General features: G+C 43.3%; 4 protein-coding genes and 1 pseudogene across 6 annotated transcripts; 2 read left to right on the top strand and 3 right to left on the bottom strand.

The window, feature by feature from the left end:
* Window positions 24,395-27,447, top strand: LOC8073813 (aquaporin NIP1-1). The gene is made up of 4 exons (XM_002453528.2): window positions 24,395-24,711; window positions 25,232-25,654; window positions 25,774-25,835; window positions 26,775-27,447. The coding sequence occupies exons 1-4, from the start codon at window positions 24,565-24,567 to the stop codon at window positions 27,004-27,006; spliced, it is 864 nt and encodes a 287-aa protein (XP_002453573.1). The 5' UTR covers window positions 24,395-24,564; the 3' UTR covers window positions 27,007-27,447.
* Window positions 29,860-43,300, bottom strand: LOC8085559 (probable LRR receptor-like serine/threonine-protein kinase At1g53440). 2 transcript variants are annotated; one of them, XM_021459799.1, is made up of 24 exons: window positions 42,832-43,296; window positions 40,734-40,920; window positions 40,519-40,590; window positions 40,370-40,438; window positions 40,221-40,292; window positions 40,037-40,108; window positions 38,688-38,759; window positions 38,540-38,611; window positions 38,353-38,424; window positions 38,173-38,244; window positions 38,017-38,088; window positions 37,729-37,797; window positions 37,517-37,594; window positions 37,347-37,406; window positions 37,229-37,267; window positions 37,082-37,131; window positions 36,611-36,981; window positions 35,833-36,028; window positions 35,583-35,714; window positions 32,237-32,391; window positions 31,541-31,751; window positions 31,188-31,422; window positions 30,851-31,001; window positions 29,860-30,633 (listed from the first exon to the last, which is right to left on the bottom strand). In XM_021459799.1, exons 1-24 carry the CDS (start codon window positions 42,971-42,973, stop codon window positions 30,262-30,264), a joined length of 3,093 nt encoding a protein of 1,030 aa, XP_021315474.1. In that variant the 5' UTR covers window positions 42,974-43,296; the 3' UTR covers window positions 29,860-30,261. The 2 variants fall into 2 exon arrangements, with proteins under 2 accessions (XP_021315474.1, XP_021315475.1); XM_021459800.1 differs by lacking the exon at window positions 30,851-31,001 and having other exon boundaries at window positions 30,476-30,633; window positions 42,832-43,300.
* On the top strand, window positions 48,773-52,846 carry LOC8073812 (annotated as a pseudogene).
* LOC8073811 (citrate synthase, glyoxysomal) lies at window positions 55,347-60,438 on the bottom strand. Of its 2 annotated transcripts, XM_021459902.1 has the most exons (14): window positions 60,291-60,436; window positions 60,069-60,167; window positions 59,542-59,722; window positions 59,367-59,452; window positions 59,168-59,272; window positions 58,960-59,022; window positions 58,699-58,808; window positions 58,436-58,555; window positions 58,289-58,364; window positions 57,110-57,183; window positions 56,877-56,997; window positions 56,183-56,280; window positions 55,971-56,094; window positions 55,347-55,749 (listed from the first exon to the last, which is right to left on the bottom strand). In XM_021459902.1, the coding sequence occupies exons 1-14, from the start codon at window positions 60,294-60,296 to the stop codon at window positions 55,618-55,620; spliced, it is 1,395 nt and encodes a 464-aa protein (XP_021315577.1). In that variant the 5' UTR covers window positions 60,297-60,436; the 3' UTR covers window positions 55,347-55,617. The 2 variants fall into 2 exon arrangements, with proteins under 2 accessions (XP_021315577.1, XP_002451828.1); XM_002451783.2 differs by having other exon boundaries at window positions 60,069-60,438.
* On the bottom strand, window positions 67,040-69,145 carry LOC8073810 (protein FLOWERING LOCUS T). The gene is made up of 5 exons (XM_002451782.2): window positions 68,954-69,145; window positions 68,725-68,786; window positions 68,321-68,361; window positions 67,941-68,189; window positions 67,040-67,197 (listed from the first exon to the last, which is right to left on the bottom strand). Exons 1-5 carry the CDS (start codon window positions 69,143-69,145, stop codon window positions 67,040-67,042), a joined length of 702 nt encoding a protein of 233 aa, XP_002451827.2.

Genomic DNA, 71,161 nt, shown 5'->3' with positions numbered 1-71,161 from the left:
GACCTCACCGCAGCCCAGCAGGCACCACCGCAGCCGTTCCCCCAACAATCATCGAAAAGATTCACGGCGTGACGACGGCGGTCGGGATGCTGGCGGTCACCACGAGCAGAATCACGGGCGTGGTCAAGAAGTAAACCAGCACAGGGATCTTCGATACATCATCCCTCCCAAAGACGCCCAGGACCGCATCAACAGGCGCGCCACGGAGAGGGCAGTTCACGAGAACTTGCGTCGTATTGAGTACGATGCAACGGCCCCCCGGGCTGGAGGCAGTTCTCCTCACACCTCCGCCAAGTCGTGTGGCCCCGCAATTTCAAGCTTGAGAAACTAAAAAACGACGGCAAGGAAAACCCAGAAAACTGGATCACCCTATACGAGATCGCCGTCCGGTCAGTAGCAGGAGATGAGCACGTCATGGCCAACTACTTCCCGGTCGTTCTCGACCAGGCTGGTCACCAGTGGCTCCTGGGCTTGCCCGAGGACTCCTTCGACTCCTAGGAAGAATTACGCCAAGCTTTCATCGACAATTTTATCGCTACCTGCGAACAGCCCGGGAACAAATACGACCTCGAAAGGATACGGGACAGGAAAAACGAGCCACTGCGCGATTACATCCGACGATTCTCGGATATGCGCCTCAAGATCTCGAAAATTTCACACGACGAGGCCATATGTGCTTTCATAAAAGGGCCGCGCTTTCACGAAGCACTGAGGAACAAGCTACTGCGCAAAAGGCCAACAATGATGGCCGAGCTCCTTGCTAAGGCCAAAAACTACGCTGACGCTGACGACGCAGAAAAACTCATCCGGGATGATGCGAGAGGACCCGACCAGCCTCCTCGGCGAGATGATAGTCGTGGTCGCTTCGACAACAGGAACCACCGTCGCCCCGACAACCGCGATCACAGGGAAGGTTGGGACAGGCGGCGCGACAACCGCGACAATTTCAGAGGAAAGCGCCCCCGCGACCACGACCACGAAGTGAATACAGTCAAGCGCCCCAACGAGCGGCGGGACTACCAAGAAGACTACAACAAGACGTTGAAGAGACCATGCCAACTGCATCCAAAGTCCAACCACACCATGGAAGAATGTCGCGTCCTCAAAAGCATCTATACGCGGCGGGCTACTCAAGACGACCCCTCCAAGAAAAACGGGAAACAAGACGGGTGCGATCACGAAGACGAGGACGAGGACCAGGATAGACCCACGACACCAATATGTCAGCCCCACTGACGTGGTAAACTCCATCTTTGGGGGCAAGGTTTCCATCGAGTCTAAACGAGAAAGAAAGCTCTTAAAGAGAGCCTGCCTCAACATAGACAGCACGGATGGTTTGATCGCCGATCCGAAATTTCCTCCCTGGTCGCACAGGGAAATCTCCTTCAGCAGGAAGGATCAGTGGGCCGCTATCCCGGAGCCAGGTCGCTTCCCTCTAATCTTGGACCCTTGCATCAACAGCATCAGATTCGAGCGCGTGCTCGTGGACGGAGGAAGTTCCATCGACATCCTCTTTCGCAACAGCCTGCCCGCCCTCAAGATATCTCCGGCACAGCTAAAACCCTTCGACGCTCAATTCTGGGGAGTCCTGCCAGGTCAGAGTTCAGTGCCTCTCGGACAGATAACACTGCCTGTCCAGTTCGGAACATCCGACCACTTTCGAACAGAGTTCGTCAACTTCGTGGTCGCTGACTTTGACAGGACCTACCACACGATATTGGGCCGACCGTCGCTGATAAAATTCATGGCAGTCCCACACTACTCGTACTTGGTCCTTAAAATGCCCACGGAGAAGGGCGTTCTAACTGTCAGGGGCAATGTCTACACCGCATACACTTGCGAGGAGGAAAGCTTCAAGATCGCCGAAGCAATTGATCTTTCAATTCGCATGGCAGAAACGACAAACCAAGCCGCACAGCTCCCTCCCGACCAGCTCCGACTGCCTGAGCAGGCGGCCGCTAGGAAGAATTCGAAGTCCAAGGAGTACAAAGAAGTACAACTGGTCGACGGCAGCCCCGAGAAGACGGCTCTCATCGGGGCCAATCTGGACCCCAAATAGGAAGACGCGCTCGTCAGGTTTCTAAGGGACAACGTGAGCGTTTTCGCATGGAAACCCGCAGACATGCCCGGCGTCCCACGAAACCTGATCGAGCACTCCTTAAACGTCTCGAAGACCGCAAGACCCATCAAGCAAAAGCTGTGACGGTTCGCTCGTGACAAAAAGGAGGCTATTAGGACAGAAATAACACGGCTTCTAGCAGCCGGATTTATAAAAGAAGTGTATCATCCCGATTGGCTCGCCAATCCGGTTCTTGTACGCAAAAAGAATAATGAATGTAGAATGTGCGTTGATTACACCGATCTCAATAAACACTGTCCTAAAGATCCTTTCGGTCTCCCTCGCATCGACGAGGTGGTCGACTCAACGGCCGAATGGGAACTCCTCTCTTTTCTAGACTGCTACTCTGGTTATCACCAGATCTCGCTAAAGGAAGACGATCAGATCAAAACATCTTTCATTACTCCTTTTGGCGCATACTGCTACACGACCATGACCTTTGGACTCAAGAATGCTGGAGCCACCTATCAACGGGCCATCCAGCAATGCCTCCACGACGAGATTCATGATGACCTCGTCGAGGCTTACGTAGATGACGTCGTCGTCAAAACAAGGGATGCAAGCACCCTAATCGACAACTTAGACCGAACCTTTAAGGCACTAAACAAGTATAAGTGGAAGCTTAACCCCAAAAAGTGCATCTTTGGGGTCCCTTCTGGTCTACTACTCGGCAATGTCGTCAGCCGCGATGGCATACGACCGAATCCTTCAAATGTAAAAGCAGTACTCGACATGCGACCACCTAAGAATGTCAAGGATATTCAGAAGCTCACCGGATGTATGGCTACTCTCAGCCGCTTCATCTCAAGACAAGGAGAAAAAGGCCTCCCTTTCTTCAAACTCTTGAAGGCGTCGGAAAAATTCTCCTGGACAGAGGAAGCTGACGCTGCGTTCACCCAGCTCAAGACTTTCCTCACCTCTCCGCCTGTCCTCACAGCGCCTCAGCCCAATGAAGATCTACTCCTTTACATTGCAGCAACCGACAGGGTGGTCTCCACGGCAATAGTGGTCGAGCGAGACGAGCCAGGACACGCCTACAAGGTCCAAAGACCCGTTTATTTCATAAGTGAAGTCTTAAACGAGTCCAAGGCCAGATACCCACAAATATACAAGCTCATATACGCCATTCTAATAACGTCGTGGAAGCTAAAGCACTACTTCGACGGCCATCGGGTCTTGGTAACCACCAGTTTTCCCCTTGGGGATATTCTGCGCAATAAAGACGCCAATGGCATAATCGTAAAATGGGCAATGGAATTATGCCCATTCTCCCTGGATTTTCAGAGCCGTACCACAGTCAAGTCTCAGGCCCTGGTCGACTTCATCGTAGAGTGGACGGACCTCAACGAGCCTCCCGTTTCCGACGTCTCCGACCACTGGTCAATGTTCTTCGACGGGTCCTTGAACATCAACGGCGCCGGCGCTGGGATACTTTTCGTGTCGCCTAACAAGGACAAACTGCGTTACGTCCTTAGAATCCTTTTTTCGGCATCAAACAACGTCGCCGAGTACGAAGCATGCCTGCACGGCATACGACTAGCCGTTGAATTGGGAGTCAAACGCCTCTATGTCTATGGCGACTCCGCTTTAGTTATCAACCAGCTCAACAAGGAATGGGACGCAACCCACGAGAAGATGGATCTCTACTGCAAAAAAATTCTCAAATGGGAAACCAACTTCTACGGCATAGAGTACATCCATGTGGTCCGGGATAAGAACCAGGCAGCGGATGCGTTGTCAAAGTTATGGTCACCTCGGGCCCAGATCCCGCGAGGTGTTTTCGTCCAGGACATCCATGAGCCAAGTGTGGGCACAGACCTGGTCGAAAAGCAACCTATTGAGGCAACGCTCATAGACGACGCTACTCCGACAACCAGTAGCCGTGATTGGCGCACCCCGTTCATCAGATATATATCGGACGGGTCAGGCTTTCTGGATAAAACAGACAACGAGCGCCTCATTCGACGATCAAAGAATTACATACTGGTGGACGGCAAACATATGCGAAAAAATGCAAGTTCTGAAGTGCTGCTCAAATGCATATCCCAAGATGATGGCATCAAGCTCCTAGACGACATACATGCCGGATCCTGCGGCAACCATGCTGCCTCCAGAACGCTGGTCGGGAAGGCTTTCCGAGCAGGTTTTTACTGGCCAACCGCGGTCACCGACGCAGAAAAACTGGTCCGACATTGTGAGGGATGTCAGTTCTTCGCCAAAAGGACCCACGTACCTGTTCATGAGATTCAAACTATCCCGTCATCCTGGCCTTTCGCCTGCTGGGGGCTCGACATGATCGGGCCATTTAAACCGGCCCCCGGCAACTTCAAGTTCGTGTTCGTATTAATCGACAAGTTCTCAAAGTGGATCGAATACATGCCACTGGTCAAAGCAACCTCCGAGAAGGCTGTGGAGTTCCTCAATCAAATCATACACAGATTCGGGATCCCAAACAGTACAATCACCGACCTGGGTACTCAGTTCACTGGCACTACATTTTGGGACTTCTGCGATGACAGAGGCATAGTCATAAAATACGTGTCAGTAGCTCACCCATGAGCAAACGGCCAAGTCGAGCGTGCGAACAGAATGATCATTGACGCCCTAAAGAAAAGGTTGTACACCAAGAACGACAGAGCACCTGGTCGATGGATGAAAGAGTTACCGGCTGTGGTCTGGGGTCTCCGAACACAGGCTAGTCGGAACACGGGGGTGTCACCCTACTTCATGGTTTACGGCACCGAGGCGGTGCTGCCGTCTGATATAACCTTCGGGTCTCCAAGAATTGAAAACTTCGACCAGTCAACAGCCGACATGTAAGTGCATTAAGCCACTTAATGTGTTTTGGATGATTGAATGGCAACCATGATTAAAGGAACTAATGATCTTGCTAAGTGTGAAACAGGGAAAAGCTATCTCACAGTTATGTGATCCAAGTTTACAAAAACCAAAATTATGTATTGTTGTATGAAGCAAACTAGTTCAAGCACAAAACAACAATGCAAATGGAATTATTGAAAGAGGCTTATTTATTGTGAAGATAGCTATCACTCATATGAAAGCAAAAATGAAAAGTATAAAATTGATTGGATGATTCAAAGCAACATATGACTTGAAGACTTGAGATGGTGAAGATAGCAAGGAAAGGCTTCGAGGTACTAAGCAAGGGTGAAGGGCAGGCGACGGCTTGACGACCGAAAAACCTAGCTCGGGTGAAGAAGGAATTACTTGCATTTAGTTGAGGTACTAATCAAGCTCTAAGGGTCATGTTGATGTGGAGGATCAAATCTACTATTGAAGTAGTTAATGGAAATGACTTGGTACATTTGGAGTCAAATCTATCTATGGAATGGAACCAAGTCATGTGCTCAAGATGGCTATGCTCAAGATGAAAACAAGTTTGACATGATGACATCCTCAGCTTATCAAGAATTGAAAGAAAGGCTTTGGTTTTATGGAAGCTTCTCAAGTGGTTTAAATTTGATTTATCTTTTGATCTTGAGTTGATAGGAAAGCCGTACTATTAAGAGGGATGCATCATGAACATGGATTAATACTCTCTAGTGCTCAAGTCAACCCATGTGAGGTCTTAGAAAGACTAACCTGAGAGTTGGACTCAATGTGCACAGGCCGTGCATACCGGACGTGTCCGGTATGAGTACTGTTGCGCATACTGTCTTTTTGAGTTGTCGTGTCCAGGGAGTTGTTCTAGTGAGCGTCAGCACTTCCGGTGCTCGTCAGTAGTGCTGACTTGTCAGAAGTTCCGACGTACGTCGGGAGTTCCGACGTAGGCTTCTCCGTGGCAGAGAGTAGCAAGCTAACAGGGGTAAGTTTGTTGGCTTCGTTCATACCGGACGCGTCCGGTATGGCCAACGGCTAGTTAACGGCTAGTTTTGAAAACTGTCTTTAAATACCCCTCAGCCCTCCTCCTTGAGGGCTGCTGATTCTACTGGCTTGGAGACACTTTGTTGAGCTTTGCTAACTCTCCCCAACCCTCTCTTTGTGAGTGTTTGTTCTACATTGACAAATTCAACTTGTGGGTTGAGAAATCTTCGGTTTTGAGAGCAAGCCACCACTTGAGCACTTGAGCATATTGTCTATTTCGTGATTTGCATTTGTTACTCTTGGACTCTTCGGTCCTAGACGGTTAGGCGTCGCCGGAGAGCACCCAAGTGTTTGTGGTTGCCTCGGATTGTTTGTGCAGGTCGGATTTCGCCTCCGCAAGGGAAGAAATCATCTAGTGGAAGGAGGAGTTGGAGTTGGAAGAGACTCCGGCTAGAGTTACCTTCGCGGTATCCTCTAGGGAGGACCTTTGAGCTAGAGTGACCTTAGTGGTATCCTCTAGGTCATCGAGTGCCTTACCCGTAGCCCCCTCAACGGAGACTAGGTCTCTACGGAGACCGAACTTCGGTAAAACAAATTTTGTGTCTCCCTTCGCATTACATTTGAAATTTGTGTCTAATCTCTTGTGTGAGCTTCTCTGCAGGGTTCTAGTATCATACATACTGTGATTGAGACTCTTGCAGGGAGAGGAAGAAGTTTCACAGCACAAGGATTGAATATCCCCTACTCGTGAATTTCGGACGCGTCCGAGATCAAGCCGGACGTGTCTGAGTTGGACAGCACAGCACTTCTTATATAAATTGTATAATCTCGTTGGTTACCTTCTTGTAGGGTGTTGTATTTCTATACATCATCATATAAGCTGTGTGTAGGTTTTGGAGAAGCTGGAGAACAGAAACAGCTAGGTGCTGTGTGCTCGTGCATCTCGGACGTGTCCGAGTTGATACCGGACGTGTCCGGTATTTGTGAGTTGTCAAGAATATTTCTTTCTGCGATCTAATCTCTGTGGTGCAGGTGTTAGACTTATTTAATATTGTTTACAACTGTTTCTCTGATTATCTTTGTGTGGAGTTTTTCATTTGCGTGGAAAACTCCAGTTCTAATTGTTTCCGCATTTTAAGTTGTAAATTTTCAGAAACGCCTATTCACCCCCCCCTCTAGGCGCATCCTTGGTCCTTTCAATTGGTATCAGAGCAAGGTCTCACGATCGAGCTTCACCGCTTGTGAGAAAAGGATGTCGACGCCTAATGACATGGATCCCATACTTCTCCAAAATGATGGTTCAAACTTTCTATCTTGGTCATTTCATGTACTCAATATTTTTTGGACTATAAGTCCACTTGTAGAGCAAATTGTGGATGCAAGTATATCTCATTCCATAGTCGATTGGTTTAGTTATAAGAATATTCCAAAAGAGGAAGAGATATATGTGCAACTCAATGCTCTAGCTACTAATGTCATTTTGAGTACATTAAGTGTAGAGGTTCAGGATGAAGCAGTTTTCAATGGACAAACTCTTCCATCAAGTGCTCATGTCATTTGGATCAAGTTGTATGAGTTATATGGTAAACCCAATGACAATGAGTGCTATGTGTGGAAAACAAAGGATAATATGTCCACTATATTTCACTGCAATGAAGAAACATCCAGCAACCTCAAGAGTGTAGAGCCGAAGCTGATCAATGCAAATGCTGCTGTGCTGGCAGTGCAGCACATACCGGACGTGTCCGATATTATACCGGACGTGTCCGGTATGGCTGTAGCAGCAGGACAGCAAGCAGATCAATGTAGCAACAATGCACCTCAGTGGAGACCAAGTAATGAGTCAAAAATAGAATCCCATGACTCTAATCACTTGTGTCTCATGGCCAAGAAGAGCAAGAAGAAGAAGAAGAAAGAAACCAAGCAAAAGAAGGCTCAAGAGGATGATCAAAGAGAAAGTGAAAATGAAGATAGTCACATGCTTGATCATCTTAGCAGCAAGGACAAGCTCATGTTCATGAAACTGATAAATGAGGAACAAGATCAAAAATTTAATGATCAAGACAAGTCCCTCATATCCAAGCTTGAAGAGCTAAAGGAAATGAATGAGAGGTATGAAAAATTGTCAATTGAGCATGATTATGTTACTAATGCTCTTTCTAGTGTTGTTCAACTAGAAAAGGAAAACTTCGAGCTCAAGAAAACGCTTGACAAGATTTCATGCAACTTCAACACTCTTCAAGTTGTGCATGAGCAACTCAAATGTTCACATGAAAGCCTAGTAGAATCACATGCCATGCTTGAGATAGCACATGAGGTTGTTGTTACAATGGTAAAATCCTCTCAACCTCTCACTCACCCACTCACTAGCACTCCCTCTAAATTAAATACTTCTTGTGCTAATGAGTGTGCTTCTCAAGCTAGCCAATCTTTGATTGAGCATGATCCTATGGAAAACATTAGGCTCAAAGAAGAAGTAGAAAATTTGAAGAAAGATGTGATTAGGTTGAAGGAGAAGGAGAAAGCACAACCTTCTCAAGATAACCGTGAAAACATGGTGAAGAAGCTTGAGAAGGGTTCAAATCTTGCTTCCTCCAACATACAACAAACTAACCACATCACAAGCAAAGCAATGTCAACCAAGAGCAAGAAACATGGTAAAAGGTTATGCTATGGTTGTGGGGCATATGGGCACATGAGAGATATGTGTCCAAACAAGAGTTGGGCCAACAAGTGTGAGGTGGCCGAGAAAAAGGCCTCTAGCAAGTTGGCAAACCAACTCAAGATGGATAAACCTAAAGCTAGCATCGAGTGCAACAAAGTAAGCCACTTGAGCAATACTAGCAAGGATTTCAAGAAGACAAGAAACAAGGCTCAAGTTGCAACAAGAAGATGTTATGCATGCAATGAGGTTGGACACATGATATATGAGTGTCACAACAAACATAACAAGGATTGTAGCAACAAAGGCCGCATTTGCTACAATTGTAGAAGAAAGGGACATCTAAGCTATGATTGTCCCAAAGATAACATGCCCAAGCCCAATGCATATGTTTTCAATGATAAGCTTAGAAGGACCACAAATGGATCTAGTACTAGCCAAGCAAGGTATTCACCACATGCTAGCACTAGAACCACTTGGGTGCCTAAGCACATTGCAACTAACCCTATAGGACCCAACAAGAGTTGGGTACCAAAGTGTGCCTAAGCTGTGATTGTAGGTACTTGGTGAAGATGAAGGCTTTAGGGTGGTTGAGAAAGCATACCATGTCTTTACATTTGACACACTCAACCTATCAACTTGTTCATCAATCTCCAATATGTAGTTGACCCAAAGCAAATTAAATTGTCGTATCATTCACTTCATCTTCATCGTCGGTGAGAAGTACCTAAACCAGCTAGTTTAGTCACTCATGCTTAATATTTCACAAATAGTAATATTTGTGATATTTGAGAAAGTGACTAAGTATTTTTGACCACATACCTATTTGACATTCGATGCCATTAATGTCTCTCTAGTAGAGAAATATTTTCACCTATGTGCAGGTCAATTCAAAGGAAAAAGGAATGGCTAGAAAACAAAATGATTAGTTTCTGTCCTGAGCATGTCGGACGTGTCCGGTATTCTCGGGGCAGAAATTTTGTGATGAGAAGCCCATGAAAAGACATGAGCTAGAATAACTTTGGTATTTAACCATTAACAGTGGTCCAGGACTAGCTCTACTGTCCAAAAGATTTTATTGCAGGGGTGTGGGACATCTCGGACGTGTCCGACATTGTCTCGGACGTGTCCGAAATGCACGTGACCATACTTCAGATTACACTGAGTGGTGTTGATAGGGGCTCAAGGCCAAGGTATGGTTTCATATGAGCTTTGCATGTGCATGTAAGGTCCTTATGCTAGAATGTGCATTTGATTGACTTAAGATAGAATCTTTTCAAAATCTCTAATAGCTTGAGTAGGCTGAGTGGTTTGTGAAAACAATTGATTCTTGGTCTTTGTGACCTAATCATGCTAAGTGTGGTTATTGTTCTCCTTGGTTGATTGACTGCCTAATCACACTTGGCATGACTCTCTCAAGTCCTAAGTCACTCTTTTATCTCTTCCTCACATCTCTAAGACATCATAAGACTCATGGACATAAGACCGAGGAAAGAATTCTTGAAGAAATTTCAAAAAGAGATTTGAAATATTTTGGAGTACAAATTGTAAAGAAAAGAGATGAGAAATGATTGGATTAAGTATATATGTGTTTGGACTCAGTATTAACATAGAAGGGGTCTTGGATCAAGAAAAAGAAGAAATTCAGCAAACTATTTGGAGCCCGAGCATCTCGGACGCGTCCGGCCTCATCTCGGACACGTCCGGTATGCGCGGGGTTAAAGAAGCAGCGTACCCCTTCAGACCTGTTCTTCCCTCATTCCCTTTTCTGTCTCCTAACCGCACATTGTCACTTCTCTCTCATCTCCTTGGCGATTTCGTGAGTTGTCCGTGGAAAAGGAAGGGAGGAAGGTGGATTGGAGTCTCCAAGCATCAAGAATCAAGGATCTGCAGCAAGAAATTGAAGGCCAAATTTTTCCTCCACTCTCACGGTATTCAAATCTCGGACTCCTTCCGATCTATTGGATAGAGCTTTATTTCCAAATCCCTTTTGTGAAGATGCTACATTCCTTGTCTAGAAGCCGTGTCCAAAGTTTGGATTGAATTGGTTGAGTTTTAGAGTTGGAACCCTAGAATGGGGCTGCTGCGTCCAAGTCGGACGCGTCCGGTATGGATCAGCAGAGCAACACCTGCTGCTTTCTTGCTTCAGACTTTTTCCCTATTGTCTTAGATGATCTCAATGATTATTGTAGATGCTTTGTGAACCTATTTGGCATTGAATTGTGTCTAGGTGATTACAAATTCATCGAATGATTATTGTTTCATCTTATGGCAATATAAGAGGCACTTTTGGACATGGCCCTAAATGCTTATATATCTCCTTGGTGTTTATGGATTCAGGGGGAGATCATGACTAGAGACGGACGGATTGAGCCACGAGCTAAGCACAAGAATGATCCCACTGCCATGAGGCACTACAAAAGAACAAGGGAAGCTAGGAGAGCAGCTGGCAGCGGTAGTGGCAGTGGCAGTGGAGGTGTGAGGAGGAAATCTGGCAGGATTGCAGATAGAGCACCAGCTGTTTATGCAGAAGGTAGTGATGATGATGATTCTTCATCTGCTTCAGAGTCAGATCAGTTCAGAGTTGAGGCCAGAGGTGAGATTGAGTCTGGGCATGATTCAGGCAATGGTCAAGAGTCTGAGGATAGTGATGAAGACCATGTGCAGGCCCAGAATGTACCACCAGCACAGCAGCCAGGACAGGGAGGTGGACGTCACTTGGGGCATCCTAGAGTCTATGCTCCTAATGTGCCAGATTTTGTGCAGAGAGCCAATTACAAGGGCACAGGGATGACAAAGAGAGTGAAGACCCTTAGGAGTGAGGATCCCAGTACTCAGCAGCAGGTGATGTATGACTACAGGTTTCGCACTCTGTTTCAGATTGACTTCTACACCACTGTTATTTTGACTAGAAATCCTGTGGTCATCAAGTCTCAGTGGGCTAAGTGGAAGGAGTTGAAGGCTCACAAGAAGCCTTCACTTGATAGAGCTGTTGATATTTGTGCACGGATTGGTGCTAGTGAGATCATGTCTTTTAAGCATGATTGGAACACAGAGATAGTGGCTCAGTTCTATGCCACTTTGTATGTTGATTCAGATAGGGTGATGCACTGGATGACAGCTGGTGAGTGTTTCAGTGTTGAGTATGCAGCCTTTGCTGGATATCTTGGTTTTGATGAGGAGGACCTTGCTAGAGACAAGATTCATGATGAGATTGTGACACCTCCAGAGAGGATGGGTCAGCTCTACATTCCAGGCTTTAGAGGAGCAATTGTGGGGAAGGTGAAAGGTCTTTTCCCCACATACAGATACTTGGACAGGATGTTCAGGAAGACCATTGCCTGCAAGGTTGGAGACAAGGGCAATGTGGGAGATTATAGCAGAAATCTATTGATGAGGATGTTGCCTGATGCTAGACCATTCAGTGTGTTTGATTTCATTTGGAATGAGATCAAGTCCGTGGGTGAGAGACCAGTCAAGGGATGTGGCTATGCACCATACATCACTTATATGATTCGACAGGTGACAGGCTACTCCTTTGAGTATGACAAGCAGCACAAGGTTATGAAGATTGCTGCTGACTTGGCTGAGATTGATTTGTCACCTCCAGGAGCAGCAGCAGGAGGAGGTTCAGCAGCACACCCTACTCCACCCCATGGTCCTTCCCGGTCTTCTTCACGTGGCCGTGCCCCTCCTTCTCCTATTAGGAAGTTTTTCAGTGCTATATTTGGGATGTGCAAGGACATGAATGCAATCAAGACCAGACAGCACCATGAGAGAGAAGCAAGGAGGAAGGATACTCGTACTCTCAAGGAGCTTGCACAGAAGAATGAGCTTCCTACTCCTAGGTCGCCTATTTCTGACAGTGCTGCTAGTGAGCCTGAGACTTTTGAGCAGCAGCAGGCTAGATATGAGAGAGAGTTTCAGCAGGAGTTTGGTGGATACTCTCAGTCACAGCCAGTTCCACCACAGGTACAGCAGGGTCAGACAGACCAGGGCGAGCAGCCGGAGGCGCCCTTGCAGCAGCAGCCACAGGAGCACTGGTGGGATAGTTTTCTTTACTTTGGTGAGTCCTACGACTATGACCACGGCTTCGGTGGTGCAGGGACCTCTAGTGGCTTTGGTGGCTATGGCCGTCTAGGTGACCCAGGACAGAGTGGTTCTCGCCCCCCAGGTACTTCTCGCTCTCCAGATCAGAGGTATGACGATGATGATGATGATGACGACGACGAGTGAGAGACAGCCGGTTACAGCTTGCAGCCCTCCTATGTCATATGCTTGTTCCTGTACACTTTTTGGAGATGGATGACAAAGGGGGAGAGATATTGATTAAAGCTTCAGTGTTCTTCATGTTTGGCATATTCTGAGATATGTACTGCAGCTGTAGTGTCTATGATGAGCTCTTTGATGTATGAGACTTGTTATATTTATCATGAGACTTATTATATCATCTTGTATCTTGTTGAGTCTATGTGAGATGTTGAATAAGACATGATCTTTATCTTAGTGACTTGTGGACTTGGGAAATCTATGTGATGTTTGCTATGTGTGTTGGTGTATGTTTCATATTTATTCTTGTGTGATTTATACATGTCAAGTGCATCACGGTTATATTGTTCACACTCACTTGCACTGGATGCAATGATTTAGGGGGAGCTTGACACTCACTTAAAATGTGCAAATTGACCTTTATAGGTCTCATTATGAATTCCACTCATATTGCACATATTAAGGGGGAGCTTCAAATAAATCATTAAATCCAAGAGCTTAATTTTATTATCTTTTGTAAGCTTTAATCAAGGTTGTCATCAATCACCAAAAAGGGGGAGATTGTAAGTGCATTAAGCCACTTAATGTGCTTTGGATGATAGAATGGCAACCATGATTAAAGGAACTAATGATCTTGCTAAGTGTGAAACAGGGAAAAGCTATCTCACAGTTATGTGATCCAAGTTTACAAAAACCAAAATTATGTATTGTTGTATGAAGCAATCTAGTTCAAGCGCAAAACAACAATGCAAATGGAATTATTGAAAGAGGCTTATTTATTGTGAAGATAGCTATCACTCATATGAAAGCAAAAATGAAAAGTATAAAATTGATTGGATGATTCAAAGCAACATATGACTTGAAGACTTGAGATGGTGAAGATAGCAAGGAAAGGCTTCGAGGTACTAAGCAAGGGTGAAGGGCAGGCGACGGCTTGACGACCGAAAAACCTAGCTCGGGTGAAGAAGGAATTACTTGCATTTAGTTGAGGTACTAATCAAGCTCTAAGGGTCATGTTGATGTGGAGGATCAAATCTACTATTGAAGTAGTTAATGGAAATGACTTGGTACATTTGGAGTCAAATCTATCTATGGAATGGAACCAAGTCATGTGCTCAAGATGGCTATGCTCAAGATGAAAACAAGTTTGACATGATGACATCCTCAGCTTATCAAGAATTGAAAGAAAGGCTTTGGTTTTATGGAAGCTTCTCAAGTGGTTTAAATTTGATTTATCTTTTGATCTTGAGTTGATAGGAAAGCCGTACTATTAAGAGGGATGCATCATGAACATGGATTAATACTCTCTAGTGCTCAAGTCAACCCATGTGAGGTCTTAGAAAGACTAACCTGAGAGTTGGACTCAATGTGCACAGGCCGTGCACGTGTCCGGTATGATACCGGACGCGTCCGGTATGAGTACTGTTGCGCATACTGTCTTTTTGAGTTGCCGTGTCCAGGGAGTTGTTCTAGTGAGCGTCAGCACTTCCGGTGCTCGTCAGTAGTGCTGACTTGTCAGAAGTTCCGACGTACGTCGGGAGTTCCGACGTAGGCTTCTCCGTGGCAGAGAGTAGCAAGCTAACAGGGGTAAGTTTGTTGGCTTCGTTCATACCGGACGCGTCCGGTATGGCCAACGGCTAGTTAACGGCTAGTTTTGAAAACTGTCTTTAAATACCCCTCAGCCCTCCTCCTTGAGGGCTGCTGATTCTACTGGCTTGGAGACACTTTGTTGAGCTTTGCTAACTCTCCCCAACCCTCTCTTTGTGAGTGTTTGTTCTACATTGACAAATTCAACTTGTGGGTTGAGAGATCTTCGGTTTTGAGAGCAAGCCACCACTTGAGCACTTGAGCATATTGTCTATTTCGTGATTTGCATTTGTTACTCTTGGACTCTTCGGTCCTAGACGGTTAGGCGTCGCCGGAGAGCACCCAAGTGTTTGTGGTTGCCTCGGATTGTTTGTGCAGGTCGGATTTCGCCTCCGCAAGGGAAGAAATCATCTAGTGGAAGGAGGAGTTGGAGTTGGAAGAGACTCCGGCTAGAGTTACCTTCGCGGTATCCTCTAGGGAGGACCTTTGAGCTAGAGTGACCTTAGTGGTATCCTCTAGGTCATCGAGTGCCTTACCCGTAGCCCCCTCAACGGAGACTAGGTCTCTACGGAGACCGAACTTCGGTAAAACAAATTTTGTGTCTCCCTTCGCATTACATTTGAAATTTGTGTCTTATCTCTTGTGTGAGCTTCTCTGCAGGGTTCTAGTATCATACATACTGTGATTGAGACTCTTGTAGGGAGAGGAAGAAGTTTCACAGCACAAGGATTGAATATCCCCTACTCGTGAATTCCGGACGCGTCCGAGATCAAGCCGGACGTGTCTGAGTTGGACAGCACAGCACTTCTTATATAAGTTGTATTATCTCGTTGGTTACCTTCTTGTAGGGTGTTGTATTTCTATACATCATCATATAAGCCGTGTGTAGGTTTTGGAGAAGCTGGAGAACAGAAACAGCTAGGTGATGTGTGCTCGTGCATCTCGGACGTGTCCGAGTTGATACCGGACGTGTCCGGTATTTGCGAGTTGTCAAGAATATTTCTTTCTGCGATCTAATCTCTGTGGTGCAGGTGTTAGACTTATTTAATATTGTTTACAACTGTTTCTCTAATTATCTTTGTGTGGAGTTTTTCATTTGCGTGGAAAACTCCAGTTCTAATTGTTTCCGCATTTTAAGTTGTAAATTTTCAGAAACGCCTATTCACCCCCCCCCCTCTAGGCGCATCCTTGGTCCTTTCACGACAACGCCAGGGAGCTCGAAATCAACTGCATGGAGGAAAAGCGTCTAAATTCATGTCTTCGAACAGCAAAGTATCTTGCAGCAATCAGACGGTACCACAACAGGAACGTTAAGGACCGTGCTTTCATAGTTGGCGATCTGGTACTCAGGTGGAAAACAAGCCAGGAAGGAATGCACAAGCTATCCACCCCCTGGGAAGGACCCTTTGTGGTCGCCGAAGTCACACGTCCCACATCCTACAGATTGGCGTATCCAGACGGAACACGCGTGCCTAATTCTTGGCACATAGACAAACTGCGTCGTTTTATCCATAAGTTCCAATAACTTTTGCTTGTAAGTTTTTTATAATTGGCAATAGTAAAAGTTTTCCTTTTTCGCTATACTTTGTTTACACGCAGAGCTTTCGACGAGAACAAGAATGTCCTCTGCGACGGAGATTCTTAAGGACTATCAATCGAACACAGTGATACATCACTCAGATAACTTTACAGCGCTCAAAATAATGGTCATGACAAAATCAAACTTTATTACAAACTTTACATAAAAAGTTTACAATAAACACCTTGACGGGCGATCACTAGTCTACTCCTACAGACTATCCTACTGGCCTACTGCTCGGGCTGATCACCCGCCTGGCCTTGCTGCTCGGACGAAGGGGTCGGGGCCACCGGCGCCTGGCTGGTCGAGACCGCAGGCGTCGACCGCCCATCTCCGGCAATAGACGCCCCCGACAACTCCCTGGCCGACCTGTCTGAACCCGGCTGGTCGGGGGGAGTGGCCGTCCCGCATAGGTTGATGTCGCCGATCACCGTCGACGACAAGTCTAGCAGACCAGCCCGAAGGTCGTCCGCCTCCTGCGGGCCGACTTCCTTGGGGTACCCCCTCTCCAGCCTGGACAAGTCGACCAGAGGATAGTGGGCGCGCACCATGCTGAGGACATGCGCGCCGACAAACTCCCCGACGTCCTTCATGAACTGCTGGAGCCAATCCCACGCCCGTTGCGCCTTCTCGACTGGCGTCAGCTTCGGCGCGCGGAGCTGGTCTTCTGGAAGCTCGGGGCTGATCAAGTCCAGGACCGGGGCTACTCCTTTCCAAAGCCTAATGCAGTTAGTCTTCCAGGAGTCCCGATCCTTGACCAGCTCGTCTAAGTGCTTCTTCGTATTCACCTTGAGCACTACAAATCAAGCAAGAGGTCAGTCTAAGCACAATGAAAGGAACGTTGAGCAGTCAAATAAAGGGGGGCGGCACGGTTATTACCAGACAACTCCCGGTTCCTCTGGCCTAGCTTCTCCCCAGCTCGGCGCCCGGCCTCCAGCGCCCCGGCAAGCTCTCGGCCGAGCTGCTCTTTCTCTTGTCGGAGGCGCGCAACCTCTTCCTCCAAGTCTACAACAACACTTCCCTGGTCAGCAGAACTAATCACACGGCTATATGCAGCTGCTCGGAGTGTACAACTGACCTGTCCTCTGCCGATATTGATTGGCTAAACGCCGAGTAAGCTCGAGACGGCGCTCTTCCTAAGCACCCATCTCGGCCACCTTCTCACCAACTTCTGAACGCAGCCGGTCCACCTCCGTGGACAAGGCCTTATTCTCGGCCACAATGCCCTCGATTTGGTCGAAGCACCATTTCCGGTACTTCGCCGTTTTTATCGCGCCCTGCAAAGAAGAACATATGTCGAACACAGGAGCACTGCACATAATTGTCGAGCAGTACACAGGACCACTTACCTTAACCTCGTCCACGAGACGCTTGGCCGCACGTTCCACCCTCGCGGCCTCTTCCGTCTCCGCGAGCTCCTCGTGTCCAATAAAGTGGTCCCCGCGTTGGCGCCACACGTAGACGTGCTGGCGGCCGTCACGGGGAAGACCCTGGATCTCCTCCACGTTGTCGTCAGAGGCCACCTGGGGCTCCTCGTTTGCCGCACTGCCTCCGGCCGCGGTCATGGGCATCACTGGCCCCTGGTCCAGGCCAGGGGAGCCTACGGGCGAAGAGGCCCCTGCTCGGGGCGGTGTTGGGACTCTCCCTTCTCCGGCTAGAGGAGTCAGGACTCTGCCTTCCTCCCCCGCAACAGTACTCGGGGGAGGGGTCGTCGCTGCCTCTTCATCCCTTGGCGGAGTGCTCGCCATGGCACTCGCCGGGGCCGGTTGTTCCTCGGCGCCCGTAGCAACGGTCGCCGCCGCAGGCTCCTCCGTGGCCTGTGGCGCGGCGTCTCCCACGGCGGCAATAGGCTCGGCCGTCTTCTGTTCAGCGACCCGGTCAGGGTTGACGTCCGACGCCGCGCTAAACAACGAAAACGACATTTAAACAATGTCAGAGACAGCAACAAAAAAAAGAACGTCGCAGTACGAAAGTTAAACACTTATAGGTCAGATCGCTGGTGTGTTGCGGTGAACCTCCTCCTGGTCCTACCGGTTGGCGCCTGCGCTCCCATCTCTGCGACGCGTGGTGCAGGAGGGTCGCTGGGCACACGATCAGTGGTGGCCGGCGCTACGTCCGGTTGACTGCGCGGTCTCCGGACCAGAGAAGGCGCGGCCTCCTCCTCCTCGTCGTCGTCATCGGTGATCCGGACGAGTCGACGGCGCTTCGGCGCCTGACTGCTCTCCACCGGCAGCGCCTCTGCGGGGGAGGGGTCTGCCGCCATCGGCCTTTTCCCCGCCACCCTGTCCTCGGTGGTCGGGGCGGGGCGGGCCTGCTCCTCCTCACTGCTGGTGTACCGAGCACACCAAGCAGCGTCATCCTCCGGCGAATCTTCCCCCGCGGGATTCTCCATCCCAGGTGCCAGTGACACGTACACTGTGCACCGGTCAACGTCTCCGATCTGCAAAAGTAACAAAGACAAGTTAGCAGCTGGAAAGAACAAAAACTAAGGAGGCACAATCAGTAAATAATGTTACCTTAGGAGCTGGTCGCCCCAGCTCGAAAGCCTGCACCCGATCACTACCACGGATGAAGCTCCCATCCGCAAAGTTGAACAGCTCGTTCAACAGCTGCTGCACCTCCGCCTTCTCCAAGATCTCAGACGACATCCTGGTCAGGTCCTGGCTTCCAGGGTACTCGTACGCCGAGTGCACCCTCTTCTGGCAGGGCATCACCCGACGACAAATGAAGTTGCCGACCACTCCTAGCCCGTCCAAACGTGACCAGTCGATCAGCTTCATCAGGTCCGCTACTTGGCCGGTGAAGTCTGGGCGGTCGGTCCAACTGACCCTCTTCTCGGGGATGTACCCCACGTCGCAGAACGTGGAGCTGCCCGGCTCTTCCCTGACGTAGAACCACTTCCTGTACCATTCGGTGAGGGTAGTGTTCCATCGGCAGCTTAGATACCGGTTCTTCATCCCGTCACGAAGATTGAGGTATACTCCACCTGCAATCTTGGAGCCTCCAACCGCTCCCTTCTTCCTTAAACAGAAAAGAGAATGGAAAAGATCGAAGTGCGGCTCTATGCCAACATAGGCCTCGCACAGATGAATGAAAGTGGAGATGAGAAGGATTGAGTTCGGGTGCAGATTGCAGATCCCGATCTCATAGTACAAGAGAAGCCCCTGAAGAAAAGGAGGGACAGGAACCCCAAAACCCCTCTTGAGAAAATCTTCGAACACTACAATCTCACCGGCGCAGGGGTCGGGGTAGCTCTCCCCCTCTGGCGCCCTCCAGCCACCGAGCTCTGGGCTGTGCAGCAGCCCCATGTCGACGAGGTCACTGAGGGACTTCACAGTGTTTCGGGATTTTTTCCATTCCTTGGCCATCAGCTCGGCCCTCTTCTTGGAGTCGCTCTTCGCTATTGGCGATGCAGGAGTGACTGCGAGCTAGGAGGATGCAGGTGGTTGTAGAAGGCAAGAGCGGAAAGCTTAAAGGCAATGGCAGGGTAAGCAATGTGGGGGTACTGTCAGGATTTTATAAACCACAACTCCACCCCTCCCACTTCCCGCATTCTTGGGAAGTGGGCGGGCCAAACGGCGGACGCGGCGCTTCGGTTTTCAATAATTATCGGCAGTTAATGCGGCGGCCTTTTCGTATAATTGATGGTTTCCTTTTCTCAAACCGCGCAAAGGGCGGCTGCACAGTTACCAGGCGCAACTTTTCACGCAACCATCTGACATTACGTCAGGAGGTCTCGTCACATCAATCATTTACGTGGTAAGATTTTTTCAAAATAAACAGACAAAAATTGGGGGTCAACATTCCTATGGACTGTGCCGACCACCGAGCACAATATGCTCGGGGACTGGTCACCCAGTCTGCTAGCTCGGTAATCCAGGGACTGCACCGACCACCGAGCACTGTATGCTCGGGGACTGGTCGCCCAGTCTGCTAGCTCGGTAATCTGGGGACTGCACTGATCACCGAGTACTGTATGCTCGGAGACTGATCGCCCAGTCTGTTAGCTCGGGAATCTGGGGGCTGTACCGATCACCGAGCATTGTACGCTCGGGGACTGGTCGACCAGCCCGCCAAATTGATAAGTCTATCCGATAGTAAACGAGTATGAGATGCTCGGGGACTGGATAATTTTAATTTTTTAGACCATGCTACAAGGTTCATTCTTCGCCTTCCAGCAAGCTCGGGGACTACATCGGTACGATGCATCTGGCGATGCATCTCAGTTTCAAAATCTCTTTGAGGACTTTTCTTTTGACCCTGGCACCACGTGTCTACGTCACCTACTGCCAGGCTCGGGGACTAAGTGGGCACACTTCACCTAGCGGTGAATTTGCTTGTTTTATGGCACACTTTGCTATACAGAAAAGTAAAGTGGGCACACTTCATCGGAAAATAAATATTTTTTCTCAAGAGCACCATGCATTCTTCGAACAAGTTGGCTTCTTTGATGGTGATGTTGATCAAATGTCTTTAGATTTGGTCAAAATACTGTTGCAACTGTTTGGGCAACTTTCATGCTAATTGAAGACGTCAAGTTTCACTGGTCGAAGAAGCTCAAGACGGCGTGTTACTTCACAATACATGGTGCTCGGGGACTAGCTGTGGGGGTATAAACCCCTATACCCTTACGGCTAGACTTGGGCCAGAAGGCTTGGCCCATTATGAGACAAGTTCGAGGCTTGATCCGACAGCTCGGAGTTTCGTGCAAGGAAACAAGGCGTGGAGATCAAGTAGGATTCTAGTCGGTTAGAATAGAAATTGATATCGAACTATCTATGGCAATTGTAACCGACTAGGATTAATTGCCAGATGTGTAACCCTGCCCTCCGGACTATATAAGGAGAGACAAGGGACCCCCTAGGACATCATTATTCTCTCAACACAAATCAATACAATCAGACGCAGGACGTAGGTATTACGCCAACTCGGCGGCCGAACCTGGATAAAAAACTTGTCCGTGTCTTGCGTCACCATCGAGTTCGTAGTTTGCGCACCGTCTACCGATAAACTACTACCGTGGGTACACCCCAAGGTAGACTGCCGACCAGCTTTCGTCGACAAAGAGAAATTAGTGGCAGAAAATAGATAGACAAGAAAGAGCGTGTAAAATCAAATATATCAAGTATTCTCTCTAATCCACCACTAGTTTATAAGGCATTTCAAATGAGGAAGGAATAGGGGCCGTTGCAATCTCTATCCAAGAAAGCTAGTGCCACGCCAACAAACTAAAAGGGAAAATTCTTTGATAAGTTGGGAGTAAATACGGTGTTATAGAATTGTAATAGCTGACACTTTGTAAGAGTCACCAATAATACAAACAAAGCAAGGGCCATCACCAAAGGTTTATTGGCTCTTGGGTCATCCTGCGACCCCTTAATTGACCGGTGACGCTTCAGGAAGGGTCAATACTGATCAAGACTGACTGAATGATGCAAATTATTAAAAGGTGACTAGATGATCATCTGTGTGCCGTGGTGTCTACTGGTACTCCATTATCGACCGTCTAGGAGAAGAAAAACCAAACGCTCCCCTTTTGTCCCGTGCGTCCGCCGTCGGTGTAACGACGGCCGATAAAAGGCCGTGGCGAATTGAGGCCTTGTTCAGATGTTGAGGTGAAAAAAAAAATTAGACACTGTAGCATTTTGTTTGTATTTAGCAATTATTGACTAATTAGGTTTAAAAGATTCGTCTCGTAAATTATAGGCAAACTGTGCAATTAGGGCCTGTTTAGATTAGGGATGAAAATTTTTTGGGTGTGACATCGAATGTGTTGGAAGGATGTCGGGAGGGGTTTTTATAAACTAATAAAAAAACAAATTACATAGCTCGTCAGGAAACTGCAAGACAAATTTATTAAGCATAATTAATCTGTCATTAGCATATGTAGGTTACTGTAGCACTTAAGGCTAATCATGGAGTAACTAGGCTTAAAAGATTCGTCTCGCGATTCTCAACTAAACTGTGTAATTAGTTTATTTTTTTATCTATATTTAATGTTTCATGCATGTGTCAAAAGATTCGATGGGATGGATGAAAAAAATTTTGGTGGGGAACTAAACAGGGCCTTAGTTATTATTTTTATATATATTTAATGTTTTATATATATGTCGCAAGATTGATGCGACGAGAAATTTTAAAAATTTTTTGTTTTTTTTTGGAATTAATAAGGCCTGAACATGCATAATTAACGTATGTATGAAGCAATTAAAGACGGCCACCACTGTTCGTTGGCGCGCCATAAAGTGTACGTTGTTGCAGCATGCTCATCGGCCCCTCTCGCAGAACTGACGCTAACCATTGAATTGCCTGTCGATGTGTTTTTTTTTTCCAATCCGATTGGATCATCATTCAGCAGGCCGCGTACCATCTCCCCTTTTTCTCTACTAGCTGTCTCAACTGTCCGGTCGATTAGCAATTCAATGGCCGAAATTAAATTGATGCGTAATTATGGGAGGGAGGCATCCGATCTTATGGTACGCCATGTCGCCTTGTGTGTCAGTCACTCACGCCCCGTTTTGCAGGGATCCAGATTGTCTTAGAAACTATCATAATTTTTATAGATATTAATTGTAGTATCACTTAAGCATTTTGCTCATATGACAAGATAGTTATGACCTGTTTAGTTCCAAAAAATTTTGCAAAATAGGAATAGTACCACTTTCGTTTGTATTTGACAAATATTATCCAATCATGTACTAACTGGACCCAAAAGATCCGTCTCGTCAATTTCGACTAAACTGTGCAATTAGTTTTTATTTTCGTCTATATTTAATACTTCATGCATGTGTCTAAAGATTTGATGTGACGGGGAATCTGAAAAATTTTGCAAATTTTTTTGGAACTAAACTTAAAAAGAGTGAGAAAAATCATAAAAATCGGATCTAAGTTAGAAACCATGAGACATGAAGTGATATGGTTGGTTGAGAATAGAGAGACAATAAATATGATTGGATAAAAAATTATTCTGTAGAAACTATTTATTGTGACAATAGTTTCTATATAGTGTCTATATAAATTAATAGATATAGTAGCATTGAACTGCCCTTAGAAACACTTCGGTTCCATATTTTTCTAAGAAATGTTTTATGTGGTGAATTGGAATCACTTTAATAAACCATTTGGATGTTAATTGGATTTTGTTTCCCAAACAAAAGATTTTTTTTAAAAAAAAATCTTGACTTTTTTGGGGGTTAATAACAACCTAAGTGCAAAGTCATTTTAATTGGTTGCACTAAAAAGGAATAAGTACAAAAGAAACCGATTGCTAGTGCATATGAGAGAGGAAAATCCGAAACCAGGCTCAGGTCGTTTCTCTCGCATAGGCTAAAAAGTCAGAATCGCTAGAACACACTGCTACACAAAATTTTATCGTGACGGGCATTTTTGATTTAACGAGGTGGCCATCACAACAGCCATGGCAAAAAGGTCATGGTAAACATTTGATTTATCAAAGCCGTTATGTTACTAATATCCGTCTTGGTTAATACTTATTAACTAAGATGATTATTTTATAATGATCACTTTGGTTAATGATTTACCGAGTCGATTATTTTACAATGTTCACCTCTATTGTTGGTCCGGCTCCTCTGCTTCTAATCAAGGAAGGCAACCGGGCCGCTCGTCTCTGAGGCCATTTTAAAAACGCTGCGCAAAAAGATTTTATATAGTAGTGATGTTCCAAGGTAGAAAATGTTTTGACATTTCTCTGTTTAGATCCGATTCTTCGGATCCGGATTAGAAACCGAGGCCTTGTTTAGTTCACGCTCAAAAACTAAAAAATTTTCAAAATTTCTTGTCACATCGAATTTTGCGGCACATGCATAGAGCATTAAATATAGACGAAAATAAACGTACTAATTACATAATTTGTCTGTAAATCGTAAGATAAATTTTTTAAACCTAGTTAATCTATGATTAAACAATAATTATCAAATAAAAACAAAAATGTTATAATACTTTAAAAAAAACTAAACAAGGCCCGAAACATTTGGGTCGCGCGCGTTCTTTTGCCCTCCTCCCAAACAAACACTTCAGTTCATATATGTGGTCGATTTTAGTAGTGTGCTGTGTGCAGGCAGTTGGTCATTTGATCCCTTTGTATCAGGGTCATTGATCCAGATTTTAAGCCGTCCACCACCCCTAGCAATGACTCTGAGCGGTAATCTCTGGATAATTACTTGATTTGCACTAATACTAGTTCGTAGAGTTTTTTAAAAAAAAAAACAAGATGCTGGGCCCCACCAAGGAGAAGGCCGAGTCAATCCAAACGGCATGGAAAGCGATAGCCATAGCGACGAGGAGTCCGGTCCGGCAGTGGGCTGGGCTTGGCGCCACCGCCAATAAATAGGCGCCCGGCCGGGTGATCGGCCAACCCCCATCGCCCCCTGCCCCTGCCTGCTCTCTCTCTCTCTCATCTCATTTCTCCCTGCCAGCTCTGTGCTCATCACTGCGTGTTTCCCATCTGATCCTCGAGCCTCCCAGCAGTGTGGTACAGGTTGCAGAAAGAGGAAGCAGATCGAGATGGCTGGAGGCGGCGACCACAACTCCGCCCAGACGAACGGCGGAGGTCACGACCAGAGGGCCATGGAGGAGGGCAGGAAGGAGGCGGAGTACGCTGACCACCAGGGCTGCGCCGCCATGGTCGTCTCCGTCCCATTCATCCAGAAGGTACACAACAGTCACTGTGAGATCGATGAGATCTGCCAAAACTATCTACTACTCCGTCTTCTTCGGCTCTTCCCCCGGCCCGCCCGGCGCTAATTACTCTCTCCGGGCCCCAATACCAACATTCATCATGCCTCCGTCAAATTACCTTCCGTTCTCGACCCCTGATAGATCTCGAGTTTTCCTCTTTGTGCTGCACTACTGCATTTCATTTCGTTTCGTCTTTTTTTCTTTATAATAATAGCTGTGTTCTAAAATAAGGTGTTTTTTTAATTCTCAAGATCCTACTGTACCGGTATAACTAAACGTCGTTTCCTAGTTCAGGTTCATGCATGGCATGGAAAGCAGTGACTGAGTTTAGTCTGTCTTTGTCTATCACACCAAGACGACGACGTTATTAGCTAGCATCCCACCTACTTAAACACCTAACAATGCATGCTTGTCCCCGTCGTCCTAGCTATCTATCTGCATCTCATCATGTCATATGACAAGAATTAAGATACTAACGCGGATGTGTGTGCAGATCATCGCGGAGATCTTCGGGACCTACTTCCTGATGTTCGCGGGGTGCGGCGCGGTGACGATCAACGCGAGCAAGAACGGGCAGATCACGTTCCCGGGCGTGGCCATCGTGTGGGGCCTGGCCGTGATGGTGATGGTGTACGCCGTCGGCCACATCTCCGGCGCGCACTTCAACCCGGCCGTCACCTTCGCCTTCGCCACCAGCGGGCGGTTCCCGTGGCGGCAGCTCCCCGCGTACGTGCTGGCGCAGATGCTGGGCGCCGTGCTCGCCTCCGGCACGCTGCGCCTCATGTTCGGCGGCCGCCACGAGCACTTCCCCGGCACGCTCCCCACGGGCTCCGACGTCCAGTCGCTCGTCATCGAGATCATCACCACGTTTTACCTCATGTTCGTCATCTCCGGCGTCGCAACAGACAACAGAGCGGTAATTAATAATTAAGGATGACTATATATCGTCTTTTGTTTTCGATTTTTTTCTTTTCCTTTAATTTTTCATTCATGCAACTGATCGACGACTATATATGCGTATATCCGTATCTGCAGATCGGGGAGCTGGCAGGGCTGGCCGTGGGCGCAACCATCCTGCTTAACGTGCTCATTGCCGGGTAAATATACTCTATGAAGGCCTCAAATTCATAGTTTCGACAAATGTTAAGTAGGGCCTTTGCATGAACTAGAATGCATGCATGACATCAGTCGGTTGTCACAGGAATAACTTTAAGCTTTTTAACTTTTCACACTGGGTGCACAAAGTGACAAGTAGTGTTTTTCCAAGTCAAAGAAAAAAACCGAAATATGAATATAAAAGTAGGGCTTTAATTTGTTGTGGGTGTCTCTGTCGGTAGCAGGGTTTTATGGAGCCATAAAGACCGTCATGTGAGTAGTCATGGCGTACTAGCAGGAGCAGCTAGCAAGCTTTGAGTGTGGTTGGTGAAACACCGGGGCAATGCCATTAATGTGAACGTAATACCACTCCTGTGTCCTGCTAGGCTGCTAGTATGCAGATGCAAATGCACTCAGATCCCTTCTCTTGTGAACACTGATGAGGTCTTGTTTACTTCCGCCTTAAAATCTAAAATTTTTCAAAATTCCTCGTCACAGTTTGATTAGAATTTACAAAATAAATCTTTTGAGTCTAGTTAGTTTATGGTTGGACAATAACTATCACAAACAAATAAAAGTTATGTAGTATCGTGAAATTTTTGGGAACTAAACACGGCCTGACCTGCCCAATAGAGAGACTCAGCCGCTTCTGACTTGTGTGCCAGTGCAAGAGTAGCACGAGCATCATACTGTATCATAGGGTTAAAAGCTGAGTATAGTATTAAAACTTTTTTTACTACTAGTACAATGTTTTCTACTTGTTATTAGTAATAACTATAGTCCTAAAATTAATTATTAAATTTTGGAAATAATCTTGTACCCATGCCTCTTTTCTGCTTGACTTGCTGCTGCAACTTTTCCAACGAAAACAAGAAAACAAACAAAAGCGCTTTTGTTGACGGACCCATATGTATGGCTTTGTTGTGTTGTGGCAATGGCAGGCCCGTCTCTGGCGCGTCGATGAACCCGGCCCGGAGCGTGGGCCCGGCGCTGGTGAGCGGGGAGTACCGGTCCATCTGGGTGTACGTGGTGGGCCCGCTGGTGGGGGCCGTGGCCGGGGCGTGGGCCTACAACCTGATCCGCTTCACCAACAAGCCCCTCCGCGAGATCACCAAGAGCACCTCCTTCCTCAAGAGCATGAGCACCAACAGGATGAACTCCGCCGCCGCCTGAGGCGAGCACCACCACCGTGGCCATGGCCGGCCGGCGTGTCCTGCTGCCTCCTCCTGTGGAAGGGCTACTACTGCTAGTAATTTAGCCTACTACACCTATTCACCTGTGTGTCTGTCTGTGTGTGTGAGTATATATACAATTCCTGCGTGTGTGTGGATGGATGGAAAACAGATGGAAAAGGGTACCTAGCTACGACGTACTGTGGTTTGTTGGAGCATTCATGTCGATGTGGCACGTACAAGCATGCATGCATGCGAGGGAAGAGGACGACCGTGTCTTCGATTCCGGGCAACTCTATAGCTGGGTTAACTATAGTTGGTCTACCCCGTGAATGTGCTTAATTATAAGCAATTGCTGCATTGTCATGTACTACGCCGCCTATTTTGTTAACTCAATTAATGTGTTGCTGAAAGATATGCATGTGCATCCTTGTGCTTAGCCTCTCTTATTCTCTCTATTGTCTCTTATGATATGACTAGTAAAAATGTCCATGCGTTGCAACATGATCCAATATGTGTATGTACCAGATTTCGTGTTTATGTCTTTATTTATTACAAGATCTAATACATTGATATCTTTGAATCAGATTTAGTATTCGTTCTAACTTGTATGGACACAAGTCATGAGTTCCGGTCTCATATATTGTGGATCGATATTAATTTCGGCTGTTAAAAAAGCTTATTAGTCCATTAGGTGGTCGTGCTAGACTGCTCAAAACCAGATAGCTTTTACAGTCTCTTAACCAACATAGTACTTCATAGTTAATCATAAATTGAATTGCTTAATCATCACAATTGGTTGCATTATTTTCGGCAGTAAAACATTGTAGTCGTCTCTCAGCACCCTTAATCTCATATCCTATTCACTTGTTTGGTGAGGCTTTTGATGGAGTCATCAAGCAGGTGCACAGAACGCAGAACGTCCAGCCAGCTAGCGGACGGACAGGAGACGGACAAAATCCTCACCCAAAAAAATTTCATCCATCTTATCGAATCTTTAGACACATACATAGAACATTAAATATAGATAAAAAAATAAATTAATTACACACTTTGGTTGAAAATCGCGAGACAAATTTTTTAAACCTAGTTAATCCATGATTAGCCTTAAGTACTACAGTAACCCACATGTGTTAATGACAGATTAATTATGCTTAATAGATTTGTCTTGCAGTTTCCAGTCGAGATATCTAATTTGTTTTTTTATTAGTTTTTAAAACCTCCTCCTGACATCCTTCCAACATATGCTATGTGACGTCCAAAAAATTTTCATCTCCAATCTAAACAGACCTAAGTTTGCATGCAGCCATGGAGCCGATTCATCTCCTATAAATCAGCTATGGAGAGCTACGGAGGCAGCCATGAGCCATGACATCGCTCCTTTCCCCTATGTGTGTCCTCGTGGTTGTCTCGCCCCCACCACAAGCGAAGCCCAACAGCGTAGGGTAATTGCGCCGCTATTGTTTGCTTTTCAAATCCAGACCAGCCGATGAAGCAAGCCAGGATCTCCTTCATTAGAATTAGATTAGATCGAGCTTATATATAGTTCTAGCTTCCAGTACTTCACGTCGGAGAAACATATGCATGTTTTGAAATCATAGGGAGTGTACAAATATACACCTCCACCACCTATGGCTTATTCGGTTTACTAGGGATTAGTATATAGGTCGAAGAAGATTGAAAGGGGCTTGAGATGAATTAAATCAATTACAAGTCGAAATCCCGCTCATTCTCTCCGGTTATCTGGGAAGAGTTAGGTGGGGAAGGACTTCTATGGGACAATTACTTGAAGCTTACCCTTGCAGCAAGGGACCATTATTGAAGCGGCTCCTAGCCAGTTACTACGGCAAACAGTTGGTGAGTACATTTAGGCCTTGTTTAGTTCGGAAATTTTTTGGTTTTCGGGACTGTAGCACTTTCGTTTTTATTTGACAAACATTGTCCAATCATGAAGTAACTAGGTTTAAAAGATCCATCTCGTAATTTACAAGTAAACTGTATAATTAGTTTTTATTTTCGTCTATATTTAGTGCTCCATGCATGTGCCGTAAGATTTGATGTGACGGGGAATCTTGAAAAGTTTTTGGTTTTTGGGGTGTAGTTCACCCCAAAAACCAAAAAGTTTTCAAGATAATCCGTCACATCGAATCTTGCGACACATGCATGAAGCATTAGATATAGACGAAAACAAAAACTAATTACACAGTTTAGCTGTAAATCGCGAGACGAATCTTTTGATCCTAATTAGTCTATAATTGGATAATATTTGTCACAAACAAACGAAAGTGCTACAGTACCGAAATCCAAAATCTTTTTGGAACTAAACAAGGCCTTAGTAAAGCAACTTTGAACGTACAAGTCAACAAAAGCTATGAAAGTTTATCGATGGTTTTATGGAGGACATAATCTTAAATGGCTTTTCCACGAAACATGAGAACTACATTTTATTGCGTTGATAACAAAAACCATGGCATGATAGACAGCAAACGGTAACTGAAAAATATTTCCCAGTCAAGAAGATGCCAATATTCTTCGTTTGGCATGCTATTTGAAACATGTCACTAAAAATCTAGTACATCACTCCATAACTCTAGACATCGGCTTTACATGTCAGTTCTTAATTGTGATAACAGAATGAGTGACAGCAGAATGTTTCAAATAGGACATTCTGAACTCTAGACATCCCCGTTCGTTTGAACTTATCAGCGTTACTTTTTAGCTATAGAAAAATGTTTTTCTCTCAAAAAAATGAGCATCAGCAACAGTCTTTTTTTTCGGCCAGCCGAGACAGTGTACAAAAAAGGTACAACATGAGCAATACTGCATCTGCATGCACATAACTGCGCTTGTAAACTTATAAAGATGACCGAAAGGAAAAAAGATGTATTGCACTGTCTCCAAGATCTGCATATATGAAACAATATTTCTGGCTTACATTTCTCAAGTGGACTGTTCTAATGATATACTCCATCTGTCCTAAATTGTAAGTCATTCTAACTTTTCTACATCCAAAGCAACAGAATAAGGAGGTAGCCGAAATATTGCTGATGTTGAGACAGTACTGTGATCAATTGCCATGGGTTGTGGACCATATTCTTGAATGTGACTTGACAATCCAGAGGAGACATCAAATAATTGCATTGCAAGCATGAAACCCAATATTTGCCTATGTACAACTGCAGCATCGGGCCCCCCAAAAATGCCGATTACCAATACAACGTCAACCTACCTGGCTAGCTATTCTCGATGCTGAAGTTCACAGCTTCACAGAAAAGGAGCTCGAAGATGGGAGGTAGCCACTGTCCTTGCTGCTGTTGGGCAAGACAGAAGGATCGCTTGAAGGCGTTTCAGACCAATTTGTTTGGCTGTTATTTATTGAGTGCTGGGATTGAGCGATGTTGAGTCGTAGATCTTCACTTAGATCATCGTCAGCAGGTACAATCTCGATGGGGATCTCGCCACGAAGCATCTTCACCACTGAAGACATTCTTGGCCGCTGGGTTGGTTGTGTGCTTGTACAGAGGAGAGCAACATTCAGCAGCCTCAGTGCCTGTTCTTGGGAGTAGTCAGAACCGAGACGCTGGTCCACCATTTCCAGCAGCTTCCCTTGCTGCTTCAATCTTTCAGCCTACGGTTTACAAACAAATTTAGTAAGGCGATTACTTGAACACTACACCATCAGTCCAACTATCAACAAAAGCAACACATCCTCAACAGTGGCTTTATGGAAGACAATTCTAAATAACTTTGCCAAATAAGATGAATTAAACTTTATTGTGTTAATTTTCAATATTGTACCTTGAATGACAAAGAAGAAAGAAAGAAAGGATATCAAAATATAATACCAAATCAAGAAGATGCAGATATTCTTCATTTGATATGCTATTTGTATTGCTCATTCCACTAACAATCTCTAGAGCCACCACTCCATAACTGTAGATGTCTGCTTTACGTGTCAAGCAACCTCTTGTGGCATATTCAGGAGCCATATAACCACTAAATAACCACCACCACAAAATAGGATCAGACATAGAAAGCATTAACTTCACGTGCTAAGTACATGAACTTTCATTGCGCAGAAGAAATTGTTATATAGTTGTAGTAGCAACTCCTTTAGAAGGTTAAGCAATTTGACTGCAATATATAATTAAAGAATCATCAGCAACTAGAGAGATAGCTTACACAGTTCCAGCGATCCGAGTGCTCACACGTCCGCATTCATCATTCAGTTTAGCCAAGCCAAAATCCGATATTTTAGGTTGCATCTTTTCATCAAGAAGAATATTTGATGGCTTAATATCTCTGTGGACGATTTTTAATGTAGACTCTTCATGGAGATAGACCAGGCCTTTCGCAGTTCCAAGGCAGATGTTGTACCTTGTTGGCCAATCCAATTTTAACTGATGTTCAGTGCGGCCTAAGAAACATCTTATTATTAGAACAGAATGTACTTGCTAGCTTTTGAGTGTTGTATTAATTAAGACAAATTCATTCGAGAGCAGGAAGTACAAATTTAGAAATTTATGAAGGCTTACCAAAAAGTGCACGGCCAAGACTATTATTTTCCAAGAATTCATATATAAGAAGAAGCTGATCCCCATCAATACAACAACCGAAGAGCCTCACAAGATTTGGATGCCTTAGAGCAGATATTATTCCTATCTCATTTAGAAACTCGCGGTTTCCTTGGCTTGACTTTGAAGACAGCTTTTTAACTGCAACTATAGTACCATTTGCTAGTGTGCCCTGAAGACAAAGTGTATTAATAATATGTGGAATAATTACATAAATGCTATGAGAGGAAACAAAAAGGACAAAAAGTCCTTGTTTTGCAGCTAGGCTTGATCCCCCTTAACGATTACTTCCTAGATCTGTTTATTGGAACCTTGACCCCTTGAGTGTGCCATGATGAGTTGTTTGCCCTCAACAATTAACAAATTGTCCATCCTTTCTTTGTTTTTTTACTGGGCATCCTTTTGTTCTTGAAAACAAAAGGGATAGAAATTGATGGCTTTCTAATGTCAGAAAACTACCAGCAATATAGATTGTCAGGGAAAATATTTTTCCTTCCAAGCTCTACATATTTCTATATTATAATGCTGGGTATTTGGCAACTGAAAAAAGTACGGTTCATCATCAGTTTATGTGAAAATATATCAATAAATGAGGTGATGAAGTAAACTGTTTTCTCCATGCCACCAGAAGAGGATATTGAAGTTCATAGTTTTTACCTTGTAAACAGGTCCAAAGCCACCCTCACCTATTTTATTTGCAGGATCAAAATGTTTTGTTGCAGATTCGATCTCTTCCAAACTAAAGAAATACTGTGCCCGTGTTTGAAGCTCTGAAGTAGTAGTTTTCCTTCCTCGGTAAAAGAACTGTCTACCTATGATGACACATGCGGAAAAATATGAACACTTGGTGACAGAAATACAGCAGTGACTAAACTACCTGATTGAAAGATGAGATTATCTTTCCAAGCTAAGACTTGTGGGTAAAACTGACCCATTGAACATTGCACATAGACGCTACCTTTGAAATCTAAAAAATACTTTTTTTGTAAATATGACACCCCCACAAAATCAAAATGAATTAGGCCATGGCTTAGATTTATAAGCCTGACAAGACTAACCTTAAGCTAGGTATAAAACAGCACACTATCCTTAAGGTACGCAAAGCAACCCAATATGGAGCTTGGTTCATTATACAGATGTGTAGTCACCCTACTTCATGATCGATCATGTAGAAACATCAAACAGTATTATCAATATGACAAATTTTCTAAAGATGGAGCAAGCGACAGGCATTAATTTTCAGTGCACTGCAATATGAATAATACCAAGCTTGAAGAGTTAAGCCAAAAAATTATGTGATCTGAAGAGTTAAACCAGTACTTTTATATGTTTGTTAACAGCAACCATTTTGGTGGCGTGAAAAATGGAACGTTAAGTAGAAAGAGCTGACAAAAAACAATGGCAAGGATGAGAGGGAGAACAAGACGTGATGTTCTCTCCAGACCACAGATGCCACAATTGTGACAAATGGATTATTTATCCATTTTTTCGACTAATGTGTATTTGATAGTATATGGATGTCACTAAATTTCCTGTATGATTAACAATTTATATCATATTCAGATTCAAACTCTTGTAATAAATATGGAGTGCATGGTATAAGTAGTGTTATACAATGTAGCTGACGCAAAGGCAGGAGAACTTGGAGATGAACTAGATGACGACACTGCATAAAAGTAGTGTTATACGATGTAGCTGACACAGAGGCAGGAGAACTGGGCGAGTGGATAGATAAAGTGGGTGAAGGAAGACACAACCAGTAAAGTTCCGAAAGGCCATGAGAATCATGATGCCCAGGCCCACAGAAGCTCCTGTAGGAGATCTTGAGTCAACGTCAAGAATGATACGACAGTCGTGGTCAGTGATCTGACTAGCACACATCAAGTGCATAGCGAGCTTAGGAATATGCAAAAAAGAAGGGACATGAAAAGATGAAGTAGAAAGAATGCCACATCCAGCGATAGGAAGAGATGTGCCATCGACGGTCTGAACAATGAAAGGTGAATCGGGATATAACATCGAAGACAAATGAGTCGAATCAAGGGTCATATGAAAAGATACACTAGAACCAAGAAACCACTTATACATGGATGATGAGGAATAAGAGTAGAACCAGATGCCTGAACAGTGGTCCCCTGTGCTGAGGTCTGCGCTGCGGTAGTGACGGCGAAACAGGGCAAGGATCTCATGCTCAGCAGCAGACACCGAACGAGTGGCATGTAGAGTAGAAGAGCATCCGCCTTTCCTATTCCAGTCACGCCTTTTCTTGTGGCAAGCCCACTCGTCATGGCCAAGCCGTTTACAATAGCCACAAAGAACACCTGAAGAAGTCCTCGCTGCCACAAGCGAGGGCGGAAAGGAAGGTGGTAGCGAAGACACCTGGGAGGGCGTGGCAGCTAGCATAGATGGTTGCTGCTGAGCACTGCTCACACTAGCGGTGCAAAGGCGTGTCTCCTCAGCCCGTAGCTCAGGCATTGCTTCGCAAAGCAATGGACATGTACAACGACTCAACGAGCCAACAATTGTGCCTGAACACTTGCAAACTCAGGGCGAAGCCGAGAGAGGAACTCATGAAGACGGAGAGTCCGGGCGACCTTAGGCCTTGAAGCAGGTTAACCAGCCGAGTGGCCTCATTCTGGGTCAGCAATGAAGATGAACCATCAGAAGGTTCAGAAATCAGAAGACCTCACCTTGGAGCAACTGCCTCTCCCGGTTGTTCTTCCTGTAGCAGCACTTATAATAAGTGTGACTAAAGTTCCCACAATGGTTGAACAGAATGTCAACAAAAGAAGGATGTTAACTTCATTGACTGCATTCGTAAAGGCATCATTTGTCATTGTGGTGGTGGCGCTTCATGTAGCAAGCACATTCTCCACAAACATCTGGGAGTGGGACCAATGAATTGAGCTTGTACCAGATAGTCATAAACTGGTCAAAAAAATGCTTCCAACGAATCGTCGTCCTGTTTTTAAGTGCCTGGAGATGCTACAGCAGGGAGTAGTGGATGGCGTCGACATCTGGCTGGTAGTGCTGCTGAGGGTGTTCCCATGTCTGCTTGGCACTCTGCAGCAGCAGGCGGATGATGTTGGCAGCCAGTTGGCCTCAACATTCTGGACCAGGACGAGCATGGCACTGGCGTCGTTGGCATCCCATTGCTTGTAGGCATCGAGAGAACTTCGATAGATCTTAAAGGCCTTATTGGCAGCATTGAGTGATCAGCTTGGTTTGTAGCCGATGGCTGGAGAGGAGAAACAGGGACAAGAGGGCAGGGGCTCTCACCAGTGATGTGCTCCCAAGACCAAGGGCGCTGAGACTGATCCTCGCTAGCTATGCCCATAGCCTGAAGTTTGTCCCGTTTAGATCCAGCCTAACTAAGGGCGCCGGCATCTCAAATATAGATATCTTGGGTTTCTGCTCAGAAGAGTTGCCTCCAGGGGCCGGTGGCATGGCAAGGAGTGGCAGCGCAAATTCGCCACTTGGTCTAGGAGGATTGGTCTCATATGCCACCCCAGGCGACTGGCCTCGGCAGGGTCCAGGAGGTAGCGGTCCAACAAGAACAGCAGGGGCATCTCTTGGATTGCAGTGGCAGGGCAGTGGACGCTGGTGATGGCAGCAATGCGGATTCAGGGGGTTAGGTTTTGCTTTTAGCCTGAATGAATTTTCAGTGTTTACATAGGAAAAGTGGAGTACAATTGAAGGTGATATTTTATCCAAAGAAACTCATGTACATGAAAAATGCTATACACAGAAATTGTATGATATACTTACTCGACACATAGTCATTTATACTCCTACATATCTATGTGAAGAAAACGAGACAATCATATCCTAGGTCCATATAAAATCAATCTGTCACTATATCATAGTTCTAGTCGAAGTTGCTCTTTTTAAAAAAAAAAAAAATCAACCATGCGAATACAAAATAATAATTAATACTATGAAGCATGTTGAACCTTATATATAGTGAAAACGATGGAAAATTATAATAAGAAGATGGACTCACTGTTTCCTTTTATATTCTTCTTTCGGAAGACTTTGAAATATAAACCTATCAGAACTATAACAGCCAAGCATGCCGCAGCTATTACTATTGCAACAACCACTCCAGTTGAGAGTCCACGGTGGTTCCTGCCCACTGTACCGAAACCAAGTTAGCAAATTCCCCAGCATATGACAAGATAAGGTTACTTCCTTATGTTTCAAAAACCAAGCATAGAAATTGCCAACAGATATGGAGTGAGTGAACTACTCACTCTTTGTCACTGATATAGCTGAGATCAGTGGACCGTACACGCCACGGTAAGGTATCGCTGTGGTGCCTTTGCCTCCCCAGTAGAAGTGGATTTCCAGTGTATTGCTGCTAATCTTGGTTGCAAAACTTTTGTTGATCGCACGATGGACACCACCAATCTCGTCTTTGATGTTAAAATCCTCCAAAACTTTGACACCCTGAAAAGTTATTACAAAGTTCAGGAAACAATACATTAGGATTCAAAGGAATCTTGTATCTATATTTCACAACCTTGTCAAGTAGAATCAAACAGATTTACTCAAAGGTTACAAAATCAGGAAGGGATATAAACAGCCTGAAGAGTAGTTGTTACAGCAATAAGTAAAGCCAACAAAATTAAGCTACTCAAACAAAATAGAAACTTTGACATGTGTTATTTGTAATCTCAACTTCTGTTGTCCAAACCTTCAGTATAGTGGACTAGGGAAGGGGTGGTGGTGTGTGTGAGTGTGTTTGGGTCTATGTATGACTCCTTTTTCTTCTACTAATGCAATGATACGCAGCTCTCCTGCGTGTTCGAGAAAAAGTATAGTAGACTAGTGGTTCATTGTATCAGTACGATTGTAATACAGCAACTGTTTCAGATTACAATTGCCGGTCCTTGACAAATTGCTTATATTTACACAACTTAATTGACCAAAGGCAAGTGTGACAAACTAGAGAAGTGGTAGTACTATGAAAAGTAAGATGCCAGACTGAATGCGAAAGGTTGGGAACAACAGTTGGTAGAGACACATTACCTGGATGAAGACATCGAAAACACGCTTGCCATTGCTGGAATAAGTATGATCTTCTGTGAACACAATTTCAGCAAAGTGAAGTTTTACCGTATATTCACCATTCTCCATGCAAAGGCCATAGTATTTCAGTGACAGAGGTGAGAGGCGAGCTTCAGTGTAAAGCTCCGGGTAAGCCAGATTTAGCTTCGACGTGTTTCTAGCAATGTAGTCAGCATTCTCGTTGCCCACAAAATCACCAGTGCTACTATATGCCCATTTCTTATCATCAGACACAGAAAACATTGATGTCCCTATTTGAGACGAGTCATCCTCATAGGTATTCCCATCGACCACAACACTTTTTCCACCACAGTTGATGAACAGGGAGGAATCTGAATATATTTGAATGAAATATTCAGTAATATTTAGATATTTAAACTCAGTTATCAAAATACAGACTGCTGTCAATCTGCTGTGTGTAAGTAAACTTACGGCGTGGTCTGGTCGTGCAAGGAAGATTCTTTCTTAAACATGGTTGCAATCTTGCAAAAAACAAATAATCATAGAGCAGTTAGAATTCTTTTCATGGAATCTTGATAAGAAAATATTTTCTGGAGATTTTTTTTCATATGATCTTACGAATTGTTATTTGAAGATGAAAAGCTTGACACCATATTTCTGAAATTACAACATGCAAGTCATGAGCACCATAAAAACCGAACTTAACTGTATGTGAGGATCTTTAAAATTTACATACACATTTGCTTGCTGACATTCAGATGGAGGGTTGCCCGTGAAGTCATTGTACGATATATCCCTGCAGAGCATTGACCAGTCATGGAACAAGCAATCAACGGGATAAAGAAGATTTTGAGTGCTTATCATTCTTTAAGAAGTTATGAAGTGACTTAGTTGGATAATACCCACATGTTTACTTTATTGCTCGCCTTGTTTTTCAACATCCAAGCAGGCAAATCTCCAGTCAGCATATTATCAGTCAGGTACCTAATATTTTATACAAATTAAAATTAGGTTCAATTGGATGAAACTTAATGCAGGACAGAAATCTATTTGTGTACAACATCAATAAAAAAATTGAGAAGTTAAAAAATAATAATATCCCAGAGAAAATTTCTCACAAATATTGTAATGCCATCATTGCTCCAAAATTTGGAACTTTACCACTCAACTTGTTGAAGCTCAAATCCCTGAAATTAGTACAATTCACAGAAACTATGTAATCAGTGGGTTTTGTGACAATGTGCATCAAAGAGTTAATATGATGATCATATTCGCACTTAAGCATTACTCATGCCATCCACAGAACTAGCACATGCACCCCATATATCTTTTTGTTTCTGTTATACCCATATTTGATTGAACGTTGCAAATGGCAAAATTAAATGAAGTTGAAGCATAGTACTTACAAGACTTTCAGGTACTGCATTTGGCCAAGGTAAGAAGGAATTTCACCATATATGGAGCAATTTCTTAAGACCCTGTGAACATAAAGGAAATTCAGTATTCTAGGGAAAGGATTACTGGGTGGCCTTGTAATAAAAATGACAAAAACATAAACTCACACTTCCGTAAGGTGTAGTGCATTTTGTAAGGGAGGAAATTTCATTCTTGGTCCACTCAAATCAGTCACCCTCCTGATGATGCATTACCTTTGCTCAATCACACTCATCTTTAAGTACCAAAATCCCAATACAAGATAAAAACACAAGTCCTAAAAAGATAAAGCAGCAAGTGATTCATACAATTCTGTCAAGTTCTTCAACATGGAAATTTCTGGAGGAATAGGGCCACTCATCAAGGTACCCTGCATATCGCTGAAAAATGAAACAACAAGATTAATATGGAAATGGGAGAACATGAACAAAATCTTTCTGATTCTCTTCAACTGAAGAATATAAAATGTTTTTTTTTAATCCGGGAGAAACTAACATTCTGTTGACACCCAGCCAGTTCTTTATGAAACTAGGTATTTTCCCTGAGATACTGTTCCCATCAACACGACTGCAATTGTTCAAATAACAAGTTAGAACTTTCTGGGAAGCAAAAACATTAAACGATAATTATGAATGGAACATACAAATCTGTCATGTTTGTCAGCCTGGAAAAGGTTGAGGGCAACTCTCCTGTGATGTTATTCGCAGAAATGAAACTGTAAGAGAGAAATGATTCAAGATACCCTGGACAATAATTAGTGCCAAATAAATAATAAATTGAATTTGAAGGTCTTTTAATCTGCGCCTAAGGTTTTCAGGGCTGGTTTTCCTTATAAACTAGGCCAATTCTATTCTTCTTAATTGAAAGGCAGAGCTCCTGCCATTACGTTCAAAAAATAAAAATAAATTGCATTTGAAGATGCTCTCACGGAATTGGAAACAATAGAATTAACCAGAATGTAAAGAGAAAAGAGAACTAAAGAGGTCCTTACATTTTGGTTATGCTACTTCCTTACAAGGTTATGCTAACTGTCATATAAACTATAGTTGGTGTGTTGGTATCAAAGGCAAAATCACCACATGAGTGTGGAGGAGGTTGGTAAGGGATTCTTTTCCTCCTTTTTCTTCTTAATATAATGATACATTCTGTCCTGTGTTTTTGAGAAAAAAAAAACTAAAACTATTTCTTATCTCAAACACGCAGGAGAGCTGTGCGTATAATTTAATTGAAGAAAGTAAAAAGGAAACAAAGGGGAAGGAATCCCCCCCCCCCCCGCCCTACATACACACAGCAGGACACACACAACAACCTTAGCAAGAAACTAAAAATCCAAGAGACAAGAGACAAAAACGACCCATCTAAGATGGTTAGAGCCTTAGAACCAAAATAGATCAATGGCCTCTAGCAAATGCCTTAGTAAGCAACTCCTGAAGACCTTTGCACCACAGTCATTTTGGTGCTTCCAGATTTCCTAAGACAAATGGATGATCAGGCTGTTGATCCCCTTTGGCCCTTTCGACAGCCTTTTGGGACACCCTTCACAGCTGGCACCACCAGGCTGAGAACTTGTTTGAGGTTGGCTGAGGAGCCCCGAGCACCTAAGGCCAGGCCAAGCTTCTGTAGGATTTTATATACCAAACCTGACAGGCAAAGACGCAGGAGACTAACAAGTAACAAGTGTTGTACAGTTTCATTTTCTTGGTCACAAAAGGGGCAAGCATATAGCAGAACATTACATCAATGATGCATTGATGCTACTAAAAATACAGTGACTTAACCAAATCCATGCCATGCCAAGATTCGATGTTGCTGCAGGTTTTCTCAAAAAGATTTTTTGAAAAAACTGCCAATTCAATTCTAGGAACCTTGGCTTCAGTTATCACAGATAAACAATAATGTAACAAGAAACCTTCCTCGATGAAGTTCTAGCAATGGATTTTACAAAAAAAGGTCTAGGTACAAGAACATTCACAATTTGAAGCAAGGGCTTACAATCTCTGCAGACTGATGATGTTACCCAGCTCTGGTGGAATAGAACCCGCAAGCTGATTGCCTTCTAACTGTCTGCAGAAATTAGTTATTAGGTTACTGTACTTAGCTCGTTTCTTCTTTCAGTTTTACCTCCACCAAGATGCAGGTACATGCAAATTGCAATGGACGCACATATGCAACTCACATAGATTTCAACTTGGGCATGCGTCCAAGCTCCTTCGGGAGGGATCCAGATATGCGATTTCCCTGGAGAGACCTGTAGTCAAACAAGAATGCTGAATAAAGCATACATGAATACTTCTGACAAAACTATGGGAGCAGTGCAAGGCGTACAGATTAAAAACAGGTAGGTCAGCCCATGAAGCTGGAATTGGTCCTTGAATGAAGTTGCGTGACAAGTCACTGCAAGAAATGCAAACTATGTTTTCCTGATTTGACTGTCAAAAAAATATCAAAAAATTCAGGTAGCTTGGTTAACTTACAGATTTTGTAGATAAGTAAGATTGACAACTTCATCTGGTAGAACTCCACTAAGGTTCTGCCGCATAAGCTCCCTATGATACGTACAAACACATACAAATAAAGGCACAATGCATCATTCAACTTAGAATGAAAAACAATAGAACCATACTGAAAGAATGTGGATGAGAACCATTTTAGAGCAAAGAAATTAGCAGAGCAACGGTGCATGTCTTACAGGCTAATAACATGGCACTCGGTGTGGTTGTTGAATGAACAGTCACATGTCACATTACTGCTAAACTTCGCATTACTGCTAGGCAAACCAGTGACATTGGCCCAATTTCCTGATCCGCTGCATGGATTCACACTAAAATCCCAATCTGCTTTGTTAAGCTTGCGGGCTATACCTTTGAGTGCTTCAACTGCAAAGGTGAAGACGTTTCAAGTTTCAGCCAAATGCAGAAGCTACAAGCTAGTATAGTATGTATGAAATCTAAGTTTGTTAACATAAGCATTTCATTCTGATTCCCTTTCCCTGGAAAGCAAAAGAAAATTGATACAAATGGTGCCAAAGTAAACATGAAGCATCCCCACGTCAATAACATTGCAGAGCAGTCACAGCACCTGAATCTCATGCGACAAATGAAGTCAGTAGTCCAACATTTCGGGGCAGCAGAACTGTAGAAGCATTGCAAAACCGTTGCCATGGTCAACTCAAAACAAGTCTAAGTTGTAGGCAACGGCGCTCACGGTCATTCAGCTGGCATTGGACTCTCAGCCATTTCGTCAAACACTTGGCAGGCCCCCACCCGTTGGACCAGAGACAGGGACAGCAAGGTGGTCAGCCACCTGCCAACAGCTTTGGCCTTGGCCTGTGCATGTCCCACGGCACGCAAGTTGGGATCTTGAAGGCGAACACCGCAGTCAAACGCCAGCGCCTTAAAGGTCAGAGATTTGTCGGTTTGTTTACTTGGCGCGCTCGGCAAGTGGGGAACTGGCCTAATCTTGACGAAGATGGATAAAGTTTGGACTTGACGAGTTCACACTTTACAGTGAATTGAATTTAAAGCTGCTGCTATCTTGCACTAGTAAACCCTCTAATAACGAAGACCATTTAGCAAGCAACTAGTCTAATCACTGAACAGTGTAATTTTTCATTAACACCTGATAAGATATGGCTGAAAATATTATTTTTTGATTTGTTGTAACACAAAAACACCGTTGAAATGGCTCGCGGATTGTGGAAAAACTAATAGCTAAGCCAAATGGAGAGACAAATCACACAGAGAAGTAGTACTTGTTTAGATCCGAAAAGTTTTTGAATTTTGATATTATAGCACTTACATTTTTGTTTGACAAACATTATCTAATTATGGAGTAACTAGTCTTAAAAAAATTCATCTTGCGATTTACAGGTAAACTGTATAATTAATTTTTGTTTTCATCTATATTTAATGCTTCATGTATCACAATATTCGATGTAACAGGAATTCTTGAAAAGTTTTAAATTTTTGGGACGAACTAAACGAGGCGGAAACGATTTTGCTCAGGGCACGCCTGCTCAACAATTTACAGAGGTTGTACGGTACCACTAACCGCACGTCCAAGCGCAAGGAAAGTTTTTTTTTTTTTTTTACAACTGCGCAAGGAAAGTTGAGTTCTTCATCCGCCGGGCAGCCCAAGAGAGAAAACAGATGCGTGACGCGATGGAACAAGACCAGAGCGTTAGAAACAGATTTCCAGAACCAATGGGCGATCTGCTGTCCGTCCCACGTGGAGTCACTGTTGGTCTCTAAATAAACGACGTCGAGTCACAAAAGATAAGCAGGACAAGTCCTGGTTATATATCTTTTGTGCAATGAAAAGATAAAGGTAAAATAACTTCGTCGCTGTTAACTTCCTATTTTGATCGTCGATTATATATGTGTTGCCCTTAGAAGTATAATAAATCCAGTCGCGTCCGAAATATCTAACGTATATATCCCTGCCGACACCCTCGTTAGGAAACACCCACCCATCATGTGGTAGAAATTAATATGTATCGATCGATGGTTCTTGAAAAATGCTATAAAAAAAAAATCATGCGTCATCACAAACAGTATGATTTGATGCTTGCTTGGCTCAACTGAAGCATTAATTCCCAATGTTTCCGCCATGTTTTTCTTTACAAGAATTACGCGCACCGAACCGGATCGATAGAGAAAAAAATTGCGACAGTAAGTAGATCGGAGAACAAGTGCAGATCGAGCTCCAAGAACAGAACAAAAGCATGGAGGGAGACACACACACACAAAAAAAAAAAGAGTCGGGGGTACGTGCGTGCTGTGGCTCACCTTCTTGCTCCGGCAGCATCATCGTCAGCGGCTGCGCCGAGGAGCATCGGCCGCCGCCGCCATTGCGGCTGCAGCCGAGGCCCAGGACCAGGAGGAGCACGAGCAGCGGGAGGAGACGGACGACACGGGCGGCGGCACCCATTAGCTTGGCTAGCTAGGCAGCTCCGGCCCCTTGGTTGGTTGGCCGGCCGTGTCGCTGCTGCAGCTCGATCCAGGCGAGCAGCGCAGCGCAGGGCGCTAGTGGCGAGCGAGCGCGAGGTCGCCTCGCCTGTGCTGCAGAGAGGGAGAGGGAGAGGGAGAGGGAGAGCGCGGACAAGTCAAGTCTGCTGCTGCTGCGCGCGCGCGGCGTCGCTGGCGTTCTTCTCGGCCGGCCGAGGTTTGCAGCTCGTGGACTCGTGGGCTCATGGTCATGGCACACCCCCAGCCGCCTCCACTCGACTCGACTCGCCCCTGGATTTTTGACCTCGGATTTTTTTTTTTTTTTTGGTGTCATACTACGGAGTTACTACACAGACGTGGATGGGCACGTGAAATTGTATGGTGAGCTGACGCCGACCTACCAACAAACTCGTCGATCATCCTGGCGAGGATAGCATAGCTAAAACAATCTAACCGGCAGTTACTATACCCATGTGTTACTAGTACCATATTATATCTATATCAAGTCTCACTTCAATCATTTTCTGGTGCGTCAAGTTAATTAAGGGCATGCATTCGAGTCAGTCCTCTCTTTATTGCAACCGTTGATTAGTACAACTTGGCATGCCTGGACCTGAAAGTGCGCTCGCTCGCTCGCTGATTGGAGGTTGATGTCGTTAAGGACTTGTTTGGTTGGAGAGAGTAAAGTTTAGCGTAAATTTAATTATAAACTAATTAAATTTTAAAAATTTTTTCATAAATTATTTATTTTTATTATTTTTTAACTATATTTTTAATTTTGTAAGTAGTATATATTTAATACTTTATATATTTATTTAAATATTAAAGTTTAAACGGCACCTAAATTCTACGCGCACGCGGCCTGGGGACTGGCCGGCGGCTGACGCCCGCCACTGGCCCACTGCTGGCAGTGGCAGCTAGCCTGCCAGGCTGCCACACTAGGGACGATCGGGCTAGCCACTACCACAGCCCACAGTGCCACTGGAGACCCGGACGGAGCTAGCCACCGCCAAACTGCTGGCTAGCTGCTGCTCGCTGGTGTGCCCATGCCAAGCAACATGCAGGTCTTGTTTAGTTCTGAAAAGATTTTGGATTTTGATACTGTAGCATTTTCGTTTATTTGTGACAAATATTATTCAATTATAGACTAACTAGGATCAAAAGATTCGTCTCACGATTTCCAGCTAAACTGTGTAATTAGTTTTTGTTTTCGTCTATATTTAATGCTTCATGCATATGCCACAAGATTCGATGTGACGAGGAATCTTGAAAACTTTTTGTTTTTTGGGGTGAACTAAACAAGGCCGCAGTGTGCTAGTTGTTTTATTTGGGTGTCATATATATATATATATATATATATATATATATATATATATATATATATATATATATATATATATATATATATATAATCGATCTCTTTGGCAAGGTATGTACCGGCTTTCCGACTTTACTATTGTATCAGTACCGTAGCAAAAGCCAGTAAATTCCTTAAATCCTGGCTTCACTTTCACACGCACTTCATTGCGCATTTCTGCCCATGCATCTATCATGTGCTACGCAGAGCTGAAAACGGGTGTAAGGATCAGCTCTACGGCAAGCACGGGATATAGTGGCGAATACCGATCCAGTTGCAGCACCAACCGATGACCTGCTTGTTAATTTGGCATTTGACACGTTTCGGTGATTCGGTGCATGCATACACTTGCATCGAAGGTTCTTTTGGGCTTATCTGTCTTTAGCATTCACGAAACTGCTACTATAGTACTACTGCGTACTGCCGCCAGCAACGAACATTGCTGGTTTCCTTTGCCTGCTGTGCTGTGTGATTGGAATTGGGAACATGCATGTTGTGGACGTTCTTGACTTCTTGCTTCGCTTGTTCAGTTCCAACAATAACATGTATTCCATTCTAAAATTGTAAATCGTTTTGGTTTTTTATAGATACATAATATTTATAATATATTTACACATAACATTTATTTAGGGTCACAGAAGCTATATATAGAAAAAATAGAATAACTTGCGATTTGGAATGGAGGTGGTATTGTATAACTAAAGGAGCGTTAGTTGATCTTGCAATAATATTTTTTTATAAAACAAATCAGGTAGAAGAGCTTTCAATTATATTAAAAGAGAGATAATTCAGATTGGGAAAATAACCGAGCAACAAAGATCTCAAAAAAAGTTGAGCCGCCAGGGAACACAGCTCACAAACAGACATTACTTGTCTTCTTGACTAAAATACGATCTTATTTTATCAAAAACCAAAAAAAAATTCAAGATTCCTCATCATATCGAATTTTACGGCACATGTACGAAGCATTAAATATAGATGAAAATAAAAATTAATTATACAGTTTGTCTGTAAATCACGAGATGAATCTTTTAAACCTAATTACTTTATAATTAAACAATGTCTGTCAAATAAAAATAAAAAAGCTATAGTGTCAAAATCTAAAACCTTTTTTAGGTCTAAACAAGGCCCGTCGTCCAAATTGAAATGGTGCTTCACACGGTAGATTTAGAGAATATCTCGCATTGCAGGTTGTGGGCACACCTGTGCCACAAAACTCGCGACAGCCTGTTTGGCAACTACTTCCTCGCAAGAGAATTAGCGACGAAGATTGCTCAAGAGAGTTAAATGTCTTTCATTTAATTCGTGGAGGGAAATAAAAAAAGTTATTTTTCGTTAAGGTCTTGTTTAAACGCGTATATATTCATCTTATATGTATTAAAGTAAATTGAAATGAATTAAAATAAGTTCTATTTTAGGAGGTGTTTGGGACTGCTCTGCTCCATATTTTTCAGTTCAGCTCCATATTTTTAGCCAAACGGTTTCAACTTCACGCACTTAGTTCGAGAAAAAAGGTGGAGTTGTGAGAACACCTAAGGGGGTGTTTGGGACTGCTCCACAAACTCAACTCCACAAACTTCATCATAGAGCAGCTCCACAAAACACTAGAGTTTGTAGAGTACCTCGTGCTCTCACAACTCCACCCTTTTTCCTCGAACTAAGTGCGTGAAGCTGAAACCATTTGGCTAAAAAACATAGAGCGGAGCTGAAAAACATGGAGCAGAGCAGTCCCAAACACCCCTAAAGAGGTACTCCACAAACTTCAGTTTTTTATGGAGCTGCTCCACGGTGGAGTTTGTGGAGCAGAGTTCATGGAGCAGTCCCAAACACCCCATTAGGCCTAGTTCCAAAATTTTTTGGGAAAACAACACTGTAATATTTTCGTTTTTATTTGACAAACATTGTTCAATCATAGAGTAACTAGGCTTAAAAGATTTGTCTCGCGATTTACAGACAAACTGTGTAATTAGTTTTTATTTTTATTTGTATTTAATGTTTCATGCATGTGCCGCAAGATTCGATGTGACAGGGAATCTTGAAAAGTTTTGGGTTTTAGGGGTGAACTAAACAAGACCTTAATCTACTCCAACACATGAAACAAGACCCGAGACACAGGCCTTGTTTAGTTCACCCCGAAATTCAAAAACTTTTCAAAATTCTCCGTCACATCAAATTTTGTGGCACATGCATGAAGCACTAAATATAAACAAAAACAAAAACTAATTGCACAGTTTATCTATAATTTATGAGACGAATCTTTTGAGCCTAGTTAGTATATAGTTGGATAATAATTGTCAAATACAAACGAAAAATGCTACAGTATTAAAATCTAAAATCTTTTCACAACTAAACAAGGCCATAATTCCCACTCATCCTCTAGGGATTTGATTTGACGCTATAAACTCATACTAATCACATTCCATTCGCATAAAAAGCTCTCACACTCACAAAACAAATAAAACAAAAGATTTTTAAACTTATATACCTCTAAACTCTTGCTCTCTCCCTGTACCAAACGTGTTGCCGATGCAGGTTGCGCTGTGTTTATTTTGAGTTTTTTCTCTTCTTATGAGTGTCCAAAACATTGTTACAGGTAAAAGCCTTCCTTTCATTCTAATATCTTCTCTATATGCAACTAAGGTCAGTCTCAATGCATAGTTTTATGACACAGTTACCAAGACTATAAACTAGGTAATCGAGCTATATAAGTTTTACGGGGATGAAACTCCTCTCTCATCTGATGAAACTCCTTCATTTAATGACTTTGCCAAGTCAACGATTTTGCTTATATGACATTTTATTTAATGTGCATGACACTATCATAAAACATGCATTGAGACTAGCTAACAAATGTCAAAATAATAGAATCCGACAAACTCATGCCCTGTAGACTCGTACGTATTACCCAGGAGGACGAAAAGGGTCCCACCTAGTAACTCTTCGAGCGATTGTTGCACGGGCTTCCACCTCGCTCGCTCTAAGAGCAACTCCAAGAGAAGAGCTATTCATGTCATGTATTCTATATTTGGCTATTTTGGGAGAGAAAAGAGAGTCCAACAGTTATTGTATTTGGTTTGCTAAAATAGCAAGTCATCTATCCCGGAGTTTTCGCTTGGTAAATATAGCTTGCATGTCCCGCTAGCCATATGATTTGCCGTATAGAAAGACTGTTGGAGATTTTTGTTTTTTTACATAATTTTCTATTTTAGAGATTGGCTAAATCTTGAATTTAGCCATTCATTTTTATCAACTCTCTTGGAGTTGCTTGTAGGGAAAAATAAAATCACGGAATCACTCGCATGGAAGGCAGGAAAAAAATAATGAAATCTTATCGACCCCACTAATTATGCTGCCCCACTAAGGTTAGTATCAATGTAAATTTTATAGAAGTGTCATACACATTAAATAAAATGTTAGTATGTTACATCGGTAGAAATAGGATTTTTCATGTATTGAGGAGGAGAGTAAATGGAAATATTTTATGGGCACGAAACGAATGATTTGTTATTTCTAAAATGTTGGAAACCATATGAAATAACGCATTGAGAAACTTTAGTTCGTTTCATCCTACGTGTGAGAAAGACATCAGTGAGACCCACAATAGGCTAAAATAACTCTATGAAACTATATCGATAAAACTATACAGTGAGAGATACCCGTTTCGTATTAAGTTTCACATCTTAAAAACTAAGAGGTAAAACTTGCATTAAGACTCTTCTAATTGCACGGTAATAATGCATTACTATGACCATTGCCGCCGCAGCATATGTACGAGGACCCTGATTCCTGATTCTGACAACCGGCAAGCTACTTTTTTATATTTTTTTTGAAAAGATCAAAACAATTGAAGTAGAAGCATTGCATGTACTGTACCTATGTGTTAATAGACGAAGGCTGTGTTTAGTTTCCTCATAATTTAAAAACTTTTCAAAATTTCTCATTATATCGAATCTTGTGGAACATTTATAGAGCATTAAATATAGATTAAAAAATAAATAATTTCACATTTAGATTAGAAATCACTAGAGAAATCTTTCGAGTCCAGTTAGTCTATGATTAGATAATAATTATCAAATAAAGTGCTACAGTTTCAAAATCTTAAAACATTTCGGATGTAAACGAGGCCGAAATGGTAAAATGAGCCCATGGGCCCAGACAGGGTCGACCAGCCCATCAGCTGGTGACCGTCTGGTCCGTCCGGTGATGGTGCTTCCTTGGTTCTGCACAAAAAAAAGTACTAGCACCTTGGCTGCTTTTCACCCTGCTACGCACCCAACCAGAGACCGACGCGCAGCCCCCACCAAACCGACTCGAAGGCACGGGCCCACATCCGAATACCAACCTTCAACCCAGCCGCACCCCGTCGTCTCCCCGACTCGAATTGGGGATCTGACGCACGAGCACAAAGCCGCGGCCCCAACCCGACCAAAACCTAGCCAGAGGCTCCCGCCGCCGCCTCCCCGCCCGCCCGCCCGCCCGCCGGCCGCGATGTACAACGGCATCGGGCTGCAGACCGCGCGGGGGTCGGGCACCAACGGGTACGTCCAGACCAACAAGTTCTTCATCAAGCCCCGCACCACCTCCGGCGGGGGGCCGCCGGGCGGGCCACACAGGCCGCCGCTCCACGACGCCGCGGATGGCGGCGGCGGGCTCGGCGGGATGCGCAAGCCCAACAAGGAGATCCTCGAGCACGACCGCAAGCGCCAGGTCGAGCTCAAGCTGCTCGTCCTCAGGGACGCGCTCGAGGAGCGGGATACACCGAGGGCGAGATCGAGGAGCGCGTCGAGGAGGCGCGCAACGCCGCGGAGGCAGAGGCCGCCGCGGCCGCCGCAGCGGAGGAGGCAGGGATGGGTCCCGGCGCCGGGCGACCGCCTCTACCTGGCGGCAGAGGGTATGGATTTGTTGGCGTCTTGTTGGTTTTGGTCAGTTGACAATTTTCGTGTTAGGTTTCAGACTTATGGTGTCTCATCATAGGTTTTGGCCAGTTGTTTATTTTCGTGTTTATATAGGTTTAGATTGCTGCAGATAAGGCTACATGTCAATTATCTAGCAAGACCTAGGTATAGTGGCTTCTATATTAGTTTTGGGAGGTTTCTTCATATTTGAAGTGTGAAAGCTAGTTCTTAAAGTGCGATCCCATATTTGAAATTCACGTTCTGTTTATATGTGCTTGCATTTGTCCATCGTTAGGACCATATAATCATTAATCAGTCCCTAGCTTTGCACATATGGGAAGTCTGGCTTTCTAAAGTTGTGTAACTTTCTGCCTATTATACGTTCTCCACCATAGAATTACATATTGATGGATTGGATAGATGGTAAGATTCTTGCAGTTCTTTCATGTAGTTTGTTTTAGATAGATGGATGCCTATCCTTAGTTTTTCCTGAGTTTGTCATCTCTTTTATTATATAGAAACAAAATTGTTGCTTGCAGCTGGTTCTGTATGCGAATTGTGGTAGCTCCTGTTTATATTATTAATGCGTTTGCCATGTGCATGGTGTGATTCATCAGTTTCTAGCTTTGGATGTGGAGAGTTTGCTGCATGCCATGATTTCATTCATTCCTATGCAGATGTGGGGAAGTCTGTCATTTTGTAATGGTTGATTTTCTGTCCATTCTCTTTTTCTGTTGGATGGCGGATGATATACAATAGAAGATGACCACACTACTTTCACGTAGCCTTTTCTTTTTAGTTGGATGCCTCCATTTAGTTTCTGAGATTGTATCACCATTTGAAAATGAAATTATTGTTTCTGATAAACATTTAGTCTCTCGATTTTTTTTGGTATCTAAATTCTTCTTGTGTTTTTAATAATCTAAATTCTGATCCTAAGTTGCCATATTTTTCTCAGGTTTACAGACACACAGAGCCACCATGTTGCTGCAAGGAAGGAGAAACAGCTTGAGACTCTGAGGGCTGCTTTAGGGCTGGACGTTGAGGATGCTAAGAAGAAGGGGGATGTAGAAAGTGATGTAGAATCTGGGGAGCTTGTTCCTGGTAAGTATTATGAGGAACTGGATACTGCTTGGCAAAAGGATAGCAAGGATTCAAAGGATGCAAAGAAGAGCAAGAAGAAAAAAGAGAGTGACAAAAGGAGCCGACACAAAAGTTCAAGAAAGAGCAAGTATGACTCGGACTCAGATGATGATCATGACACAAAAACAAAAAGGAAGAGTTCTCGCCATGATTCAGAAGATGGTTCAGAGACTGATTATGATGAGAAGAAGGAAAAGAAACACAAGAAGAAACCTCGTCTTGGTTCAGATGATGATTCTGAAAATGATCGGAAGAATGCCAAGCGTGTAAAGAACTCTCGTCATGATTCTGAGTCTGATACAGATAGTGGCTATGGCAAGAATAAAGCCAAACATGCAAAGAATGATCGAGGTGAAAGAAAGAAGATACCAATGAAGAACTCTCGTCATGATTCCGAGTCTGATACAGATAGTGGCTATGGCAAGAAGAAAACCGAACATGCAAGGAATGATAGGGGTGAGAGAAAGAAGATGCCAGTAAAGAGTTCTCGTCATGATTCTGAATCTGACACAGATAGTGAATATGGCAAGAAGAAAATGGAACATGCAAAGAGCGAACGCGATGAGAGAAAGAAGGTACCAGTGAAGAGCTCTCATCATGATTCTGACTCTGATACAGATAGTGGCTATGGCAAGAAGAAAGTGGAACATGCAAAGAATGAACGTGATAAGAGAAACAAGATACCGGTGAAGAGCTCTCGCCATGATTCGGAGTCTGATACAGATAGTGACTATGGCAAGAAGAAAATGGAACATGCAAAGAATGAACGCGATGAGAGAAAGAAGGTACCCGTGAAGAGCTCTCGTCATGATTCTGAGTCTGATACAGATAGTGACTATGGCAAGAAGAAAATGGAACATGCAAAGAATGAACGTGATGAGAGAAAGAAGGTACCAGTGAAGAGCTCTCGTCATGATTCTGAGTCTGATACAGATAGTGACTATAGGAAGAAGAAAGTAGAACATGCTAAGGGCATTCGTGATGAGAGAAAGATGCCAGTGGGAACCTCTCGTCATGATTCCGATTCTGTTACAGATAATAATGGAAAAAACAAGATACCAGTGCAAAGCTCTCGTCATTACATTGAGGATGAGAAGCCTAGACAGAGAAAGTATAACCATGGCTCTCGGGCTTCTGAGGATGAGAAGCCTAGAAAGTACAAGGAAAGCTTTCGCCATGACTCAGATTCAGATGATTATTCCCGTGTTAAGGAAAGACAACTGAATGCTGCAGTGTTGAAAAAGGATGTGCAAGAGAAAAGAAAAATAGCTAGCTCAAGTGAGAGTTCAGATTTCAGCAGCAGCCTCAGCAGCAGTGATTCTGACATCAGTGCAGATAGCTACGAGGAACAGAAAAGGAGTGCTGGAGGGAGAAGAAATGAGCTGACTACACAAAGGCAGAAAGAGGAGGAAAGAAAAGAGCTTGAAAAGCAAGTAGAGAGGAAAGAGCTGGAGAAGCAAAAACAAAGGGAGGAAGAGAGGATGGAGATGGAGAAGAAAAGGCAACAAGAGAGGGAGGAAGAGAGACAGAGGGGGAGAGAGCAATATGGAAGGAAAGGCAGAAATGATGTGGAGAGAGACAACAAAAGGAAACTGATAGATGATCGATATGATCCAAATTCAAGTGGAGTTAGAGAAGAGGGATACAAAGACCGTCAGAACAGAGATGACAATAGATGGCAGGAAGAGCGAGTTAGAGAAGAGGGATACAAAGACCGTCAGAACAGAGATGACAATAGATGGCAGGAAGAGCATGGTCGACACAGTAGATATATGGATAGTCACGATTCCAAGAGGTCAAGGCGTGATGATGACTTACATTACCATTCAAGGAGGGATTATGAACAACGTTATTCTAGAGATGAACATAGAGACAGAAGGCGTCACTAAATGTAAGGTATATCAACCACCCCACTGTAACTCCCATTGACATACCTGGTGCTTGCATTGTTGTAGATGAGCTCATGTTTTTTTTGTTATATACCAAATCATACAACCAGTCTACATTGAGCTCTAGGGTTATAGAAGCTGTGCATATCTGTGTATGTTATGAACTCCAAATATGTTTTGGATGCTACATGCCTACATTTTGGTACATCATCCTTTTGTTTGTGTCAAATTAATTGCTTGTATGCAAATATATACATTTATCTCACCATACTCTATGCCTTATGTGCAGCCATATTGGTGAAGAGAGCAACGCATCTTGAAGAATACCCGTTCTAGTTGGACTTGTTCTCAGTTCTCACCCATAATTTTCAGCCCTGGATCTTTTCTGCGGTAGCAAGACCACCCATCAGTACCCCCGCTGCAGCATTAAGCTTTGTTTTTGTTTGTATCATACTTTTTGTTTTATTATTACGCGAAGAACAAAATCTCCAATATGTAATGTGTTGTGGCACAGACATGAATGGCAGAATGTTTGTTGGAAATTGTGGTACGCCTGTTGCCAGTTGTCTTTATAGCTTTACATATATTTGATGAGCTCCAGGTTTTTCAAAATTTTGGTTTGCCTGTTAGGGTTTTTTTTTTTTTTTTGACAAGGATTTGCCTGTTAGGGTTCATCTCATGTTTCATATGTGCTGCTCAAGCCTTTTAAGGTTTAGATAAGCCTTGATGTTTGCAGCCTACTTTATGAGTAGATTACAAAAACAGCACCAAGTTTAATACTCCTTCCGTTCCAAATTATAAGTCATTCCAAGAATCTTAGAGAGTCAAAGTATTTTCAAGTTTGATAAAAAATATAGAGAGAAATATAAAGATTTATGTCATAAAATAGGTACACTATAAAATTATAACGAATAAAGAATCTAACGATACTTGGTTGTTACTAAAAATGTTATTATTTTGCTATATAAATTTGGTTAAACTTGAAAAAACTTTGATTCTCCAAAATTTTTAGAATGACTTATAATTTGGGACGGAGCGAGTACGTGCTACTATATTTCAAATAGGAACCAAGCATTAAAGAAAAAGATGAGAAGAAAAAGATGAGAAGAGAATATTTACGGTTCCTTTGTATAGTCTTGAAAACATAAATCCCATACAACCTGCAGTGTTGCCTGCTGCCGCCTAGGCCTCTTGCTGCCGCTGCTGCTGAGGCCTGCTGCTGCTACCTAGCGCCTAGCATGGTGGTGCTGCAAATGTATACAGGTGCTGGTCCCATTCACTCTAAAGGCACTCACAATGCAAGACTCTATCACAGAGTCCAAGACACTTAATTACATATTATTTATGGTATTTTGCTGACGTGGCAGCATATTTATTGAAGAAAGAGGTAGAAAAAATAAGACTCCAAGTCTTATTTAGACTCCAAGTCCACATTGTTCGAGGTAATAAATAACTTTAGACTCTATGATAGAGTCTGCATTGCCCTAACTGCTGCTACCTAGCGCCTAGCATGGTGGTGCTGCAAATGTATACAGGTGGTGGTCCCATTCACTCTAACTCGCACGCATCTATTTAGGCCTTGTTTAGTTCGTGAGATCAAAAGTTGTTTTTTTTTGTACTATACCAATTTTATTTGTATTTGGTAATTATTATCTAATCATAGATTAATTAAACTTAAAAAATTCATCTCGCAAATTACGAACATACTGTATAATTAGTTTTTTATTTTATTTATATTCAATGTTTCATACATATGCCAAGATTCGATATGACGGGAAATCTTGAAAATTTTTTAGATTTGAGGGTGAACTAAACAAGACCTTAGATCTATTTTTTTTATTTTGACACTATAACACTTTCGTTTGTATTTGATAATTATTGTTCAACCATGGACTAAATAGGCTCAAAAGATTCGTCTCACAAATTATAGATAACCATGCAAAGTTATTTTTTATCTATATTTAACGCTTCATGCATGTGTGTGAAGGAGAATCTTGAAAAAAAGTTGGATTTTGGGATGAACTAAACAAGGCCTTAGGCTTGGTTTAGATTCAAAAAGTTTTTGAATTTAACACTAGCATTTTCGTTCAAAAAGTTTTGGACTAACTAGGCTCAAAAAATTCGTTTCGCAAATTACAGATAAACTATATAATTAGTTATTCTATTATCTATACAAATATTGTCTAATCATAGACTAATTAAGCTTAAAAAATCCGTCTCGCAAATTACAGACAAACTATGCAAAGTTATTTTTTAATCTATATTTAATGCTCTATATATGTGCAACCTGTTCTTAAAGACTTATATAAGATTATATTAATATTTAATTATCACAGTTGTAATATAGGTTCTTACATTATAGATAATTGAAGTTTATACTTTAGCTCCACATTCAAAGTTACAGCTAACTATCTATCTTTTGTGAACTCCCTCGTACATATGTTATTATAATATTTTGTGTTGCAACGCACAGACATTTACATAGTAATAATAATAAAAGTTGTTTCTGTCTTTGTGCTCGATCGATTTTCTCAATCCCGACGGCATGGTGCACAATGTTACGGATGAACAGAATGAACATGGATGTGGTGTCCAAAAACACCAAACACGTTTCCGGGTGCTTTAACAATATATTCTCTCCGTTTTAAAATAAGTGTCGTTTTTGCTTTCCGAGAAATAACTTTAACTAAATATATAGTAAAAAATATTAATATTTATAGTACATAATTAGTATCATTAGAAATATCTTCAAATCTAGTTTTTAACAAAATTATTTAGAGATACAAATATTGCACGTATTTTCTATAAATTGAGTTAAACTTGTGGCACGGAAACCTAAAACGACACTCTTTTTAGGTCAGAGGAGTATTAACTCCGTCCCAAAATGGAAGACCCTATGTCCCAAAAATCCAAATTCATACCTAAGGTGTCATCTATTTTAGAACGCATGGAAACAATAAAATTAATTATGTCAAATATATCCGCGACACAAATATGTCAACAATGTAATTTTGTTTTCATTTATCTCCATACAAACGAGCAACCAAAAATCACCAAAACGAGAACATGGTGTCAAGGCAAGAAGACCCAGGAACTTGATCGTACCTTTTCATTCATCTTAAGGGAAAAGTCATAGAGAACGCAAGGGGTGTACACCAGCAGAGTCATGACCCATAACAGTTTTACATTGTAACGGTGTGGTGTTCTCACGGCATTATTGCCTATATACTTGACAACAGAAGGCCTACAACTCCAAAAAGCTAAGCACCTGTGGCCTTTCCAAGCACAAAAGTGGTCGCTGTTTATTGAGTATATGCCGGTGTGTTTATATGCAGCAGCTATTCTACAGGGCAGAACCAGCACGGCGGCGCCTAGTTGCGTTTGAGGTGGCAATCTGGCCGAGTTCCTCACTCTGGCTTGGCAGCACTCGTTCTCTGACTGGGGTATAATGCCTCAGCCAGGCGCCGGTGTATACCTGGAGAAATAACAGAACATCGTCAGCTGAAGAAATTGTATGGAAGTAGGTAAAAATCTGATCTCAAGCTACTTGTACCACAAAATTTCTTACAACCAGCATGTGAGCATAGATGTTGAGTGGGAATATTCGCTCTAATAATTTTGAAATATATGACAAAAATAAAGTTAAATGGAGAAAACAGTACTGGATAATGTTTTCCCTTTCTAGTTTCTACTGACCTGTTGGGGCCTCATAATCTTAGTGTCGGGATCATCGAGTGACTCTTTCCAATGTGCTAGCCAGCCAGCCATGCGAGGAATGGCAAACAGCACAGGGAAAAATTCTGTAGGGAATCCCATCGCCCTGGAAACCAATACAGTAACAGTAAAACTACCATAATACCAAGGGGAGGAAAAGAAAGAAAATCAGGTGTCGCTCCCAACCAAAGTACCTATAAATTAACCCAGAGTAGAAGTCCACGTTTGGATATAGCTTCCTCTTGACAAAATATTCATCTGACAGTGCTGCCTTTTCTAGAGCAATGGCCACCTGACATGACATAAGGAAAAGTAAAATGTAAGACGACCCAGTTAGTTTTGCCAAGGCACTCTTGTAGTTGCACATCCTTATTGTCTATTATCCCCATTTTACTGCAGAATTCTTGGAATTCTCTTTTCCTTGAGCAGAACTTTTCATTTATGAGATGGAAAATAATTAAGTAGCAAAATGGACAATTGTAACCACTTAAGAGTATACCAGCATTGCTTGTGGCCAGTATACCGTTGTGACTTGTGAATGGTTCCATCATTTTGAAACCATGACCATACAGCATCTATTAGACACTACACTAGGGGAGATAAAATGTTCAACAGTTTTCTATTTTAGATCTTCAATGCAAAGTAACCTGTGATATATCTTACTCATTCTAAAAATTCAATTTTCTACCTCAGAAAAAAGCTTTATACTGCATCGTTTGCAAGATTACACATGACAAAGTAACTGTTTACCACCTATGTACAGTCAGAAACTCTTAACTGGTTACTACACATTGCCAGAAAAGCTCAAACCACAATACAACTAACTCTAAAAAAAGGTTAATCCAGAAAACATTTCCTGTCTACGATCAAAGCACATGGGAAACCAACCTCAATAAGTGGATCCCGTCCAACAATTGAGAACACCTCCTCTGACAATTTCCTGATGACTTTAGCACGAGGGTCATAGTTCTTGTACACACGGTGCCCAAAACCTGACATCTTCCTCTTCCTAGAAAATGAACAAATGAATCTTGTAATAACAATGTCAAAAGCGTATAAAAGGGCAACAACAAACTGAGTATCTCCACCTGAATATAGATCATGTGGAAGCTATATGTTACCTGTTCTTTACTCCTTCAATGAAATCTGGAATATTCTCCACACTTCCAATCTCATTTAACATTTTCAGTACTGCCTGGCATACAGGATAACATATTCTTAGTGAACAGCTTAAGCAAGGACTCCTTAACCTCTAAAAGCAACAGCTAGACAAGTGTCACCCTATTGCTAGCTGTGTTTTCAGGTCGTCCGATTAATCACGATTAATCGTCCTGGTCGGTCAGGAGTGCTCGATTAGGAGATCCGACCCGACCAGGTCGACCAGAAACCTGGTCGTCCGATTAGTCGTCCACTTATCGTGATTAATCGTCCGATTAGGACATGGGTGACCAGGTTGTGTGCTCTATTTTTGGGCTTTTTTGACTCGGCAGATATGTGGGGGGTATGGAGATGCTGTTGGTTATCCCAGTTCTCCAAAAATAGTTAAGAAGGAGATGTTGGTTTACATCAAAAAGAGTTGAAGATGAAGAGGAATGTTGGTTTACAGTAATGCAGTCTTGATGCTTCCTTTATTGTGTATAATATAGTGTATATATAGAGGTATATATATAGGTCGACCAGCTGATATGCCTGGACGACCAGGGGGACGACCAGGGTCGATTAATCGACCTGGTCGCTGATTAATCGCGATTAATCGCATGGTCGGTCCCAGGTCGACCAGGGTCGACCAGCCGACCAGAAAACATTTAGGATCTTGGGTCTTTTTGCTTTGACAAAGGACGTAAAAAAATTATCATGCTTGATTATACAAAAAGGGGGAAAAGGTATAAATGAGCTCAAAAAGGATAATCACTCTGTTTCAAATTAGTTGCCATTTTAGATTGTCCTAAGTCGAACGTTTATATCTCTGGCCATCAATTCCTATAAATTCATATAGTCTTAACAAACATGCAAATTTTAAGTATTTCCCATAGTGAATCTAAAAACATAAATCTTATGATATAAGCTATATGAAAGTCTGATGGTCAAAGATAGAAAGGTTTGATTTTGGACAAAGCAAGAGTGACAACTAATATGAAACAGAGGGAGACCTCATCCCACTAAAGGTACTCCCTCTGCTTCATACTCGTTGTCACTCTCACTTTATCCAAAGTCAACTTTTCTATCATTGATGATAGAAAAGAAATGACAGATGAAGTAAGTTAAGTAATTTCTTAGCTTTTATGCTCACTATGACTTACCTCATTTGCACCGCCATGCAGAGGACCATATAGAGCTCCAACACCACCAGAAAGAGCAGTGAAGACATCCACACCACTATAGACATAATATAGCTCATTAGGAAATTGTTCCTTACTGTTTGGAGGTAAAATTAGGAAGTGATTTACCTTGAAGCAAGGTGCCTAACAGCAGCTGTAGAGCAGTTCATTTCATGTTCAGCATGCAGAATAAACAGGATGTCTAGAGCTCGAGCAAGTCGAGGATTTGGTTTATATGATTTGTTACCCCTGCCAAATTAATTTTCTTTAGAAAACATAAATCAACGTACAGCCACAGAATTGAACTGTTTGTTTAGTTGAATGGATGAAAATAATCATACTTGGCATAATCAAAATACAGAGTTCATAATATTCAAGGTGAAACAACTTACAAAGAGTCCAGCATGTACAAGAAGTTCTCTGAATAAGATAGAGTATTTGAAGGAAGGATGGGAGGCCTTCCTGCTAATCTCAAGTAGGCAGCAGCTGCTATTGTTGGTGCCTGAACAAGCCAAATGCATACAAAAATCAAGGTAAGATTCTTTTAAATTTGCAAGATCTCAAGTTGTTTGCTACTATGGAACATATTACTTGATTGGATGAGTACCTAAGAATTATAGCATTAACTAAAGGAACTAGATAACCAGGCATACCTTCCCAAGTACTCGGACAATTTGTTTATCCCTCACCTGCTTTGACTTATAAAGATCTTGACCCTACATAAGCAGAATATGTGTTCAAAACAATTAAATTCAAATATAAAAATCTGTCAGAGTTCAAATTTCCAGTTAATTGTGTCACAGAAAGTTGATCTAGTTGAATAATCATCTGGCTCAATTGGTGTGTTTAGGCGGTACTTACTTTAAGAGCAGGGTTTGCATCCGGATGGAAGACAGAAAGGGTGCTCATTGCGCTGGCAAGGACACCCATGGGGTGAGCATCATGGGGCATCGATTGTATGATATCCTGAACACATAAAAAAAAATTAGAAACTTTACATTTCAATCCATGCCAAACTGAAAAAATTGTATTCATAGGGGAAAATGGTAATAAAGCATACCAACAGTCCTTGAGGAACAGCAGAATGCTGAGAAATAGCGAATTCCCAGCTTGCCAATTGGCTCTGAGTAGGCAGATTCCCATACACTGAATACAATATTATGTAAGTTAATAACCAAACAATTTCAATCGGTTGCGATGATAAATAACAGGACAGCAAAGTCAGTATCACTTACTTAAAAGGTACGCCACCTCAACAAACGAACTGCTTTCAGCCAACTCTTCGATTGGATAACCCCTGTAGCGAAGGATTCCCTCGTCCCCATCGATGTAGCAGATGGTGGAGCGAACAGGGGCAGTGTTAAGATAACCAGGATCATAAATCTTAAGACCCTTGTCATCCTTACCAGCGGTAATCTGCAGCATATTTCGGTAAGGATAAACATCTTAGTTTCTAGCGGGTCCTCTATCATCGCAAACGAAACATGGCGGAAAGTAAAGTGTTTATCTTAGGTTTCTACAGGGCAACTTCAGCATATTACAGGCTACAGGGCAACTTCAGGCAGACCTAAAAATTCAGCACCTAATTCAACAAACTTGGGCCATCAATCATGATTCCTACAAACTGACAATTCGCACAGCCTGTTCCGGCAGCAACCCAGCCTACATGACAACAGAAATCGCATCCTAAACGTCAAGCCCCCCGTGGATCACGGCACGGCGCGACCGCCGGAACCGTCAATCCGCGCTCGCTGCTCAGTACCTTCTTGAAGTCGGTGGCGCGCACGGTGCCGTCCTCGGAGACCTTGACCTCGTGCCGCTTCCCGGTCCTCCCGTCCACCACGGCGAGCGCGCCGGCGCGGGGCCCGGGCGCCGCCGCGGACACCGGCGACCTCTCCAGCCCCGCCGCCTCCCCTGCCACCGCGCCACCGGCGCGGAGGTGGGAGGAGAGCACGGCGAGGCGGCCCCGCGCGGGGTCGGCGCGATCCATGGCGCGGCGGCGCGGGATCGAGTTGGTCGGTGGGAGAAGGGAGCAGGAGGCCGAGCAGAGGGGAGAGGGGAGGAAGAGCAGAAGTGGTGGTTGCTTGGACGCTTTGGCTTCGCGCAATTCGATGCGTCTGCTCGTTTATTGACGTGATGATTTTGCTGCTTGGAGTCGTGCGAAGGTGAGACTCGTGCGTGTGGGCTTATCGTGATCCAGCTCTGCTTCCACGTCACGCGTGAGTTAGGCCTTAGGAGGTTATAAAAAGTTTTTTTAGTACTGTAGTATTTTTATTTTGTAATTATTATTTAATTATAGACTACTTAGGCTAATTCGTCTCGCAAATTATAATTAAATTGTACAATTAGTTATCTTTTTTTTAAATTTTGGTTTTGGGGAGTGTAGCACTTTCGTTTTTATTTGACAAATATTGTTCAATCATGAACTAAGCTCAAAAGATTCATCTCGCGATTTACAGTCAAATTGTACAATTAGTTTTTATTTTTATCTATATTTAATGCTCTATGCATGTGCCGCAAGATTCGATGTGATGAGGAAATCTTGCAAAGTTTTTAGTTTTTGGGTAGACTAAACAATGCCTTAATGTTCCATACATGTGCCGCAAGATTCGATGTGACGGAAAATCTTAAAAACTTTTTAGATTTTGGGTGAACTAAGCAAGGCCTTAGCTTCCAATTCAAACTTTGGATTTTTTGAAGAGATGACCTTAAGTTAGGAGTTTCAGTACAATTTACTAGTGAGCTAGCTCATAGTTAACTATATTAAGTTGTTATTAGCTGGTTTAGCAATTAGTAGGATAATTGTTAGTCTGATAATTAGCTAATAATTAGCTAAACTGTTAGCTAGATCCATTTGATCTAAAGGAGCTATAGCTAACTATTAGTTTTATAATCCAAAAATGATCTTAGACAAATTAACGGGAAGATTACTACATCTCGGATAATAGCAAGTTATCGCTCAGGTACTCAAATATGTACGCTTTTGCTTCGCAGGAGCGAACATAGTAAATTTGGAGTACCGGTATTGTTCGATAAAGAGTCCACTCACTCCGTCCCAAGCATACCTAGAATAAAACATAAATATGGATATAGGGAGTATTTTACAATCATATGTGTACCGCTGTAGATTTTAGTACAGTATAGATATATGCCAACCTTGCTCTACCCATTCTACTCACTTGATGGTACGATTCTCAAGTAGGGGATTAGGTTTCGTAGTTACTTGGTTTAACAAAGGACAAGGTTGATTATAAGTTTACAACCCTGAAATGAAGCATAGTGGGTTGTTTGGATAAGAGCCCGAGCCCGCTATGTCAATATTTGGTCAATCCAAAAAATTACCTAGTACTTGTTTCAAGGCTAATAAATATGATAGTGCTTAATTAATTTTCGCCATATTTGCTAACCTGGCCATTCAACTTCCCTAATCACCCATAGCCGGTGAAAGCAAAAGCTTATCATATATCTTTGCCTTGCTTTGCTTTCGACTCCATTGTAACACCCTAAAATGTGTTTTTTTGGGAAATAGAGCTAAAATGATTTAATTATGAATTTTTGTGCTCATGAGAATACAGGAAAATAATATTTTTCATTAAAATAAAACTTATCATGGAGCTTAGCAACTTGTTTGTGCATTCATACAGGAGAATTAATTTTATTGTGCTGAGTGATTTGACTAAAGTTCAAAAATATTTCAAAGTGATTTTAAAATGAATTGGAAAATGGCTTTGGAATAAAAGAAAGGAAAATAGAAAAAAAACAAAACTTTTTCCCCCTCATCCTGACCCTCGACCCACTCTCCTCCCCAGACCAATGGCCAACAGCAGCAGCGCTTCCCTCCCCCGGCCCAGTTAGCACCCGGCCCAAGCGCCCGCAGCAAGCCCAGCGCCACCCTCCCCTCTCTCCTGCAGCTGACAGCTGGGGCCCACTTGGCAGTGGCTCCATCGTCTTCCTCGTCGAGTCGTGCACGAACAGGACACAACCGACGCCGCCCGATCCCAATTTCTTCGGGATTCCTTGCCTGAGCTGCGCGTGACCCGCTCCTTTAAAGCCTGCAGCCCTCCCGCGCACCCCTTTTCCCCATCCACGAGATTAGGAGCTGCCCTTTTCGCCGGTGTCCCTGTTTTGGATCTCGCAGAGGCGCAGGAGCCGCCCGCCGTTGCCTATTCCGACGACCTTTATCTCCGGGCCACCGTAACCTTTCTACCGAGCTTTGTGCTGCGTTTGCGAAGCCCCTGAGTCTTACCCCTCGTGAATTCATGCTCTGTGTCACTCGTCGCAGGTCGCCGAAGTGTTCAGGGAAACTCCCGTCCGCGGTTTGCGTTGCGCGCCTCTCCTGAGATCTCCCCGAGCTTCGATAACCCCCCAGGTGAGTTCGCAAGGGTCCTCTCTTGCTCCCGGAACTTTTACCGTCGAAAACTGAGCTTCCTAATGCCTTCTCCACCAACTCCGGCGAGCTCTGCTCTTTTCCGGCCATGGAGCCACCGTGGACTCCCTCTCCGACCAGGGAACTCCCCTCACCCGCCTGGAATCATTCTGAGCCATCCGATCCAAAACCAAGGGCCGAGATTAGAAGATACCCCTTCGGGGTAGATTTTGATAAAGAGCCCTCGGAGTTTTTCTAAATAAACCCGCAGTCCTTTACGTCTTTCCAGAAACACGCTATGTCCTTTAGAAAACGTATTCTACCTCGGTATAATTCAAAATACGTTTTCATTAAATTACAAATTTGCCACTGGATTTTTTTGGCTATAAAATATTCATTCTAACTCCGATTTGACCCATTCAAATTGCGTTAGGTTTGTTTTCATGAGCTCTACATGTTAGAAAAATGGTTTTCTCAGTTGGAAACTTTTTAATTTCGTGACCTTAATTAATTAATTACTTTTCTATCCAAAATCTTAGAAAATTCATAACTTCTACGTTTTAACTCCGATTTTCGTGATCTTTACATCTATGAAATCGTAGTCATGCGTAGAATCATTTTATAAACTTCTCATACTGTTTTTATATGATTGGTGTACTGTTCTAATTGTAGCTTTGTTTGCTCGTGTATGCTTTCTCCGATTGTTTGTGTGATCGATGATCGAGTTTAGTCGGTGAGCAACTCGTGGTGAACAAGAGTACTTCAGTGATCAAGATCAGAGCCTTGGACAACTAGTAAGACCAGCGGGATCAACAAGAGCATTTGGATTAAGGCAAGTATAACTGGGGATTATCCTTGTTACCTATACACAATTAATACAATATTTATCATATGCATGTGTCCATCTTGATGACCTTAGCAAAATCATAGATGTTTGTTATCCTGAATTTCTTGTTACCTATTTTGGATACGCATTTGGGTAGTTCTTGCTAGTGCTTCAATATAATCTATGATCTTGTAACATGAATGTTTGGATATACAATAAACAATAAAATAAGCTTTCTAGCAACTTGAACATAAAGGGTGGAAAGAACTCTGGCTTTTGCTGGATTGATCTTGACCCTCCATAAGGACTTATCCCTTGGCAAAAGCTGGGACAACTCGTACAACCATGAGGGCTATATGGCTCTGGCTTTAGTCAAGTATGAGTAACTTTTCTAGCTCGTTAGCGGTTACCCGTGTGGCGTAATTGGGGAATAGCAGACCGTGGATTCCTGCGGGTGAATCACATGGACTGACTAATGAAACCAAGCGGCCCTAACTTGTTAGACGAACCTTTGAAAGACTTCATAGTGATCCCTGCCGACCTTTCTTGGAAGTGGGTTAAGAGGCTGATCACCTCGGGCGAAAGGGTAAATCATGACTCATGGTTAAAGATGTACAACCTCTCCAGAGTGTTAAAATCTGGTATACTAGCCGTGCCTACGGATACGGGCGGCCCGGAAAACTGACGGAATAGATGGACACTGATGAACGTGATTAATGATGATAAATGATTGTTTATTATGTTGTTTATATGTGTTATTCATAATTCTTGTATACATTTGATCATGTGGTTATGGGATTTAATTATGCTATCTTGACAATTGCTATCTAAAGATAAATATGCTATCTACATATAAAAGCTAAATGCAGTCAAACCAGTGTCAGCTTATTGAGCCTCATGAATCCCTAGTTATACTTGTTGAGTACGATATGTGCTCACTCTTGCAATTTCCCCCACACTTCAGGAGATGCTTTAGGCTTGTGATCAACCAGTCAGTTTGATCCTGTGGAGAGGAGTTAATACCCGATGTTTGGAGTTGTCTATCCGCTGTTTGCTATCAAAGGTTATTTCTTTTATACTAAGTACATTATATAATTTATGCGTTGTCTTTTGATATTACCCCTCATTTGTAGCTATATGTGAGATTTGACTTCTAAAACTTACATATGGTGCATATCTGATTTTGTCCTTAAAATCAGGTATTACATCCATCCATCATCTCCATCTTCAAATATTGAGCACTTGCACACATGCATCCATGATCCTTGCCATCACCACTCATCATTTACATTGCTATAATATACTGAGCTATGATCGATGCAGGGAGGAGATCGAGTCAAGTGTAGCCACACCAGCGAAGGAGCTCATCGGGGGTCACTAGGGAGGGGTTGCCCAGGGGAGAGGAGAGTAGCCAAGATCTAGTTGGGTGATCATGGGAAGCCGATCTCGCTGGGGACAAGACCTCCCCAAGGGGATGGTGAGCCGACCAACATTACCATGGAGCCACATTGGGTAGAGGGGCCTCGTCGGTTGATGGGGTGGGCTAGGAACTAGGATCTCGCTAGGGACATGGCCTCCTCGACAGATGGGACGATGGGCTGAGCACGAGGAGCCATGCTGGGCAGAGGGGTTTCTTGTGGACGGAGCCGCATCATGGGGAGGAATGAGGGGCTATGCAGGTGAAAGGGCCTCACCACAGATGGTGGAGCAGGAAGCACAGTAAGCGGGTGCGATTCCATGAGCGCACGAGGGGAGGAACAATTGCAATGTCGTTGGAGGGCCTAAAGCATGATCCCCTGGAATGGGAGCTGAGGAGGAGATTTGAGGGGTCTATCATTTTAAGGCTCTAGTAAAGGTCCTACTAGAGCTTGTTTTTTAGTTTTAGTCCTTAAAACTAATTTTGAGGGTTCAAGCAACAGTTCTACTTGATTTACTCCGTCAAATTTATAATTCTAGTTTTAGTCATGTCTTCATAGTCACATAGATAGAAATGAGATCTGAGTCATGGTTCTGGGATTCGGCCCGAAAGCACCGAATTTCACCAAAATTCGTCCAATTCGGCCCAGCCCGAGACAAAACCAAACCGGTCAAAATATTTCGGCCCCATTCAAATTTCCAGCCCGTTCCATGGTCCAACAACAGCCCACGAAGGTTTCTCTATCAGTGTGACCCTAAAAACTTACTCATGTTGCCTAGCTTTCCTGCAAGCCGTCGCCAGCAGCTCCGTCTCCTACCTGCGACGCCTTCGCCGGCGCACCGCGAGAGCCATGGCTACTTCCCTACGTCCGAGCCTACACCATGTACACTCCTCGACGCAACCCGCATGCCATGGTCGCTCCTCGACGGCCGCAGTCGCGTCGTCACTGCATCAGATACGTCTTTGCTGCCATATTCATCCCTGCTGCAACCACCGCATCGTCGCTGCCCTCCCTGCCACCTGCGTGTTCCCCGTCGGCGCTGCGTGAACCCTCTATGAGCCCACTGCAATTCCTGATAGTTTGGGGAAATTTTCTTCAAATTTGCTCAAATTTCATTTAAATTTTGAGTGGATACCGGTCCGAATTTTCCGAATTTCGCCCAATTCGGTGGGCTTCGATTTTTTTTGAGAAAAGAATCCCAGAACCTTGATCTGAGTGTGTGGCTACAAATATTCATAGCCCCCAAAGGTGAGGTTGCCTAAAAGTGAGCGATGACATCACGAGGTGGAAACATTATTATCCTATCATGATAAGTATGGAGGATATGATGGGCGACACTCTTGAGGAATTATTATTAGCAACCATGCAAGTTACAGTTGGAGCTTTTCTTGATCGATAAGGTTACACATGTATATCCATTGTCTCAAATTATAAGTCCTTTTGGCTTTTCTGGCTACATAACTTTTGCTATGCACCTAGATAAATAATAATAGTTGTGTATCTAGAAAAGTAAAAATAAATACTCGGTTAAGTTGCCTCTACTCTTTCGCCTCTACAAATCGAAGGCGAGTGCCAAACCACCTCTACAAATCTATTTCCAAAGGCGGCTGGGCTCTAGAGCCGCTTCTACAAATGAGTTTTATAGAGGGAACTGGTATTGTTCCGTGCTGGTAGAGCCCAATAGATAAATTCCAGACATCAAACAACACCATTATGTAAACATATAGCATTCTAGACAAACACATAGATAGAAACATACACCATTCCAGAGACATATATATACATAGATATATAGTTAAACAGTTAATAGATGGCATGACCGTTGTCATATATAGCTAGTTCCAGGTAAACAGTTAATACTAGATGGCATGATGATATAGCTGTCATCTACAAGTTCCAAGCTACCTTCAGCCATGCATCCTTTCAAACACTACCAAGTTTTCAGACATGACCCATTCAACATCATGCAACCACTACTTGCATTTGTACAGGCAAAAGAACCAACACAAAAATACTATCGCGCCTCACTTCTTGCGGGACCCCTTCTTCTCTTTGCAATACTTCCTCTCGGCCTTTAAGTCCTCAACAATCTGGTTGTATAGGTGGTTGAACCTCGTACCTGCTCAGCGCTTCATGTCCTTGTAGTTGTGCTCGAAGAGGTCATTCATGTCATCCCTCGCTAGCAGGATCCTCCAGCGGACGTTGCTCAAGCCGCCATCGTCTTCGTCCTCTTGGTCAGAGTCCTCGGAATCCTCATCATCAAAATTATTAGAACCATCCTCTTCAAATTCATCGGTTTCCTCCTCATTCTCACTCTTAGTAGGTACCTACCTGGGACTAAAAGCCTGTATGTTTAATCCTGGATTTCTAATCCCGGTTAAGAAAACTGAGACTAAAGGACTTTCTCAACCGGGATTACAACCCACCAGTCGAGGAATTAGCAACCATGCTGGGTACATTTATTTTTTTAATTAACAAGGTTACACATGTACATGTACATGTATCTAGCACCCAACATAGTCCGCACGCCTTATATATGTATATATAATTTCAAATGATTGGGCACATGTATCCGATCGTTGCCCAGCACATATACAAAAGGCGCACCTTACACAAATCATATTTATTTATATAATCTGCTGGTACAGCACACCACCAAAGCAGTACATGCGCATTCTAATTAACTAAGAAACACAAACATCCCATATATATGTTTTCGAAGGACAGATAATCACACTACAGTATATATGTAATCTAGAAGCCACGCACACTGACGCGCGTGCGTGTATATAGCATGCATCTTACTTTTATTCGTTTATATATTATTCTATAAGATGACCGTCGTCGTCTACACTCGTCTTATATATCAGCTGTAGACGATGTTGTCACCCATATACATGCATATATAGTATACGCACAACGTACGTACTGCAAGTATATAGTGCGTGCAACAAGGTTATATATGTATATATATACTCCGTGTCGGCGGCCGGCCGGCGATCATCGTGACCAATGCAAGCTAACCATGTCTGCCGCCGGTGTAGGCCCCGGTGAACCTCCGTCCGCCGGAGCCGTTCTGGCGCTGGCAGTTGAAGTACATGGCGGCGACGGGCGCGCCGAGGTTGTAGCGGCGGGCGAAGCCGCGCGTGCTGAAGTTGTGGCGCCAGGACGGCGCGTACACCGTCTCCCGCCCCAGCTGCCGGAACAGCACCAGCACCATGCGGTGGATCCCCGTCGTCGGGTTTGGGGCCTCGTAGCACATCACCTCCCGCCCTGCAATATATATATTTTGTGTACAATGTTTATCAAAACATATATACATATATATATATGTATACATACATATGCATGCGCGCAGTGCATGCATGGGACACCACCATGTATATATATATCTATATACTTACCGTAGGTGTCATCAGTTGACGCTGGAATGTCAGTGACCATCCTGCGCGCATGGACATGAATGGATCAAAAGGTTATCGTTTGATATGTTGCACATATAAACAAAATGATAATGAAACATGTGTATGTATTTGTACGGCGATCAGCTCATGTTTTATGTGTGTGTGTCCCACTTGCTTGACACGCGTGCTACATGCACCTCCTAAGTGCAGGTGCAGCATGGATCGGAGGTACGGCTGCATCCATCGTTTCGATGATTCCAGCACAGCTGTATGTACGTGGGCAACAAGCCAATAACGGCAGAAGATTTGCTATGAACGTAGCTAGCTAGCTGCTATATATATAAAGCTAGGGCTGTTAATTAGCTCTCTCATCATTGTCAAAAAAAAAAAATTAGCCCTCTCACCAGTGCAGGTACTCCCTTAGGGTTGGGTTGCTTGGGTTTGGAGCATCAGGATCAACCATCACCTGTATCATACAGGGCACAATCTATTTACAGTCAATAATGGCACAAGTTTGCATATCCATGCATGTTAAATAATCAGACATGCTTGAACCATTGCATGCATGGACAGAGGAAACTACTGCATGGACGACGGCGACGACCAGCTATAGATATATAGAGCTTAGCTCACCAGGGTATAAGCAACACGATAGTCATCTCCTCCGATCTCAACCCTTGGCCTCTCAGAGACCGTCGGAGCACGCAACTCCATGCCGCTGACAATGGGCATACCATTGAAGAGCACCATCAGATCAATGGAGCTGTAGAAGGGGTCCAGGACATCTCCTATGACACGAGCTGTAACCAAGGAATCGTTGGCCATTTTTTTCAGTCTTTAGTTGCAGTGTGACGGTGTATATACGTTTCTGTATATGTGTATGTATAAGAAGCCTGGAGTGCTACTAGCTATAGCTGCTGTGTCTTGCATTTGAAGCTGCACAGGCCGGGGTGTGATATTTATAGTGTGCGGCATGGCGCAAACCATGTATGAGAGAACCAGTTGTGTATCGAATATGTTGACGACGACGAGGATAGATAAACGTACGTGGACTCTTTGGAAGGCTTGGAGACTGCTGGATATTCTTGCATTGGTCGTCGGTTCTCCTTTAATCTGAGAGCTGATGAGGGCCAATAGTGACAGATTCTCTCTTGGGAAGAATTTGAATTTTCATCATCACTTCACCTTTGACACAAAAGATACTGAGGATCTGAATCTTCTAGCTAGCTCCATTTAGGATTCAAAGTCAACTAAAAATATTGAAGCACGGGTGGCTATTAGTTCCAGGCTTTTAGTTGATCATCATGTTGGACTGAACTTTTGCTGTTGTTTTTGTCTGTGGCTTTTATTTCCTCGCTCTTGGATGGAAGAGTTTGAGCCTTACGGCTTCAGTTTGTACTGATTCTCAGATGTGTTTCGTCTCAAGACTGTAGAGGTTGGAACTTATTGGTTCCGTTATCTAAAAAATATATATTTTCATGATCTCTTGATTCCTCCTGTTATCTATACCTTTTTCTCTGTTTCCTAGAACATATTTACTTCTTTTCATGGGATTTTTTCTGTGACTTCTTTTCATGGGATTGACACATTTAAATTTAGTCAATACTCTTCGTCCAGTTGCAGCGAATGTGAAAGCCACCAATTATACGTTTTCTTTCCCCTTCTTCCTTTTTTAAATTTGAAGTATATATATACACAAATGGCACACACAATTTCTATCAGATGGTGTAAAGCAAACAAGTGTATTGTGGATTTAATCATGGCGGAAAGACCAAACTCTTAATTAGTTTCTGATATTAATATATCATTTTTTCTCTTTGAAAAGATATCAGAATCCTATCACTTAGAGTTAAGGCCAGGTCGGTGGCGGCCTTTGATCTTTGTGTTGAGAACCTGCTGTAATTGTGGCTCCCTTCTCGGCTCTCTGTTTCTCCTTTTTGTTTGCTCTTTTCTTTTTCTCCTTTTTCTTCTTCTTCTTCTTCTTCTTCTTCTATTTCTCCTTCTCGCCCTCTTTGTTTAGCTTTTGTAACTATACTTGTTTTTAAAGTTCAATAAAATCCCTGTAGGGGCCTTGGGGCCCTTCCAGTTCGTTAAAAAAAATGATTTATGTACGTTGAAGGGTTCTTAATAGGAGGGGGATTACCCTATGCATTTTATTTAGTTTAAATTACCCCTCTAAAAAATTCAATTTAAATTAATTGAACGACATCTTATTCAAATTAATGTTGCCATCCTATGCCCAGTCCACCATTAAAGCACACGCTGGAATTGGCATGTGGACGCTCATGTGTAATAAGTCATACGGTTTGATAGGTTCTTGATCCAACTAAAGTGTGGCATGCGTGTTTTTAGTAGAGACACAAAGCTCTAATTCATTTTTTTTGGGAGGGGGGGTTCCATTAGGTTCAATTAAACTCTCTAAAATTGGACTAAAATTGTAAAATTCAAGGGCACAATTGGAATGGGTGGAAGTTGTGACTTTGCTCTCGGCTGGCGCTTTGTGTACTACATGTCTACATAGGCATGGAGGATCCCCATGCCTGGGATTACAAGATATCAAGTTTCATCTGTGACAATTGATAGGCTTTCTTAGCTTACAAGACTGGAATACAAATCTCAACTAGCTACCTATACAACAACAAGATAAACTACCATGTCATGTCAATCACAAATTACACCAGAAGGGATATGGTACGTACAATTACTTCATATTCTATAGCCCATCTCAATAACAACTGATCTTGAGATTGAGTTTAAAGTTCCCTAATTGTGTCACTAACATGCCTTGGTGAATCCACCCGTGTGGCTTGATCTCTTGAAGGAACAAATTCTATTTTTTGA

The sequence above is a fragment of the Sorghum bicolor genome, chromosome 4 (assembly GCF_000003195.3).
Source record: "Sorghum bicolor cultivar BTx623 chromosome 4, Sorghum_bicolor_NCBIv3, whole genome shotgun sequence".
Classification (NCBI taxonomy): Eukaryota; Viridiplantae; Streptophyta; class Magnoliopsida; order Poales; family Poaceae; genus Sorghum; species Sorghum bicolor.
The sequence above is the reverse complement of the archived record's forward strand: the minus strand, read 5'-3'. Positions and strand labels throughout refer to the sequence as shown.

Coding starts and splice junctions, on each gene's coding strand:
- LOC8073813 (XM_002453528.2), top strand. CDS start 24,565: ATGGCTGGAGGCGGCGACCACAACTCCGCCCAGACGAACGGCGGAGGT. Junction 25,655..25,773: donor TCGCAACAGACAACAGAGCG/GTAATTAATAAT, acceptor CCGTATCTGCAG/ATCGGGGAGCTGGCAGGGCT. Junction 25,836..26,774: donor CTTAACGTGCTCATTGCCGG/GTAAATATACTC, acceptor TGGCAATGGCAG/GCCCGTCTCTGGCGCGTCGA.
- LOC8085559 (XM_021459799.1), bottom strand. CDS start 42,973: ATGGGTGCCGCCGCCCGTGTCGTCCGTCTCCTCCCGCTGCTCGTGCTC. Junction 38,612..38,687: donor CTGACAAACATGACAGATTT/GTATGTTCCATT, acceptor GAACAATTGCAG/TCGTGTTGATGGGAACAGTA. Junction 31,002..31,187: donor ACTCGGATCGCTGGAACTGT/GTAAGCTATCTC, acceptor GTGGTTATTTAG/TGGTTATATGGCTCCTGAAT.
- LOC8073811 (XM_002451783.2), bottom strand. CDS start 60,296: ATGGATCGCGCCGACCCCGCGCGGGGCCGCCTCGCCGTGCTCTCCTCC. Junction 58,809..58,959: donor TTGTCCGAGTACTTGGGAAG/GTATGCCTGGTT, acceptor TGGCTTGTTCAG/GCACCAACAATAGCAGCTGC. Junction 56,095..56,182: donor TACTCTGGGTTAATTTATAG/GTACTTTGGTTG, acceptor ATTGGTTTCCAG/GGCGATGGGATTCCCTACAG.
- LOC8073810 (XM_002451782.2), bottom strand. CDS start 69,145: ATGGCCAACGATTCCTTGGTTACAGCTCGTGTCATAGGAGATGTCCTG. Junction 68,362..68,724: donor CTAAGGGAGTACCTGCACTG/GTGAGAGGGCTA, acceptor CCATGCGCGCAG/GATGGTCACTGACATTCCAG. Junction 68,190..68,320: donor GTCAACTGATGACACCTACG/GTAAGTATATAG, acceptor TATATATTGCAG/GGCGGGAGGTGATGTGCTAC.